At 39.8% G+C, this 72089-nt stretch overlaps 2 protein-coding genes across 2 annotated transcripts; one reads left to right on the top strand and one right to left on the bottom strand.

Moving 5' to 3' along the window:
• Positions 1 to 35699: 35699 nt before the first annotated feature.
• Positions 35700 to 62291, bottom strand: LOC149213770 (calcium-transporting ATPase, endoplasmic reticulum-type-like). The gene is made up of 4 exons (XM_089389143.1): positions 62265 to 62291; positions 36966 to 37107; positions 35899 to 36725; positions 35700 to 35762 (listed from the first exon to the last, which is right to left on the bottom strand). The coding sequence occupies exons 1-4, from the start codon at positions 62289 to 62291 to the stop codon at positions 35700 to 35702; spliced, it is 1059 nt and encodes a 352-aa protein (XP_089245269.1).
• A 416-nt stretch (positions 62292 to 62707) lies between these two features.
• LOC149213769 (uncharacterized) lies at positions 62708 to 64465 on the top strand. The gene has a single exon (XM_089389142.1). It carries the CDS (start codon positions 62708 to 62710, stop codon positions 64343 to 64345), a length of 1638 nt encoding a protein of 545 aa, XP_089245268.1. The 3' UTR covers positions 64346 to 64465.
• Positions 64466 to 72089: the final 7624 nt, after the last annotated feature.

Here is a 72089-nt window from a genome sequence, read left to right as displayed (position 1 = left end):
TCGCGTAAATGCCTTACTGTGGGAGCGACTGGAGGGTCCTAGTTGCATGCATGCCCATGTCAAGGGAGAAACTGAGGCTTTAAGGCATCAAAATGTCAGTTTCTCTTAGGGGCTGGTCACTTAGATGGGTTGGAGGGCTCCTGGGGGTTCTGTTGTAGGTGGAGAAGGTTAGGTTGTGTGTGTTCTATCGGTTTCACTTCCATAACCATTACATAGGGAGTTGAATAATATCATAGTAACTCTTCATCACATGTTTACCATGGTTTCCCATTTACTTGGGTAGATGTGGGAAGAGGGTGTTACAAAGTGGTATCGAAGCATGGTTTCGTTCTCCTTGGGTGATGTCTAGTTTCCATTCCACTTGGATGAATGTGTTATCATATGTACATGTTGGTTGTATATAGGTCCTTGTGCTTGTTGCATATGCATGTTGTTGGTCATGATTGCATTAATGTCAACATCTGAAAGTTGATGGTGTCGTTGTTGACCGTATTTGTTGTGAGTGTATGTCAGTCATGCATTGGTTATGTGTGTCAGTGTTCATATGTTGTTATGTTTTTCATGGCATACGGTTGGTATGGTCATGCATTGATGATTGGATAATGATTGAAACGATGAATAAATGTTGATATGATTGAGTTTATATATATATATATATATATATATATATATATATATATATATATATATATATATATATATATTTCACTAATATGGTTGGTGTTGGCTTAGGAGGGCCTGACCCAGGTTTAGAGGTGATTTAGCCAAACAAATCCCGGTACTACTGGCCCTTTCGGCAACATTCCACGGTGCGAGGATTAAGGTCTCACCCGAAGTAGTATGGGAGGATGCTAGAACCAGGTTTTTGCACCCTTGGGAGGTTTGATGGTTTAAAATGTTCCGTGGTTTGACCCTGCGTGCACGTTGCGCACCTATCAGTACTTCGCAACCCGCGATGCTACGTTCGTGTAGCCTTATTTGGGGCCCAATCAGTTTTATTACCCAATTCCTTACTGTTTACCCGATTTGGTCAATCACTTAGTTTATTCATATATGTCTAGTTATATTTAATAGTATTCAACATTCATCTAAGTGTGCGCGATAAAGAAAACAATATAATTAAACATGAAATAGCATAAGAACAGATACACAAGATTTGGAATCAAACTTCTTCTTTATTATTCTTCTTTTGGGTTACAGACTCAACTCCACCCTGTGCACTCAACTGCAGGGGTCCACGCACTCAGCTGTGGACTCTACTAGGCCTCTACACACTCAGCTGCGGAGCTTCCTCCTACTACTACGACCAAAACCACTTAGACTCTTTCCTTGCTATCTTCTAGACTTCATCCCTTAGCTACTTGTTTCTTCACTCCTTTACAATTTAGAGCCTCACTCTATTTATACACTCCCATGGTCCATGGACCATGGGTAGGCCGACACTACCTTACAAAAATTAGGGCGAACAACCCTATGACTCAACATACATTACGCACTCTGCGCCCACAATTCGCAGAGTCTTGTTAGAAAATTATATATTACGGAGCAATGGAACACATAAAATATTGCAGAAATATAAACACAGAAAACGCACGAAACAAGAGAGACACAGATATACGTGGTTCACCCAGTTTGGGCTACGTCCACCCCGAACAGCCAGTCTTTCCTTTCTATTATCCAGCAAAATGAAGAGATACAACCTACAGCAAATCCGCTGTAATATCCTCTGTTTTCTCTCACAGTCTCACCTCTCTATTTCTCACTCACAGAATACACATCTATCACACAGCCTCAAATACAATGCCCTCATACAAAGAGAGGGGTTGCCTTCTAGGGCAAAAAACCCTAAACTAAACATAAGTTCTATCGTCAAATCATCCGCCTAATGAATGGCCCAGATTGACTAGAAATTACTATACTTTTACAAGGAAATTTTACATTTATTTTTGGCTTCGGGGGCACTGCCCCCGAGCCCCCGCCAGGGGGGATGGGCCCCCGCGGACCCCCGCGGGGGGGACAAGTCCCCCCTGCACCCTCCCGCGTGGAGGGGTGTACAAAACTTCCTGGGGTATACATCCGGCTGAAACAAAGACCTCTGAACAATCATGCTCCACACACAACAAGTCTTACAACATTATTCTACCACAACTTGGATTTGAGCCCCAAAACATGCTGTGGGGGGATTCCATGCCCAACAGGCCCCCAACACAAACATCGTGACTCGCCCTCGAGTCACTCTGTTAGCGCAAAAATCTTGGTGCGGAGTCCTTCCATCTGGTCCCGTGCTGCTCGAAGGTCCACAACGCACTGCTTTGTGGTTTGTTGGACCTGCTTCATGTGCTCTTCTGAATCCTATTTGTCCGGAGAAAATCCCTGCCTTAGCATGTACATCCCTTGCATATGTGTGAGTTTACCTTCGATATCTATCATTATGGTGAAGGCCTCGTCAATGCATAGCTAGACGCGCGCTTTGATAACTGCCTCTTTCTATCACACCACAACCACCTGCTCCTTCAGTGCCTTAGCTTGCTGCATCTTCGCAAGCCGTTGAGTGAGGACTACTATCTGCATAGTTCCTTGGACACTATCATACTACTCCTGAAGTTCGCGTGCCTCTGTTTCCAGGCACTGTATGTTGGGGTCCTCTTGCAAAGATATGAGGACCAAAAATGCTTGTTCCAACATACCAGTACAGTCTTGTACTGTACGTCCAATTTCTTCCAACCCTATTTGGATAGCGCTAGCACGCTGTTCTCTGACTTCCAGGGGAGTGGAAGGCTGTGCCTTCAACCGTAGCTCGGTGATTTGAATATTCAGCTCCAGTTGAACCTTTGTCGTTTCTGTTCTGGCTTCACAGATGCTGGTCGCCAACCTATGGATCCGCTCTGCTGTTGGTAGATCTACTGGGATGGCTAGCTCTGGGACGCATTTGCAAGCATCATCTACCACCTATTCCAACCGTTGAGTCTATGATACCAGTTCATCATGCTACAGGCTGAGTTGTTCGATGTTTATCTTTTGCTCACTCAGAACCTGTATCACGTGGCCCTCCTTGGCATAAAGTTTTGTTGTTATTCCATCCTATAGTTGGTACAGTGTTTCTCATGGAAGGGCAACCAAATTGAGGCCAAGTCCTTTGATCTTGCCAACCGCAACTCTGTCAATCTCATTTGCTGCTGCTAGTACTCCTTCCGGTAACACTATGGTATTGGCCATCCTTGTACGTAGCATCTTTTCTACTGCTACTGTGCCCTTAGAGCCCCCAACACAGTCTGTTGTTCCGTCATAAATTCTTGGAGTGCTCCTTGGTGGCATCGCGAACCATCTCATCGATGTTGTAGAGGTCTCCTTCAGTTAATGTGATCAGGTCGATGGCCAACTTTGAGGCCTTGACCTTTTTTTGTTGACCCAATCTCTCTGTCACGCATGGCCATTTGAGTTGGGTCGAAGTGGTTCCTGGGTCTGTGCCCTCTTCTGCAAGTTCTGTGTCCCCTGCCTCCTATCCTACAGACACTTCCTGGCCCTCCTCTGCCTGCGCTGCTGCGGTCTCTGCTGTCTGCGTAGCTGTTGCTACTTCGGCAACCTTCTTTTTCTCCACAGTTGCCTGTGCCGCTTCATGGACTGCCATTACCTTGACTGCCTGTGCCGCTTCACGGACTACCCTTACCTCGGCTGTCGCTTTTTCGTTGCACTTTTTCTAGACTAGCTGTGTGATGCACAGCTTGGCCTCATCCTTCCTTTTCTATGCTACCGCCTTTTCCAACTCTGCTAAATCTGGGACACACCACTCGGGAGGCCATGTCTCTAACACTATAAAGATCGTGTCATTAGTGGCTATGAATGGAAGCTTTTTCCACTGCTGTGCCAGATCCTTTCATGCCCTGGTGTAAATATTGTGCATGCCCGGCTTGAAGTCTGCAAAACTCTACAGAATGTTGTGCATTGTGGGGGACAGGTGCGGCCTCCTATTAATCCACATCTGGATTCTCACCTCCATGAGCACCCAAAAAAGCTTTGTATTGCAAATTTGCTTCACGTCCTTGGTAGCCCAGAGCGAAGCATACTTCGTGGCCTCTGGTAAGTCACGCTCAATGCTCGGGAACTGATTGTCCTCCAGCAGTTTTGCCGCTACCAGCAAGATGGACAAGAGCAACCACGTGTAGTGGAAGGTCTTACCCTACTCCTGGGCCTCCTGATAGTTGAGCAAGAATTATTTGTAGAGGAACTCGGCCCAGTTGAACTGGAAACCCTCCGCGCATTGTTCAACCAATGCAATCACTAGCGCTAGTACTTCATCAATGCGGCATTTTCTCATTACCTTATCGACCAGGAGTTGGGTGGCTACGCGCACTCCCTTATCCTTGATATGTTGGCATTATGATGCATGTGTTGTACTTGATGGCAACCCACTCATAAAAGAACATCTCAATTATATATAATCAAATGAATCTACAAGAAGAGATATCAGATATGATAGAATACATGGCAACGCAAAGGAATCAAATGACAAGTCCTTAGTATGACAGGTTAGCTTTGCCATCAAGTCCAAAGGGGGAGATTGTTGGCATTATGGCTCAAGTGTTGTCCTTGATGGCAAATCACACAGAGGATAAATTATAGTGAAGCAAAGTTCACGCACTTCCATGAAGATAAAAGTTTCTTTCATGTAGAGAAAAGTTCACGCACTTTCATGAAGATAAAAGGTTCTTTCATATAAAGAAAAGTTCACGCACTTTCATGCAGAGAAAAGTTCCTTTCATGAAGAGAAAAGTTCACGCACTTTCATGGTTGGCTCATGGTATTAGTCTGACAGCTTTTGATCCCATGGTTTTGGTCTGTGGTATTGCATCCAAAAGTGTTGACCCCAAGTATTGGGTGCATGGTATTGTGTTATTATGGTTTTGGACCGTGGTATTGTGAAAGGCCTAAGGCTATAAAAGAGGAAGGAGATCATTTGGAAAGGTATCTTCTGATTAACTGAATATCTGATAAAGTGCTCGATCTGGAATACTGTGATTGGGTTATGGTGCAGATCTAGATCTGAATAAAGAAGGAACCTGAACTTTATAAGGCGGATCTACTGATGGGTCGAGATCTCCTTGGCGCATGATCAGATCTGTAGATCTGATAGTCTGGGGTATGCTTGAAGAGTGAAAAACTATCTATACCCGTAAGACCGCAGGTGCGACACGGTGCAAGTGCGGATACCCATAGAGTAGAAGAGTGCGCAGGTGCAGATGTAGTCGCAGGACCGCAGGTGCGACACGGTGCAGGTGTGGATACCCGCAGAGCAGAAGAGTGCGCAGTGCGGATACCCACAGATAAGAAGATTGTGCAGGTGCGGATACCCACATATCAGAAAGAAGCACATGCGCGAATGTTCGTAGATGTCTTTTGGTGAAGTTCTGGACCCTGCTTGAAATTTATTTTAACTGCCTTTGACTATTCTGCAGGGTTCTGGGTTCATGTCTGGTTAGTGGTATTGAGTATTGATGGTTGAATGGATCAAGTTCTTAATGACTTATCTTTATGTGATCTGATGGACTAGATATGGTTGCTAACTCACATATTATCCTTGCATATGTATTGATCTGGTGATTGGGTGATTCAGAATATTGATTGTTTATGTGCTTCAATGATATTAATGGGTCCAGTATGAAAATTGGATGAAACGTGGCCTTTCAGATTATGTGTTGTGCTTTAGGTGTATCCAGTATGAAAATTAATGAAACGTGGTACCTAGAGGAGAGAAGATTGTAGGCTGGTGCCTATGTACTAGTATCTTAGCTAGTACAAGAGCTAAGGGGGTGGTAGCTCCCTTCCAGTAGCAGTTGAAAACTTTGGAGCATTGTAGCAGGTAGCAGCCTGCGTACTAGTAAATGGATTGGCTAGTACAAGAACTATGGGGGTTGTATCTCCCTTCCAAGAGAGACTGGAGAACAAGGGAGGGTTGTAGCTCTCTGCAGGTAGAAGCCTACGTACTGGTATAAGACTGCACCAGTACAGAAATATTGTAAAAAGATTTTCTTATTAAGAATAAGATTGAAATGACTTGCAGCAGGTGGTTTTCTCCCACATTGGGTTTCCACCTTCTATCATGGTGTTCATGTGTGTGGCTTATGTGTGATGATCTGTTCTATTTTACTGCACCTGTTTACTGTTAATATGGTTGATAATTTTCTAATGCACTCATTAAGGATCAAATAACTGAATCATAAGAAGTTGTGGAAGTAGCATATATGAATCTGAATATGGAAATGAAAAAGTTTCATTGATGTGATAATGCTGATTCACCCCCCCTCTCAGTATTATTTCCAACAATTGGTATCAGAGCAAGTCCTTTGGTAGAAGCTTGATCGCTTGAAGGAGATCCATGGAACAATGGGAAAGAAGCTTAAGAGGAAAGCACCTAAGCAGAAGAAGACATCTTAGAAGAACTATGACAGTGGGAGAATCGATTAGGGATTATGTGGAAGAAGCACTTCAGATTCAGAATCATTTCATAATGAAGATGAACTATCAGGTATGAATTTGTTATCCTCTAATGTTCCAGCTATCTATCCATTTGGAAAAGATGAAAGTGATAGCGAAACAACTGAATTTGCTTTTATGGGTGAGCAAGAAAGATATCAAATAGAGGCAGAATTTAAAAGGCTTACAGACAAAATTAGAGATCAACAAGATCTATTGAACAAAAGGGAATGTGTCTTCAAAGAAGAAGCTGCAAAACTAAAAGCTCAACTAGAGGAAGGAAACAAGGTAAGGAAGTTATTCAAGGACAAATATCAAAAGTTGCAGGATGAAGTAACATCACTAAGAGATGAAGTCAATGAAAGAAGCACAACCATCAAGAAACTCAGAGACAGATCTAGTTATTATGAAAGTCTTGAAGCCACGATCCGCTCGCTAAAAGAAGATCTTGAAGAATCAAAGAAGCAGAATAAAGAACTACTCCAAGCTCATGAAAATGAAGTTCTTGAACTAAGACATCAGTTGGAAGAAGAAAGAAATGTTGAAGAAAACGTGAAGAAGCAGTAACTTGAAAAGGAAGAGCAACATCAAGTTGAGGTAAATATTCTAAAAGATAAATTAGAAGAAAAGGATAAACTGTTATGATTTCAAGATAGTACTAAAGTCTTGGATGATATTCTTAATAGTCAAAGGTCTCCTGCTATCAAAACTAGTCTTGGTTTTCATGAATCTATTGAAGGTGAATCTAGTTCACAAAGTAAGACAAGGGACTCGACTGCAAAATCTGAAATGCCCAATAAGGAGATGAAAGGTCAATCTCATCATCAACCAAGGAAGGAAATTCTTCAAAGAAAATCTTTTACTCCTCCTATGAATAATGTTGAATGTTATGTATGTCATAATCTTGGACATGTTGCAGCCAGATGTAGAAGAAGAAGGTTTCAAGACCATCATGCAGAAAGATCATCACATTCAAGGTACTTTAATGGATATTGCTTTGCTTGCAATATGTTTTGTCACAGAGTTGTTGATTGCTATAGAAGAAATATGAGACATGTAAGATGTTACACATGTAACAAGCTTGGACATATAGCTAAGGAATGCAGGAACAAAGTATGGGCACCATACAAAAAGGAGAAAACATCATCATCACACCTGAAGATGTGGAAGAAGAAAGAAGTACAGTCAGAAAGAGGCGGCACAGCACAACATGCAGACATAACAGAATCAGAGGGAGCTGGAAGTGTAAAACTTCAGTGTCCTAAATCTCATATGCAAGTTTCTTAAAGAGAAGTCACGTATATATGCGAGTTGGTTATGGCATAGTCGCGTATATGATTTTTTGAGGAAAGGCAGTAGGAACAGGTTCAGGAAAAGGATCAGTTATGATTCGGTTTATTATTTGCGCTGTTTGATAATGGTTACAATTTGCTGATGATGTGTGGAAATGACTTGATGATTAGAAGTTTTTTGTTTCTAACTTGATAATGATGATGACTTGATACTTCTTGCTGATATGCATGATCAGATCTGACAGTAAACAAGATGGCACAGGTTTAGGGGGAGCATATGCTTTTAATGCATTGTTGGCATTATGGTTAATAGTCCTTGGTGATGATGCTTATATGAATAAATGATTCATCCTGCTATGATATGGTTATGAGTTGTTCAGATGATTCATGGGGTTACATAGTTGATATTTAGATCAGATGTGATTGATTCTCTAATGGTGCTTACATGGTGATCTTCATAAGGATAAGGAGAAGTACATAGCTTGAATTCACATCTTCTTTACTTGATGATGAGTCACTCATATGCTGTTGTCGTCATATGCATAAAGATCATATATTACAATTATGATGCAGGATTCCTATTGTTCTTGGCACATATATGGATGAGGATTGTTGGCTGGATACATGGATGATTATTCAAAAGTTGCATTGTTGGAGACATGAAGATGATGAGTTCTTACCTATATGATGATAGGTTGTTTCGTACATATGTTGATTGATGCAGATATTCCAAATTGATGATACTTGGTTCATGTAGATCTGGATGGCTATGGTGTTTCTCACATATGATAGAATGTGAATGATTCTGTATATACAGAATTCTGTTCAAAAGAATGAGTTGATACGGACATACCTTGATGATTCATGCACTAATACAAGTTGCTGGTCTAGTTGTTGTTGACAGATTCTATGGAGCAGATCATACAGTGTTGTTGCTGATGTTTATCATGATCTTATTTAGGTGTTTGGTCTTTGTTATAAATGTCATGTATATCATTCAATGTAAAGGTCATATCAAGGCTCATGATGTAATAGTGTGTCTCTATCTATTGTAGTCATTTGATGAGATCTCTTCAGGTCATGTAACGACCTATGTTGGTTTCCCATTATGCCTGGGATGAATGATGTTATTCTCTTATGTTATCATATGTAAGCTTTTGGTATATCACCATTGTGATGGGAGATAGATGTATGTATGAGTATTTGGTGATAGGAAGGTCATTTATGATGTATAAAGTCATGGTCTTCTTGTAGAACATCTTTTTGCAGACCTTGCTTACAGTCAGGGGGAGCATGAACAGCATATTTCAGCAGAGCAGAGATCTCAGCATGTTCTGAGGAATAGCATGGACAGATTGGTGCACCATGGCATATACAAAGGGGGACCTCATTTAGAGATTTCAGCAGGTATTCAGGGGGAGTATGGACAACGGAATGTATATCAAGGAAAGATCATATCTTGGTCCGCCCTTTGCCCTTGATGTCAAAGGGGGAGAGCGATTTGGTGTTGTTGCCATCAAGTCCAAAGGGGGAGATTGTTGGCATTATGATGCATGTGTTGTACTTGATGGCAACCCACTCCTAAAAGAACAATTCAATTATATATAATCAGATGAATCTACAAGAAGAGATATCAGATGTGATAAAATACATGGCAGCGCAAAGGAATCAAATGACAAGTCCTTAGTATGACAGGTTAGCTTTGCCATCAAGTCCAAAGGGGGAGATTGTTGGCATTATGGCTCAAGTGTTGTCCTTGATGGAAAGTCACACAGATGATAAATTATATTGAAGCAAAGTTCACGCACTTCCATGAAGATACAAGTTTCTTTCATGTAGAGAAAAGTTCACGGACTTTCATGAAGATAAAAGGTTCTTTCATATAAAGAAAAGTTCACGCACTTTCATGTAGAGAAAAGTTCCTTTCATGAAGAGAAAAGTTCACGCACTTTCATGGTTGGCTCATGGTATTAGTCCGACAGCTTTTGATCCCATGGTTTTGGTCCGTGGTATTGCATCCAAAAGTGTTGACCCCAAGTATTGTGTGCATGGTATTGTGTTATTATGGTTTTGGACCGTGGTATTGTGAAAAGCCTAAGGCTATAAAAGAGGAAGGAGATCATTTAGCAAGTTATCTTCTGATTAATTGAATATCTGATAAAGTGCTAGATCTGGAATACTGCGATTGGGTTATGGTGCAGATCTAGATCTGAAGAAAGAAGGAACCTGAGCTTTATAAGGTGGATCTACTGATGGGTCGAGATCTCCTTGGCGCATGATCAGATATGTAGATCTAATAGTCTGGGGTATGCTTGAAGACTGAAAAACTATCTATACCCGCAGGACCGCAGGTGCGACGCGGTGCAGGTGTGGATACCCACAGAGCAGAAGAGTGCGCAGGTGCGGATGTAGCCGCAGGACCGCAGGTGCGGATACCCGTAGAGCAGAAGAGTGCGCAGTGCAGATACCCGCAGATAAGAAGGCTGTGCAGGTGCGAATACCCACATATCAGAAAGCAGCACAGGCGCGGATGTTCGCAGATATCTTTTGGTGAAGTTGCGGACCCTGCTTGAAATTTGTTTTAACTACCTTTGACTATTCTGCAGGGTTCTGGGTTCATGTATAGTTAGTGGTATTGAGTATTGATGGTTGAATGGATCAAGTTCTTAATGACTTATCTTTATGTGATTTGATGGACTAGATCTGGTTGCTAACTCACATATTATCCTTGCATATGTATTGATCTGGTGATTGGGTGATTCAGAAGATTGATTGTTTATGTGCTTCAATGATATTAATGGGTCCAGTATGAAAATTGGATGAAACGTGGCCTTTCAGATTATGTGTTGTGCTTCAGGTGTATCCAGTATGAAAATTAATGAAACTTGGTACCTGGAGGAGAGAAGATTGTAGGCTGGCGCCTACATACTAGTATCTTAGCTAGTACAAGAGCTAAGGGGGTGGTAGCTCCCTTCCAGTAGCAGTTGAAAACTTTGGAGCATTGTAGCAGGTAGTAGCCTACGTACTAGTAAATGGATCAACTAGTACAAGAACTATGGGGGTTGTATCTCCCTTCTAGGAGAGACTGGAGAAAAAGGGAGGTTTGTAGCTCTCTGCAGGTAGAAGCCTGCGTACTGGTATAAGGCTGCACTAGTACAGAAATATTGTAAAAAGATTTTCTTATTAAGAAGAAGATTGAAATGATTTGCAGCAGGTGGTTTTCTCCCACATTGGGTTTCCACCTTATATCATGGTGTTCATGTGTGATGATCTGTTCTATTTTACTGCACCTGTTTACTGTTAATATGGTTGATAATGTTCTAATGCACTCATTAAGGATCAACTAAGTGAATCATAAGAAGTTGTGGAAGTAGCATATATGAATCTGAATATGGAAATGAAAAAGTTTCATTGATGTGATAATACTGATTCACCCCCCCCCTTTCAGTATTATTTCCAACATGATATTGGTGATGGAATAACCTCTCTTTTTCTTTTTAAGCTTATATTTTGCCTTCATGGCTTTCGCGAGAGCCAAATTGCTGATTTTTCCTGCTATCGTCATGGGGTACTTTCCCTTACAGGGAAGCCGAGAAATTTTGTGGATGAGATCTATTGTGATGGGAATAGGCTCTTCCAGCCATAAGTACCAATCATGCACCAAGCAAAGCAGCTGCCTAATGATGAAAATGGTTATGGGCGCACAGTGAAATTTTGGTATCCACAGTAGATGAAGCAACCCAAACTTTTACACACCGCACAACCATTTTCGTGGCTCTAATGTTATTATTGGTCCCTCCATATTCTGTTTCATCAGGCTCACCATCTCTAAGTGTGGGAACTTATCATTGTCCGCGAGGTCCCTTTCTTCAAATTTTAGGGTAGGCACACATCCTAGGAGTGGACCCTCAAAGGTAATTCCATCGGGGAGGAGCGGGGTCTAGAGTGCACTCTTCGTTGCATCCAGATCCTTTGGTATCTTAGCTTTCCCTTTTTGTGGAGGGACATACTCAGGAAATTTTGCTGCAGAGCACATCAGTTGGATGTCCACCTCCACGTCTTCTTCTTCCTCTACCTCAGTAATCAGAGCCTGTAAGTCCTCCTCCTCTTCATCTATCTCAATGGTGACAGCCTTGCCCTTTTCCTCCATTGATAGCTTACCGAACCGCAGATTCCTCGGGGACATGCGGACTGGTCCCATTGCCTTCTTATCTTTTTTCAGTCTCAGCGTTCGAGGCGATTTTAGAATTTCTGGCACAACCTCAGTACCTTTAGGAACATCGTGTACCGTATGGGTTGGCATGGCCTCACCGACGATTCCTTCTTCAGAGCCCAAACCTATCCTGGTAGCAGCCATCTTGTTTGTACTGTATGCAGTCTTTCGCAAACTTAGGGGCTCCAATATCGCTCGGCACTCAACACTTTGTGCTCTATTCAACCGCTCAAGTCTCAAGTGGACAAGTTTTGTCTCGTGGCTAGCCCCTGGAGTTTTATAGCACCTTTTGAATTCAAATTTGACCGTTCCCCCAATTCCAAGCCATCAATGCTTTCTCGGCCGCAGATTTTCTGAAATATTGCCCATAACTGCTATCTTAAATGTCTGCCGCCCACTCCATTTTGCCTCAAATCGGACATCCCATCATGAAAAGTGACACCAATAGTCACTTCCCAACCTACCCACGTGGCCGCGCATCCCCCCCTTCACGGGTGCAAACCAAGGGACAGGTTGTTCCTACACGCACCTATCAGAGTGCACAGCTCCTCAGCAGAGTAATTTATAGTCCTATACTCCCTTTCAGCTGCCTGGAGTGCTAAGACTGTGGTTCCTACGACTAATCAGGTGGTCACACCACCTATGCGGGCCTCCATTTCACCCTCCGGTATAGTCCGCGAAAAATCTTCATTTGTCATTGTGGCGATTGGCATCATGTGCTATCCTATTTGTAATGTGCTTCCCTTGGCACTGCGCTTGGTGATATGTGGTCCTAGCCATGGTAGTAGATTAACTAATTCTCAGTGATAGTCATATAAATTATTCGAATGATTGTATGCACCTTGCCTTGATATCCTTGGTTTGTTGACAAGAAATTCCACTTTTATTTCGTTTTCCAGCCTCTTGACCCCTGCGTCCATTAAAATGCCTTTCTTCCTTAACTGTACTTGGTCCATTTCAAGCTCGCGAAGTCTAAAGTTTCCATGTCAAATTGGTTTCTGAATTCTTCTACGTTCTACTTCATGTAGTTGTGTGATTTCTTTGGCCCAGGCTTCGCGTACTGTCGGATCCATAGGTGTTGTTATGCGTGGACTCAGCTTCATTGGCTCCTCACAGATTACAGTCCCTGCTTCATACCACAGTTTTGGGATTGCTTTCACGGTCAGGGTTTTGCACATGGTCCTATAAGCCCATCGAACCGCTGGTACGTGCAGGTCCCAGTCAGTGCATTCCACATGGTGGACCCTGTTCAACACTTCGCACACCGTGTCAAAGGCTTCACCATGGATAATCTTTGGTGCGCTTCGTCTTTCCTGCTTCCGCTTGTTGTTCTATTTTTCAATCACAAGAGCGGTGCGCATTCGTGTGGGCTGCATACCATATGTTTGTATCCATATGGAAAGGTGGGCACGCAAGCTATTTCGCCCCTCAAACCCGGCTCTCATCGGTGGCTGCGGTTTTCCAAAACGTATAAGAATCATCCTTCTACATCCACGCCAATCTGCGCCAATCTTGTGGGCGTAGCGCGCAGTGCCCATCTCAGAGCATCGAACCACTGTTGTTTTGGTACATCGCTTTCAAAGTTGTTCAAGAATTCCTCCACTAATGTCAATCCATTATATATGGTCAGATCCCTCACTTTTGTTGCTATGCAGCATAATGATCTTATCATCATATTGCAATTTAGCGTGGTTACCTTGTGTAACCGGTTCTGCCATCATTCTACTTCCTCGCCCGAATCCAAAGCGCAGGAGTTGTTGCGCTCCCACGAAATCCTCCCACCAGCTGTCAGATTCACCCAATCCTGTTCTCATGTGGTTATCTTGTAGATACAATCGAGATCGTCATCACTATTGTCATTGTTAGTGTCAGTGTCTTCACACTGCCATCAATGATCGAAATATACTCTTTGCATTTCATACTAGGAGTCTCATTCTAATGAGGATGCGTTCCATTAGGTCATGGATCTACTGATGGTAGGGTTTACTTCATTTTTTCCCTCATGATATGTACTTTCCGATCTTATTTCATACCTTTTAGTCACGATTCATGCTCATTTTCAGTCCATTTCATCAATTACATAGGGTTTTTGTCGCATTAGGTCTTAGGGTTTTCCTCCATGGTCAAATTTCAATGATTATATGTTAATAAGAGACATAGGCACATGAGGAGGTCAATAATCATTGTTAAAATCATAATTTATCAGTTGATAAGCTGAATGTAGTTCTCACCTCAAAACTTGTTTTGAGGTGAAAATAGAGTATTATGTTTTTATTTTTCATCATGATGTAATTTTATTGTTTCTATATGTAATATTTGTTCCCAAGCTCCTCCTAAAGCTTGTGATGCTGCCAAGTACCTGCCACTGCAAAATCAAGTGATTCTGAGCATCAGTCCACTTGCCATGTAAAAAGAAACAAAATGAAAAACAGAGCATTGTAAAAGATAACTAGACATTATAAAAGTGGGTTTTCATAAACAAAAATAAGAAAGGTGAAGCTATATAAAGCCATCCTCTTTTATTTCATCCCATTGTTTTATTGTTGGAGATCAAAGTTCCATAAGGAGATCAAAGATCGAGTTGCAAGTGTCATTGAGCAAATTCAATGAAGTTGCTGCGTTTTTTCAAGATTTTGGTCGGCGCTGCGCTTCTGAGGAAGGCGTTGTGCTTTCAAGGTGGCGATGCGCTTTGCCTAGCAGAGCCTCAAATCACTCCAAATCACCAAATTCACCTCAAATCATCCAATTTTCCTCTCTTGCAAGTAAGTATATCACTCATCTCTTGTGGTTTAGGGTTTTACTTGTCAAGTTTTGGTGTTTTTCACTCCCAAATTCAAAACCCTAGTTTTCCTCACTCCACTAGTGTTTTCCTATCTTATCCATTTTCTATTGTTCCCTAAACCCCATTCCCACATATATTTTTCCCTAAATCCCATTCCCACATACAATTTCCTAAACCCTACTCACATCCCTAAACCCTACTCACATCCCTAAACCCTGTTCACACACACATTTTCACACTCCCTCCTCCATACACTCTACCCATTCCATTCCTCCACCCTATTTCCACACTATTATCCACAATTATCCATATACAACCACATTGTTCAAAACCAAAGGAAAACAATGGAAAGAGACAATGATTATGAGTATGAGGAAGAGACATTTAGTGACAGCTCCAGGGAGAGAAACATACAACAAAGGAAGCCTCATAAAGGAGGAAAAATCATCAGAGAGGAGCCCACTAGTTTGATAGAGTTACAGGCTTGTTCACTTGCAGTTTCTTGTTTTAGACACTTGGCATGTTTTGAATTTTGTGAATTGGTGGAAAGAGTACAGTTTCACCATGAGTTGGCCAGACTATTTGTGACTCATTTGCATAACAATGAGGTGACACTTGCCGGAGTAACCTTCACAATATCATCAGCTGTCATTTCAGAGGCCACTAGAATTCCTAATGTGGGTGAAAAATGGTACAAGGGTCATGATCTTGATGAGGATTACTATGAGCCTTATATCAAGGCTAAATACAGAAATCAAGTGAAGAAGTTATTCCCCTTTAAGTTTTTGGAAAATAGGTATGTGCCTTTGATGAGGATTATTATCAAGTACTTCACTTGTGAAGGTAGGTTCTCCCGGTTGTATGCCTATCATATTAGACTCCTCATGCATTTCACTAGAGTAAAGATGCTAAATCTCCCTTACTTCATGTTTAGAAACATTGAGAAAATGACACATATTATACAAAGGAAATCATACCCCCAGTGGTTGAACAACATATACCATTACTCTTTGATTAAAATCATTGTTCTACACCAGCTTAGCCTTCTTAACATTCCATGGGACAATATCATTGCTCATGAAATGTTCAAAGGTCCACAGATCCCTTCATCAGTGCATCAAGAATAAGGCGGGCCTTCTAGCCATAGAGAAGCAAGGGAAGAAGCTAAGGAAACCAAAAATGTTGAGGTGCTAGTGTATGTAACATATCAGAGAGGCACAAGGAGACTTATTGCAGCTGCTAGGCAAGTCCTTGCTCCACAAGCTGTGGAAGGGGCCTTGCCTTCATCATCAGTCCACAGGCAAATGTTTGCTCCACAAGGTGAGGAAGGGGCTTGCCTTTGTCATCAACAAAATAGGTGCAGGTTGAGAAGTTGAGCAAAGGAAAGGAAAAGGTGCAAGAGGAGGATATTGATGATGAGGAGGAAAGAGATTTTGATCTCATTGAGCATGAGGAGCCATAACAACACTTTACTCATCATGGAGTTGACATCATTGACCTGGAAGCTCAGGATGAAGAAATTGTCAAGGACATCATCATTCAAGAGAGAGAAGCTCAAATACAATCCTTGGCTAATAACTTAGAAAGAGCCAAGTTCATCATCAGATATTTAGAGCAGGAAAACAAATAATTGAGCGACAAGCAAGTCCTCATGGAGCTGCAAATGATCAAAGAAAATAGGAAAATTGCCAAAGAGGCTCATGTCAAGTTGACTACTATTGAGCAAGAAATTGAGAATGATAGGGAAACATGGCTTGAGAGGGTCAACATACATCTCAAAGGGCTGATTGAGAAGGCCAACAGGGATAAGAAGATGCTTCGCCACATGGCCTACCATTACATGACCCGCAACAAAATCTGTAACATGAGGATCAGGAAGCTTAAAGCTAGGTTGAGGAAGGATTTAAAGAGCAAAAAGGAGCAAGATAATTTGAAAATATTAGCTGAAGCCTCACTATCCCATCAAAGCAGCTAATGGTGGTGTCCCATGCCAAATCTGGGCAAGTTTTGAAGATTTTTTGTTTTTTTCAAATTTTGAAATTTTCAACACAGGAAACTGGCTTTTCCCTGGAGCATCAAATGAACAAAATACTTGCATATTTGGATTCAAGAGGATGAGAGCTTGAACCCTAGAAATTTTCAGAAGTTTTGAAGAAAATCTGGGTCACCAAAAGGTCTAAAAACCACTAAAAAATGACCTCTCTGCCTCATTTTGGACACACAGAAGAAGTCTTGGGAGATTCAAGTTTTGAGGGGGCAAATGACCTCCAAATTAAAAACTTCAAGTTGTTCCAAAAACTAGACTTGAATACCTTTCCCATGAGCTATCTTGGGCTCAATTTGGTTAAGGGAAAGGCCCAAAAAAGCAAGTGGAAAGCGGCATTGCGCTTTTGATCAATTTGCCCATAAATCCAAAATTTCGCCTGTTTTCACTATGGATTCACTTTCTCTCTCCTCATGGTTGTTTTTTTGATGTAATTTATGACATGGTATGTAATTATGATGGTAAAACAATGTTAGAGGGTAGATTCATTAGTTAGAGGTGGTTTTTAGGCTAATGAATCAGTTTCCATGCTTATAGAGGCAAGTAGTTTGACTGTCTATATTCCTGGTCCAGGTTTGGAAATGGTTATAACAGCCCCTCTTCTCATTGATTCGACCCTTGATGGTCAGAATGAGTGGTTTGGTTGTCTATATTATGTATTTTCTTCCTCATTTGCAAGGGTTGGATACACTTGGATGCTCTGAACAATATTGTACATCATTGTAAGCAGTTTGGCAAGGAAATTAATAGGAGTTGCAGCTATTTTTATGGGATACTTGTGGTATGGTGCTTTTGCATAGTTTCTTCTTCTGTTATTAGTTTTTCACATGTTTTATGTATGCCACAATCTAATTCATTGCTTCTAGCTGAATGATATCAAGATAGATAGGTAGAATTCATTGTTTACAGTGCTCTGCCTTGGGAAGCCATTCAGTATTCTATGTTTTCTACTATTTGAGAAGGATACATGATCTTTACATGCCCTCCTCAGCTCCTCACCAGTCTTAGACCTCTCACCTCACTCAATTTCAAGTGTAAAAGCCTATACCTACCTTGCCCCATAGAACACCCTGTACTCTGACCTAATTTCCCAAACCCAAATTGCCTAGCTCCATCTGATCCAGCACAAAAACCAACAAATTCAATCAAAATCCCCTGAGCTACTATACCTAGCCTAAAATCCCATCTAATCTAGTCATTTTGACTGAGATCCATAAAGGAGAGAGCCCTCTCCCGACCTGGTAGGGCTAGCTACCAGGTTAAGCTTGGTTTGTGGTTATCCTAGGATTGCCTTCCTTCAGCCTGAGGTCAATCTAGGCTCTAACTGTCATCACACACTACTTCTGTATATCGTGCTCCTTCAGCAGGATCTAGTGGTACTACTACGTGGAGTGACTTTTTCTCAAAAATAATTTTACGCTTCTTCAGGTTTATGATTCCATTCATATTAGTGGCCCTGTCTATGCTCAGTAGTATGGGATAGGGATTGCTATCGTCAACAATTTCTATCACTTTGAAATCCGCCAAAGTGCTTGCGCCTTCAATATCGACCGTTACTCCTTGCAGTCTCCCCATGGGTAAGATCTTTTGTTGGTTCACCGTTCGTAATTGAATAGGAGACCACTGCAACGCAGGCCAAACCATGCGCTCCCATGTTTGTTTTGGTAGTACATTCACGACCGATCCAGGATCCAGAATTACTTGATCCATTTCATATTCTCTGATTTGTGTAGTCAACCTCATTTCCCTCGGTGCGCAGTGCATGCTTTCCAAGTTTTCAGACCACGCGTGGTTCTCCTAACCCCACACACCTAGTGATAAGTTCCCGCAGTCCTTTCACAGCCCTGCTGTCATGCAACAACTTCATACATATCTCCTTCGCGCGTTCCAAATCGAATTCAGGTTCCTTTGTAGGAGCCTTGTGAACCCACGCACTTTCTTCAGGCTGCTTACCTTTGTCATCTCCTATTGTGATACCACTCCGAAGCACAATGTTCACATTCGGGTCCTCTTCGCATGGCTTAGACCTCATCATTTGTAGATTCTGAGTTGGGGGAGGCTGGAGTACCCCCTTTTTGCGTAGCCTCACTATCAATGTAGGGCATTCTTCTGCCTCATGATCAAACTGAGTACAGTACAAACATGATGTTCTTGTCGGATTCGTACAATCGCAGGCATAATGCCCTGGCCCTCCACAATTGTAACAAATTAGTTGTCTGCGACCCCTTCCTGGTCCCATTCCACCTCGACCCTATCTGCGCCCCTGAAATCCAACGCACGTCAGTCCTGTATTTTGATCGAGGGCTCGTGTTTCAGTCTACACCCTATAGGTAGGGGTTCGGTTCATCATTGGCTCATAGCTTCTGCATGTGCGCTCATCATGACCTACCGACCTATAGAAATTACAGAACAATTGTTGGGACATCTGTGTATACTTCTACAGTAGATGACAATATTTCGCAACCTGTTTTTCTCCTATCTGATAGATCGCGCACCATAATATAGGTGCCATGCTCAGCCCTGCTTGTGCCTCCGGCCTCAATGGAATTTTCCCTCCTTCCACCAAATAGTTTGTGAAGATGGGAAAATGATCCTTATCATGTCCCTGTCCCTTGCATTTGATGCACCATACTTCTTCGCGCACCTCTGGGCGAGTCGTCCTATCCTGTTTTAAGCTCTGCATTTCCAGGCATAAATTTTTCAGTTGTGTGTGGATTTGCTGAACTCCCAGACCAGGATCTTGTATAGGGGTCTCATGCAGTCTCATTGTAATCTCCAATGCTTCGGCCTGGGTGGATAACTTCTACTGCGAGAGCGCCGTCCTTAGGTGCGGCATTAGGGACACTACAAACCATGCGCGGTGCTGTGCATCTATCAAGGTCATGTTGGCTTCACAAATCATTCCCTTCAGCCTCTTATCCAGTTCCCGGGGAGTCTCGCCTAGAAGCATCGCGATCTCCTTAGACTCAATAATCGACTGCATCTCTGATCTTGGCTTGTTAAACTCCCTGTTTAGCACGACTTGGATTTCTGCGATCCCTGCATTTGGATTGTCATTAGAGTGTTTAATGTACCATGTTAGCACACGGTCCTACAACGTGCTCACCAGTCTCGCCTTCTTTATGTTGTCGTCCACGACTCCATGTGCTTCCCATACTGCCTTTACCACAAACCAAAATTGATCCGAGTCTTCATTCCCTACTCCTTTGAATACTAGTAATTTTATTGTGCTCACCATATTGAATGGGGTGGGTGGCGGAGGAGGTGTGGATGGAGATGGAGGCGATAATGGTGAAACCGGTGGTGGTGTAGGTAGGGGTGGAATGCATGGAATCCGCTGCCTTATCAGACTAATCATGCTTCTCGGCGAAACTTTCGCAAGCTCCTCCTCGCTCTTTCACGAGGGTGAAATCAAAGGAATGGTTTCTAATTCTTCACTACCTTCATTTCTGTAAATCTTCCCACTTCGCGTGGTCCCAAACATTAATTTATTCGCATAACTCGCTTTTCACACAATAGCATCTTAATCCAAGTGTTCAACGATTTAATATACTTACCTCGTGGTCCTTTGAGGAAGCGTCATTCCACCTCACTGTAGCTGACTGATGTGTCTACCGCGAACTCAGTGATGAACCCTCCTATAACCCGATCAAGCCAATGGTCCACAGCGCGCGTGATCTTATCCTCCAATGCCTCTAGCCTGTGTACTAATTCCGAATTCCACACGATTGGTCTGTCGAGCCTACACCTCCCTTGACTATCAGCTAGCTTCGCAACCCCCGCATATAACTCAGAGGGGAAGGATGCAAAGAAAATCTCATGGATTTCCGTAAATATGTAGCGTTCTAACCACTATTCCTTTGATACTCGCAGATTCCTATTTTCCTATGCCATGAATTCATGAATTTTTCTTTCTAACCACTTTTCAATTTCTTTCTTTGTGGGATTCTAGTGACATGACATCAGACATCCCTTATGCAGATCTCGGTCCCGACAACGAAACCATTTTTTGGCTTAGTGGGGCCTAACCCAGGTTCAAAGGTGATTTATACAAACAAATCCTGGTACTACTGGTCCTTTCGGCAATAGTCTGCGGAGCGCGGACTGAGGTCTCACCAAGTAGTATGGGAGGGTACTAGAACCAGGTTTCCACACCCTGGGGAGGTCTGATGGTTTAAAATGGTTCACAGTTTGACCCTGTGCACACATTGCGCACCTATTAGTACTTCGCAACTTGCGATGCTGCCTTTGCGTATCCTTATTCGGGGCCCAATCAGTGTTATTACCCAATTCCTTACTATTCACCCGATTTAGTCAATCACTTAGTTTATCTATATATGTCTAGTTATATTTAACAGTATTCAACATTCATCTAAGTGCGCGTGATAAAGAAAACAATATAATTAAATAGGAAATAGCATAAGAATAGATACACAAGATTTTGAATCAAACTTCTTCTTCATTATTCTTCTTTCGGGGTTACAGACTTGACTTCGCCCTGCGCACTTAGCTGCAGGGGTTCGCGCACTCAGCTGCAGACTCTAATAGGCCTCTACGCACTCAGCTGCAAAGCCTCCTCCTCCTACTACAACCCAAAGCACTTAGACTCTTTCCTTTCTATCTTCTAGACGTCATCCCTTAACTACTTGTTTTTTCGATCCTTTGCAATTTAGAGCCTCGCTCTATTTATACACTCCCATGGTCCGCGGACAATGGGTAGGCTGACACTACCTTACAAAACTTAGGGCAGACAACCCTATGACTCAACATACATTGCGCGCTCTGCGCCCGCAATTCGCAGATTCTTACAACATTATTCGAACAGAACTTGGGCTTTGAGCCCCAAAACATGTTGTGGGGCGATTCCATGCCCAAGAGTTGGTCTTGCAAACAAGATATCCTCCCTGAACTATACTAAGGTACATTGGTTTGTTTATGATTTGGTTTAGCTGACATAATATACCTTGCAGGAAGAAGAGATCAAAGATGACTAGAAAGATGGTAGATTACAAAGATTCTCCCTATGAATAAGATGAGTAGTGTGGTGTTGGGAACTCTTTTGACTTAGCAGACACATTGAGGAGTTTGAAGGAAGAAATAAGGAGTTGCAAAGCAGATAATGACATAGTCATGCAGGCACATGAGAAACAAGTAGAAGTCAATGTAACAATTCTTCAGAGTCTTTCAAAATTGCAGTGGCAGAGACTACTTCAGATTAGCTATGGATAGGAGGATAAGACTAATGGGGCATATGGTAAGAGATCTCATAGTGGGCACAAGTCATATAGAGATGACACAATTAGGGATGACAGGTTCTTGGATACACTAGACATGAGAGGTGATGGAAACATGTACTATTATAGTTCTAGTTCTGACAGGTATCATGGTCATCATCATTATCATCCTTATAGGAGGAGTGATAGGGGATATTTTTTGGATGAGTTCAAGAAAGCAAAGCCACCTACCTTTGATGGGGAAATGAAGAAATCACAGGATGCAAAAGCACGGTTTCTTGGAATGAATAAGTTCTTTAGGATACATGATTACTCAGAGAAAATGGAGGCCATAATAGCTAAATTCAGTCTTAAAGGTAAAGAAGATATTTGGTGGGAATATGTAAAGAACTTCGGAGATAATTATGGTGAGGAGTTGACTTGGAGTAAATTCAAGAGGCTATTTAGGAAGAAGTACCTATCAGAGAGGTACTATGATGATAGGAAAAAATGGTTGTATGAGCTAAAGATGGGATCAATGACTAATGAGGAGTACAGTAGTTGATTTCTGTAGTTATTGAGGTATGTGCCTTACCTCAAGGAGGAGAAGGCCAAGATTCAGAGATTCATCAGTGGGTTTTCGATAGCATTTAAGGATAGGAGTGAGTTTGATGAGCCTAGATAATTGGAGGAGGCCATACAGAAGCTAAATCATTATTATGAACAATCAAAGCGTAGATCTGAGACTAATCCAGAATGGAAGGGTAATAATAAGAATAAAGGGAAATGGGAAAATAAATGGGCAAGGACTTAGGAAACAAGTGACAAAGAGAATGCAATGCTACACAAGAAGTTCAATGCATCTGATAGAGGAGAAGAATTTTGGTTTGAGTAGAACAAGGGTGATGATAGGAAGCCCATATGATGTTGGACTTGTGGTAAAGATCATCATCAAAGAGATTGTCCAAAACATCATGGTGGTAGACCGCATATTTACAGTGCCCAGGAGGCACAAAAGATTGGGGATGTTGGATAGAGTGTTCCTCAGATCTATGCTGCGTTGGATAATAGTTAAGAAGATCACCAAGCATCTATCATCGAGATGCATGGTAAGATTTGTGATCAAGACGTTTCTATTTTGATTGACCCTGGATATAATTATAGTTATGTTAATCCTGACCTGGTGGATATGTGTGGTTTGAATAGAGAAGTAAATGAAAAGTCTTGGTTAGTGTAGTTAGCTATAGGTACAAAGAAGCGAGTTCATCATTGGGTAATAGCTTGTGCATTTGAGTTGAATGGTATGCCTACATCAACATATTTGAATGTATTACCATTGGGATCGTACAGTATGATTTTGGGTATGGACTGGTTGTATCTCCATAGGAACAAGGTGGATTGTTATGACAAAGACATTGAGTGTTTGGACGATAATGGAGAACAGACAGTCTTACAGGGTAAGAATAAATCAACATTAGTTAGGATGGTGACAACTATGCAAGAAAAGCACAGTCGCATAAAAGGGTATGTTTTATTTGCAGTACATATTTTTAGTGAAAAAGGTAAGGAAGTTGAGGATGTGGATGTTTTGAGAAAGTACTCTGTTTTACAACAATTTCAAGATGTATTTCCCGCAGATATTTCAGAGTTTCTGCCTCACAAAGAAGTAGAATTTTCTATTGAGTTGGTACTAGGGGTAGCACCAACATCAAAAGCACCATACATGATGAGCACTCTAGAGTTGGTAGAGCTGAAGTTGTAGTTGAAGGAAATTCTTGACAAGGGATACATTAGGCCAGGTGTATCACCATGGGGTGCACTAGTAATTTTTGTGAAGAAGAAGGATGATACTCTAAGGTTGTGCATTTATTACTAGAAGTTGAACAAAGTGACCATTAAGAACAAGTAGATGTTGTCGAGGATTGATGATTTGTTCAATCAGTTGAAGGGAGCAGTAGTGTTCTCGAAGATTGATCTGAGATCCGGTTATCATCAGGTACGCATAAAGGAAGATGACATTTACAAGACATCTTTCTGGACCAGGTATGGACATTATGAGTTTCTTGTAGTTCCATTTGGTTTGACTAATGCTCCAACTACTTCTATGTGCTTGATGAATAGTGTGTTGTGTCCTTATTTGGAAAAGTTTGTTATTATGTTCATTGATGACATCTTGATATATTCTAAGAGTGAAGAAGAGCATGTCGAACATTTAGCAGCAGTATTGAGATTGCTAAGAGAGCATTAGTTGTATGCTAAGTTTATAAAATTTAGTTTCTTTCAGACAAAGGTACATTACTTGGGACATGTGGTTTCCAAGGAAGGCATAGCAGTAGATCTAGAAAAGATAAGGTATATCATGGAGTGGGTCGCTCCTAGGAATGTGGATGAGGTAAGATCATTTATGGGGTTAACAGGTTATGACAGGAGGTTCATCAGGAACTTATCACAAATTTCATATCCCATCACAACATTACAAAGGAAAGGTGAGAAGTTTGAATGGACAGAGGAATGTGCAACAAGTTTTTAGCAGTTGAAACAATTGTTGACACATGCTCTAGTGCTAAGGATTATAGATCTAGACAGATAATTTGTGGTTTGCAAGGATGCTTGCAAAAGACGACTTGGTCCCAAGTTCTTATGCATGAGGGACATGTAATATGCTATGAGTCATGAAAGCTGAATGAGCATGAGTAGAATTATTCGACACATGATCTTGAGTTGGCAGTGATCATCCATGTATTGAATATGTGGAGGCACTATCTTCTTGGAAGGATATTTGTATTGATAGGCGATCACAGTGTATTGAGGCATCTATTTGACCAACAAAATTTCAATTCCAGGAAAGCTAGATCGTTGGACATGATCAACGAGTTTAAATTTAAGATCAAGTACATTAAAGGTAAAGAGAACAAGGTTGCAGATGCTCTTAGCAGGCGAATACAGGTGAACCACTTAACAACTTTGAGTTCTTATGAGATATATTTATAGGCTCAGGTCTTACAGGTAGGTCAGCAGGATAAAAAGTACATGGAGCTCAAGCACATGTTAAAGCAGATTACAGGTACAGGTGGGTGAAAACGTGAAGTTGGGTTACACTTTTGTGAGAAATTCCCTCGAAAAATTCACAATCTCAATATTTTGGCTGAACCAAAATTTTCTTCGGCCGAATTTTTATATTTATTCAGTCGAACTATTATACTAACATTCGGCCGAATAATTGGCCATTTAGATTAACATCGACCATCAAATAGATTTTTTGCTAGAGTTGAAAAATTGGGAAAAAAATTGTTCTACCAAATAAATAATTCGGTCATACTATATATTCGGTCGAACTAGTTTTTCATCCAAAACAACGTCTATATATATGAAGGACCTGACGTTGTTGTAGAACTTTCTGCATTGTTAGTGTGTTATTGTTATTGTCTTGAGCATTGTTATTTCGGCTGGCCCATCGGTTCGCTGGAGGAAATGATCACATATGTGCAGGAATTGTTCTTTTTTCCACAATTTGTTTTATTTTTTTTTGCAGTTTTTTTAATTTTTTGTTGGTTTGTTTGCAGGGTTGGCTGGCGCCAGAGGAATTTTTTCAAGATTTTTTCTTGAGGTTTGTTGCTTGGTGCCAGGGTTGGTTGCACCTTTTCTCCACTCAAGGAATTCTATCAGCTTCCTCAGCGTCTTCGTCCGGACTAGGTATGTTGATTTGTTAGATTTTAGGAGTAATTTTAGGATTACGCACCGTCAACCATTTACAAACATTGTCACCATATAATTATGGAATTTAAATTTTATGTTCATGATAATACATATAATAATCATATAGGAAAGAATTATTTTGATGTTTTGAATTCTGAATTTTGTAAGAATTTTCTAGTTTTAGCATCAAATTGATTAGATTGATTGAAAATTTGATTTTCCTCTTACATTGCACCTCAATTTTTTTCCTTTAAAATTAAATTGTAAAATTGCTTAAAAACCTATTAAAAATGCTTTATAGTAACCTTTATCTGCATTTTGGATTTTCATTAGAATACAATAATATTTATTTGGATTCTCAGTATCCACATATTGGAAAAAATTTATGCTACCTTTTGAAGAAATTTTCGGATATCTAGATCCGAGATTTTTTTTGAACGTCTTTCAACATATAGTAGATCAAGGATATTTGGATACTAAATTTCCATATCCTACCTTCAAAGAAATATGTATCCACCTAATATATAGATTTGGACAAATACGAAATGATATTTTTTGTTTAACTTTTCGGATTTGTAGATTTAGGATATCCATATCTAGCTTTTTCTCTAATTTATGATGTTTTTGAAGACCGGATCCAAATTTGATTTTATTATGACTTAATGATTTTTTTGGATTATGGGTTTTCCAATTTATCCCTCCAAATGGAAAAACTAGCATATACAATAAGGAGAGGAAATCATTTTTTAATACCTTTTTGCCATCCTAAAAGAAATTCAAACCGAAAAATATGCAATGAAGAGCTGGTAACTACCTTAAACAAATGGTGTGGCCTAACTGCCAGCTGTTGTTCTAACTCCTCTGTTGCTAAATATCTTTGCAATATAACTCACAAACAGTGAGCATTCCTCTTGTCTATTTTTATCCTTACAATAGCAACGACCTGTCTGCTAATCATTAGCCTTTTTATGCACTACTTTTAGCCTTTAAATTCACACCTTCCTTTATCTTAAATGCACACAAAGCAAACAATAGAACTCTCATACCTTTCTCCTTGGAACCCGTGTTGTTATGGGGTGAATGACACTACTTTTTTATGCCCAAAATAATTATGGGATAAGGGCCCTCATCTGTTGCTAGGAATATCTCTCCCCTTTTGGCTGCAACAATAGACATTCTTATCCACATTTCTCCCAAAAATCTGGAGGAAGTGAAAAGTTTAGCTTATGTTTTTAGCATTTAGCATCAATCCAAATAACAACTTACTTCACTGATATCATGGTCTGTGTTAAAAACTCCCCATGTTCAATAGTCAGGAGAAGAGCCAACACCCTTCTCACCTTTTCACAGAAGCACTTAATTCCAGGACAAGAAAGTGATAGTATTGATGAGCCTCAATATTGCAACAAGAATGTTGCAACTCCCAATGCTACCAACTTTAATTATCAACCCGGGGTTCATAAAAACTTAAAAAGTATCGAAATTATATGTGAAACATACAATGTGTCCTTCCTGCACTGTCATGAAGTAATGGAGTCAATGTAATCAAATCCTAAACTAATTGTAGAAATGGAAATACTCGAAACGGAAACCTTAACCTATTGCAAGAAATAAAATAAAAGGAAAGAAAAAATATTCTAATTGCATAAATAAAATACCATGAAATAAATATCAATCATTACATTTCAAAGAGTTTAGATCCATTGGTAGAGTTCATTGGATGTGGAAATCAAGAAAATCATTATTGTATTATCCAATTCATAAATATGTCCATTAACCCAAATTGTTGAAATGTTTTGTAGGGGTAAAAGGGCAAGTCCTAAGTGGTGTTTATTCCTCCTCAACCATTGATTTAGAGCCTAAGGGCTATGAGTCAACAATAAGGGACAAAAACCAAGATTTTTGAGCAAATTTGGGAAAGTATATACATGCTGGAAGAGTGCTACAAGAAGCTACTACAAGAAGTTAGAGGTTGTTACAAGATGTTATAATTCACCGAAATGACCAAGAAAATTAAGTCCAAATTGGATGGGAATTTTTTTTTATTGACTAGTATGTCTTAGGTTTCCATTCCAAGTGGAATCACTCAAAATTAGCTCTATTAACACATGCTAAAAATAGCAGAAAAATAGTAGTCTAAAATCTAGAAATTCGAGAACTAGTGAGCTAGTTAATCTATCAAATGCTTAACATAATCAAGTGAAAATGAAATGGGATAAAATTTTTCGTTACTAAATTTTTTTATGACATGATTCAAGTGGAATCAACTCAATTGAAGCTCATTATCATATTCTCAAAAAATAGCAGAAAATTACTACTATTTTCCACAAGGGACTTCCAAAAGTTTAAATTTGGAAGTAAGCAAACTAATCCAAGTAGCTCAATGATTACTATGACCTTCCAAAGCTATTCCAAGGAGGAAGTTATTCTTGTGATCCTGCAAAATAACTTACTTCAACCATTTAACCCAATCCTACAACAAGAAATCATTAATACTAAATGAAAAAATAGAAAAAGACAAGAATAAGAGATGCATGTGAATAAGAAGTGAAAGGAAGAAAAGTAAATGATACAAAAGGGCTCTAAGGCTCCTAGGATGGCCAAGACCAAGGAAGCTCAGAGTCCTATAAAGAAAACCAATATTTAGAAGATGAACATGGCACCAATCTTCATTATTTCCATCAATACAATTACATCCTTGAAAGAAATGAAAGTGGAGATGCAAAAATACGAGTTCTCCCAACAAGAAGACTAATAAAAATCAACCCCTAGAGGAAAATTCCACTTGGTAATTATAAAAAATGACTAAGAAGCATTCCCCATGAAAGGAGGAATATTTCCCCTCTAAAACCCCTCAAATAGTGGATCTGGTTCCCAACACTAGGAATCTGCATTAAATGATAGGGAAAACATTCCTAGATTTTCTCAGTCATTGGAGCTCTAGAATTTGTGCATGATTTCATGATATCATGTTGATTTATTATTAAATATTGATCATCATGTAGTAGGGGGCAAGTCCCTAAATTATCTCCTCCTCCAAATCTTCATAATCTGCCCAATATTCTACGCAAATAAATAATATTAAGTACAAATATGCAATTATCCATAAACCTTCCCAATGAACATATTAAAGTTAAAAATACATTATCTAATGAAAAAAGAGAGGTTTAATGTGTTGAAGGATGGTCAAATGGGCCTTAATTTATGTCTAATTTGGAGGGCCATCATACCCACTGGTGAAAGTGTTTCGCATCTTCTGAGCAATTTAGTGACCTCATTGTGCCTCATTCATGGCCCTGGTGGCCTCTGTGATTTGTTCTATAGCTATTCAATACTCTCATGTAGCAAATTTCTGCCTTCCTGTAGCAAATTTATTTTAGTTGCTCAGTCATGACTCCCCTGGTTCTTGGCTTCTTTTGAGAGGCTTGGAATTCCTTTATTTTGGATTGGAGGGAGTTTAGGGGCTCCTTTATTTTGGATTGGAGGGAGTTTATCTCTTCAATTTTCTTCTTATTCTCCTTTTATCCTTTGTTCTGATTTTTTTTAGGCACTTTATCTTATGTTTCATTTTTTTTTCTTTTCCACACTCTTCTTCTTTTGTACATCCATCCCTAACTGTCTCTTTAAGTCCATAAAATTTTCTTTATCCATGTCTTCTTAAGGTTTGTGCACAGGAACCCTGCTGGCAATTGTCAATTTCATAACACTCATCATTTCAGCTCATGGAAAGAGGAGGAGTGATTCGTGTTGATGAGTGACATGAAGAATAGTATTCCAATCTCAAAACAATTTTATTCTCCCATCATAATGCTCATCCTTTAAAGAAAACTCCACAATTCAATATTTTTTTTATTTTTTTTGATGGTTATGCTATAAGATGCTTAGAGGAGGCGTTTTGCAAAAATTCGGAGAATTTTGATTTGAAAGAGGTGATAGATCAAGTAATTAACCCTTATTTGAATACTCCTTCAAATTTAGAGGGTTTTGTGGTCAACAATCCTCAATATAGGGCCCATTTTTTTATTTTGGGACAATCTTGTAGCAAGCTAACTGTCTCCTGTAGTAGCCCTGTTTTTCATGTAGCAACCTTGTTTTTCGTGTAGTAGCTCCATTTTCTCCTATAGCAAAGCAGTTTGTGCATTGAGCTTCTTAGTTATGGTTTCTCTAGTGGTTGCTCTCTTCACAGTTATAAAAATTTGCTTCCCTTCCACTAAATCCTGCACCCATTTCTCCTTGTGCTCCTTCTCAGGATTTTCTGTTTTTCCTATTCCTTTGTATTTCTTCTCTTCCCTTCATGGTATTTGATTGTTGTTGTTTCTATGTGTGTAGACCCTTTTTTGCTGCCCAGGGTGCTACTGCTATTGATGGAGATTCATGCTTGGAGTGCTAGAGTGCCTCATGAGTTGCTATCACCCCCTCTACTTGATGGGAAAGGGAAAAAAATAGGATTATGGCTTGCTGTAATGGTTGCACAGGCTGCTATAGGAGGAGATTTTCTTCCCGTAGCAGTCCTTCCTTCTCTTTCGGGGTCTTCTAACCGTATGGGAGTGATGAGAAATTATGTACAGGATTTCGAGGATGATTCTAGGGCTCAGAGGGAGTAGTGTAGGTTTGTGAAAATGGAGATGATGTGCTTTGTGTGTTTTTTCAAGAAATTTACATGGTGAGCCAAAGTGTAGGGTTTGTTCTTGAAAAATATTATTTTTTTTCTTATGAAATGGGATGGATGGATGATGGATACATAGTGGATATGAATTGGATGGAGGGCTTGGAGTGCTTTGGTGACTTTTCCTTTGTTGTCCCCATTCCTCATAATCATCACTACATTGCATGAGTGAGGGAGTTAGCTACAATTAACTTGTTGAGGGTGGCTAAGACTGATGACCCATCCTTAGATTATAAAACCTCACCTCTCATGAATTGACAAAAAATTTCTAACTATAATATGATCAAGAGAATAGGTCAAGAATATTGCATATTTGTACCTACCTGATGGTTGTTGAAGAAGCATGCATGCTACTACTGAGTTGATGATCGATCCATGGTCCTCTGGAGGTGATAACTTCCTTTGTTTTTTTCTGCACATGTCTTCATAGCTTGATGATTATTTGAATAATAAGGTTGTGTGAAAGTTTCTTTCTAGTTCCGAATCTGCTCCTAGTGGATTTGATGGATGTCAACTCATATTCTAAACCTCTGTCTTTCAGTTACCATGAGCAAGCTATCTTAGTCAAATGCGACCCTCTTGGAGTGCTGGGATTGGCCATGGGTGATGTTCACCTTCCCCACAATTTTCACAACTGTCATGCACCCTTCCAAAACTTCATCTCACCATTATTTTCCTCCAAAACCCCTCATCTAGCATCCTGTAGGAGTTTAGGACATCCTATAGCAGTTTCCTACAACAAACTTGTTTGCCCATATCTCCCAAATGTTATACTGTGTTGACATGAAATTTTCTGAGCATGTTTCCATCATCCTTATGCACCTCCCCATAAAAAAATATTTGTCAATGGATGCACGAATCTCGAGAAACAATAAAAATGGTTGTAGGTGATGGAGGTCAATCTCTTGAAAAGTGTGCATTGGAATTTGTTCAAATTTTTGGAGCATGTTATCATCATCCATATGCATCTGCCCCTAAAACATCTCAGCAAATGGATGCATGGTTTTCAAGATATGAAAAAAATAATTTTTTTCTCAGTGTATTTTGGCTTCCTGTAGCGTTTTAGGAAAACAAGGAAAATGAATGGGAAAATCTTGGGAATGATGGGTGGATGGTTGAAATAGATGAGGGTGATGGATTGACATGGCCTTGGTCCTATTGTAGCATCTGAGCAAAGGAGGAGAAAGTTTGAATTTGACTTCTTTTGACTAGGCTTGTGATCAACTTTTCTATTGCTAGTTATCCTGTTTTTGTTGGTTGCAGATATTAGAGAGCACCTGCATTCATGAGAGAGAGATACATGGAGAAAATATATATTTTTTTTTCTTCTCGGCCTATTATCCGCTTCAATGAGATTTTCAACTAGTAGGTCTGCCTAGGCACCTCAAAGGAAGTTTTCACCTAGGATCTTTTTTTCTTTTCTTTTTGTTTTCCTTTTTTCCAACTCATTGACCATCTCAAGGAGGCTTTCAATGAATCAACCAATATCAAGTGCCTCAAAGGAGGTTTTCATTTTATGTTTTTCTCTTATTTTTCATTTTTTATTTCTTTTCCTATCCTACTATACTTGAAAAAAAAAAAATCATTTTCAAGTGTAGGAATACTTCCAATGGAGCCACTTGCATAACAGGATGACATATGAAATCATGTGTAGGCTCGAAATGTATGCTTTGACATGTACCTGAATGTGAGATACCAATTGCTTTGACTGAGTTGAGATAAAAAATTGTTGAAGAAGAGTGTGTTGCTGCAACTTAAAATTTTTCTGGAGCCATAATTCAATATAGTTGTGATGTCCCTAGTCCACTTGTTGATTTGGATAATCTTGGATGTCTTCTTCTTCCATGAAATTCAGTTCTTCTTATTTTTTCTAATTATTCTCTTGAACACATAGAGGATCTAATGGTGAACATCATGTAACTTTCTTAGTATCTGATTCTAGTGTTTTCTCTTCACCGAGTGCAACCTGTGATTCTTTGGTCTTCTCATTTGAATCTTATTTTTCCACATGTTGTCCTTCAATGATATTAATAGAATATCCTTTTCGCAATACCTTTTATGATGTAAGATGAATACCATTTAGATCAAGAGGATATGTTAGGAAGTGTTATACCTCAGCATTGTATATGTGCTGAGCTACTTCCTCGTGTGGGTTTGGAAATGGTGGTATAGGTAGTTGAGTGGGAGTGGACCTTTGAGATGGATAAGGTTCGGGTTGTGTTTGTGGTGGTGGATGGTAGGGATAACATGGAATTGGGTATGGATGATATTGAGGAAAATATAAAGGATATTTTGTATGGCTCCCATAATTTCCTTGCCATCCTTGTTGCCCATATTAGTTTTAGGGTTGATATGGCTAAGGTTGCCAAGGAAAAGGTGTGTTCCAATTACTTTGAGATGGATGTGCATAAGATTAAAATTGTTAATTAGGCTCTTGCATCATATCAGGTTGAATAGGTTGCCATGGTCCTCTTGGAGCTAAATAACATAGCTCCATTAGCAATTGAATTTCTCCATTGTCCTCTTGGTAAACTTCCTTCAACCTTGGTAAGGAGGGGAAATATTTAAGATCATGTGATTCTACATAGACAACACAAATATCAACATCTTTTTTCTCATTTTGTATTCTTAGAATTTCTACTTGTTCACCTAGATTGCTAAGAATTTCTGTTTTAAAGTCATCAAACAAATTTCCAAGTTTAGCTTGACTTACCAATCTTGATGTTGATTTACTTACCCTTGCCCTTCATCTTGATAAGTGCTTGCACATTTCACAAATTTCTTCAAATGATAATTGGTATGCCTCACCTCTACTCATGAAATCAAGGAGTTCAATCCACTCATCCCTAATTGTTCTAAGTAAGAGGGTTTTTAGTGTGTCAGATCCTAAATGATGTAATTATGCCCTCTGGTGGGCTCCAGTATTGTAGCAATAATGCTTTTCCTATCTCTAATTTTATCAACCCGGTAGTTCGTACAAACTTGGAAGCGACGGTGCTGTATGCACAAGTACTAGCTCTTGTCGCAGCTGTCACTTGGTCAGCTGGAACAAGTCCGCTAGGGCTCAAGCCAACTTCTATATGCTCTCAGAAGAAGCTTGCTAAATGATGGACGAAGGCTATCTTAAAGGAAATTAATCTATTTTGCAAAAATGAACTGAAAGCCAACCAAGACATGGAAACCCTAGTAAACCCTAATCTGACTAGCTTAACCTCTAGGATGCAATGGGTGGAGTGCAAGTGTCTGGAAATGATGCCATTACTTCTAATGATGTAAAATGCATGAACTTAAACTACTTTTATTGAAAAGAACATGTTTTTGTATTTTTGCTTAAATGGTTGGAGTGATGATGATTTTGTTTCTTATTAGGGTTTGGCTGTGCAGGGGTAGTTTGAAGGGACAGAAAGCTTGGGAAAGGTCAGGAGGGCTAGGAGAGGTTCCAGGGGATCCAAAACATCATTCCACAGAAGTCCACAACGTTCAGGTGCTCGGCAACCGAGGGTGCAGGCTTCTACAGGATGTCTGCAGGGGTTTCTACAGGATGTTCAGAGATTTCTACAGGATGTTCTGGAAAGAGGATTTTGGAGAATGGATGGAGGGAAAAAGGTGGAGGAACGAGTATGGAGGTGAAATAGGGGTCTGGAGTGGCCTAGGAACTGATGGATAGAGTTGATGAGAGGGTGTGGAGGTCTAGCTTGCATCAAAGAAGGTTTAGGCAATGGAAAAGCAAGAAGGTAGGGTTACGTGGAAAAAGAGCAGATGGGAGATGAGGAAACAAACTTGGTGATGGAGGAACTGATCTGGATGAGGCTCAGATGAACGAGGAGGTGATGAAGGTGCCCTGCATAGTTTTTCCAACTGAACCAACAAAGACATGCAAGAAAACAAAGATCTAGTTATGCTACCCTAATATGATCTAGCTAACAGTAGCACGAATGGACAACAGCTTTATTTGCAAGGAAACCATGTACAACACGTGAGAAAGAACAGTCCAAAAGATATGAATGCATGACTAAATCCTACCACTCTATTCCAACCATAAAAAGCTACTTTAACCATCAAAAGAAATCTAAATAACAAAGAAAGATCTAAATCTAGATAGCAGATTTTATTTCAAGAACACAACAAAACACATAAAGATAAACAAGGGAGGTACTGGGCACTTGATATGGGCCCAACCCCAAGAGCTACAGCCTCCCAAGAGAGATTTAGAGCTGGTGCAAATCTGGATTCATCTTTATTAAACAAGAATGAAGAGTTACATCAAAACTGTCCACAAGGAGAGCTTGAGAATGAGCTGACAGCAAAACTAATCTATTGCATAAAAATCGAACTACAAACTAGCTAACTAATGGCTAAACAAAATGACTAACTAGCTAACAAAAATGACTAACCACTAGCTCCCCAAAATGACTAACTGAAATGAGGTCTTAAGCCCTCTTATTTATACAATTTGAGGACCCAACAGTCCTCCTAAAATTTAGGGACTTGGCTGCCCAAGACTTGTAGTTAACAACAGTCCTACTTGACTTGCTTGGCTGCCCTTGTGCTCATTGATTTGGTGGCCTTTGAACTCCGAGCTGATGGTGGAGAATTTGAGGTAAGGGCCCATAAATGAAGGGGACACCTTCCTACAAATCCTCTAGCTTGTTCTCCCACGAATTTGGCTGCCAAGTGCTCATTAAGACCTTCAATTTTGTCTCCAAGTTGACCAAAAAGGCTACACAAAGCACCCATTAGACTTGTTGGCATAATGACTAACCAAATTCACTCTATTAACATAAATATAATAAAAAACATGCAATAAACCAATGAGAATGGTGGATTAAGTCAAATTAGGAGGTTGAATGAGCCCAAATAATTGTCCATTTTTGGGGCTCATCATCACCCCCTACTGAAAATGTTGCTCATCCTCTGAGCAACCAATCTCTCTCCTCATCTTTGATGGCCCTGGTGGATTCTTTGGCTAACATCTCAGCTGATTTCTCCTTTGGCTTCCCTCTTTTCAAACTTCTTGTAGAAACAGTTCTCTGTCTTCTTGTAGAAACAGTCTGCTAACTGTTCTCTGTCTTCCTGTAGAAACAGTCTTCACTGTTTTGGCCTGCTTGGCTGAGGGTGCCTTCTCCTTTCAGCTTTGCTGTGGCAGCCTTCATCTTCTCCCCCTTTCTACTCTTCCCACTGTCTGCTCCTTTTCCTAGAGAATTCTCAGCCTTGGTATGATTGTGTAAGTATATTTAATATGATGGTTGAAATGGTGGTGAAAGGAGATAAAACCCATGGAGAATGGAAGAGAAGAGTGGTTGCACGCCTCCTCAACAGACTTCAAGCTTCAAATCCCTCTCCATACTTGATTCTGGCCTTCCCAAAGGCTTCTACAGGATGTTTCTGGTAAAAATAGAGAACTTCCTGTAGAAAGTCCTGTAGCTTCCTGTAGAAGGTTGAACCATGACTAAATTGTGCCCGAACCCTAAAAAAAATGAGTGTTCATGGAGGGGATGGATGTGCTTAGGGTGGCCAACACAGGTGCTGCCTCCTTAGCTAAAATATCGACCAATTTCCCCTTCTGCTGCCCTTTCTCTGGACTTCCTGTAGAAATGCCCAAACAACACAAAGCCTTTGAACTCATGTGATGAAACTTGCTCAAGAGTAATTCCCTTGATGCATCATCTAATTCAACAACTGCTCCATCTGCAAGTTGTTGAAAAGCACTCCTTTCAAGCAAATTTTCTATGGCGCCTTTTACTAGCAGACGATTTTTTCCCATTGGTTCCATGACAATAACACCCATGGATTTTCGATCACAATCAAACTCCAATAAAGCCAACCTCTTTGATATTTGTATCCACCAATCATAATTGCCCAATTGCGCTGTGCCACTGTTGAGAATGGCACTTGTATCACCTGCCATTGGGTCTGGAACTCCCATTTTTTCAACCAATACCTTCAAGGCTGCCTCAGTGGGAATACCAGTAGCATGGAACTGGTGACCTTGACAAGATATCCGTGCATCATTGCAAACTGCAGCAACTCCTGCCAGAGTTTCTAAATCTTCCCCCATATTATGTGCAGGCCAATCTAATATTTTTCCATCCTCAGGATTATATGTTGTTCCTTCAATAGTAAACTCTCTAAGTGAACCAACACTGTGCCCTATGACTATAAACTCACTGACAGACATTTGATTGGTTGTAAGAGTACCTGTCTTATCAGAGCAAATCACTGTGGTGCAACCCAAAGTCTCCACGCTCGGTAACTTACGCACAATAGCATTCGTTTGTGCCATCTTACGAGTGCCAAGAGCCAAACATGTAGTAATCACAGCAGGCAATCCCTCTGGTATAGTAACAACTGCCAGAGCAACAACAATATTAAAGTAGTACGTACATTTCTCAAAGGAAAACATGATATTGTTTTAGCCACCCATCTATGACTTCCCATGAAAGAAAATATTTGTAGTTCATGATCCAGACAAGAATACAAATGGCACCAATCACTGTTGTCAGTCTTTCACCAAATTCATCTAACTTCCTTTCAAAGGGGGATCATGACATTCCATTGAAGCTTCCTGAATTTGTGCCTGAATTTTACCTATTTCTGTAAACATGCCAGTGCTCACAACAATGCATGTGCAGCAGCCATTGGTAACTGTAGTTCTTGCAAACACCATGCATGCTTTTGACTGCAACTCACAGTCACACAAGGTGGCTGGATATGTTCTTTTGATCAGATTCTGAATTCAAACAGATTGCTCCATCATTAACAGATCTATAATGCGTTTAAAAAAACTCTGAAATCAATACTTTCAAGAACCCTGGTAACCTTGGACACAAGCTTTAACTACTTTTCTCATTTCAAGCTTGAATTTTGACAAAAATCTCGGGTTTTCCTTCTGCAGAGCTGTTTTCTGCCTTTCCTGTAGACGACATCCTGTAGAAACGCCTGTAGAGTGCGACAGGCGGGAATCTTTGAAGGGACTGTAGAGATCTCGAGAAAAAAAGGCAGAAATCTGTAGAGCACCATTGTTTAACTGATCTGGAAATGGTGGACATGCGCTTCAGTTGACCGCAGTTGAACAAAGAGTGGTGAGAGTTTCAACCGAGCGTGATTTGTGGTGAGGTGGCAAAAAAAAACATGCACGCTGGCTTTTTCGAACTGAAGTGATGTTATGAATTGCATGTCTTCTATTTGTTAATCAACTAATGCCCTGTTCACTGAAGTTCAACAAAACTACCACTAACTGTGTTTTTCAAATTTTCCATGAATGACCATACACGTATGCTGTGTGATTTTTCCTTGAGCGCTAGAGAAGACAATCAGTTGAGCCTCGCTAATCCGTGGCTTAATTCCACCATTCCATCAATTCATGCAGTTTTCAAATTAAACTTATGCAATAGAAGAATGAGATCAGTCACATACCTCGAAGTTGAATGGCTGCCGTGAGCTGCTGTGGGCTGTCATTGCTGCATGCATTTGATTTTATGGTTGCATGATGGCTTGGTTGCTGATTCATGGCTGGTTTCCTTGTGCAGGTTTCCTCTAGCCAGATGCATGCAACAAGAGTTCATTTCCACGTTCAGATGTGCACCCTCAAATTGCTGCCATTGAATTTTCACAGGACCAGAACTTGTTTTCGCCATTTCTCCCAAACGGTGAAGCGGATTGATCTGAAACTCGGTGAGAATGTTCCTACCATCATTATGCATCTCCCATAGTAAAATCGTGATCAATGGATGCACGGATTTCGAGAAAAATGGAAAATGGCTGAAGATTTCAGAGTTCGATTTCTCAGAAACCGTGCATCGGAATCGGCTGAAACTGCTTGGGTAGGCTACTATCACCCATGTGCATCTCTCCATGAAACAGGTTTTAAAATGGATGCACGGATATGGAGAAAATGCAAAAATGGCTGATAGTGATGGAGGCTGATTTCTTGGAAACCATGCACCGGAATTGCATGAAACTGTTCAGGCATGTTGTCATCAACCTTGTACAATTCCCCATAAAACGGTTTGTCAAATGGATGCATGGTTTTCAAGTTATGGCATAAACAAATTCTGCTCTATGTGTTTTTGCTTCAAGGCACTTTGCATTTTGGTTGCATGGTATGACAAAATGAATTTTGGCTGTGATGCAGGTATGGAGATGATGGAGGAGGAGTTGGAAGATTTTATGAGGAATTCTGAACCCTTGAGGAAGCTACCATGTTCGCCAAACCACTTTTTGAAATGCATGCCTAGTTTCCCACAATTTCTACAGGAAGTTCCTGTAGAAGCACAATGAGAAGCACAAGGAGGTGGAGAAAATGATGGATGAAGGCAAGGGATGGACACACAAGTGCTTGTAGGCCTAATCAATAGATTCCCACCATTAGATTCACTTTTGAAATTGGATTTGGCTCGTCCAAAGGTTCTACAGGATGTTTCCTGTAGAAATACAGAGCTTCCTGTAGAAGGCAAGAAAATTCCTTTGACCTTGATTTGAGTGCTCCTCCTGTCATGAAACGTCCTTCTTGCAACTTGCAATGTCACTGCTGCAACATGAAATTATTCAATGGAGATTAGCTTATATTTTTCTTTTTCTTTTTCTCTTTTTTTTTGAAAAACAACTAGGGCGCCTCATGGAGGTTTTCACCCTAATTGCCTGCCTTGGGCGCCTCCAAGGGAGGTTTTCACCCAAAGATCTTATTCTCTTTTCTCTTTTTTTTTCAACCCATTGACCGCCTCATGGAGGTTTTCAATCAATGAGCCAATCTAAGGCGCCTCCGAGGAGGTTTTCACCTTAGATCTCTATTTTCCTCTTTTTTCATTTTTTTTCTTTTCATTTTTTTCTCTTTTTTTTCTTTTTCCTACCCTACCCTACTTGAAAAACAAAATCATTTTCAAGTATAAGAATACTTCCAATGGAGCCATGTGCACATCGAGATTAGAGACAAGATGATGTAAAGGCTTGGAATGCATGCTTGGACAAGTATCAAGATCTCAGAGACCAAATGATCTGGCTTTGAAGGGATCAAACGAAGTTGAGGAAGAAAGTACTGCTGCAACTTAGTGACCTTCTGAAACCATATCTCAATATAGCTTTGATATCCTTGGTTCTTTTGCTGATCTGGATCATTCTTCATGTCACCTTCTATCATGACCTTCTGATCTTCCTCTTTTTGTTGATCTTTCTCTTGAATACATGGAAGATTTGATGGTAACCATGAAGGAACTCTCTCGATCTTTGATTCTGATCTCTTCTCTTCATTAAGTGCAGCCCATGGTTCTTTGATCTCCTCTTTTAAATCTTCTTTTGCTGGATGCGGTCCTTCAATGTTGTCAATAGATTCTCTCTTTTGCAACACTCTTCCTGAGCTTTGGTGAACATCATTGAGCTCAAAAGGAGTCATTTGCACATGTTGTGCCTCAGCTTTGCAATTGGGTTGAGCTGCTCCATTGCATGGTTTTGGAAATGGAGGTACGGGTAGCTGAGTGGAGGTGTGAAATTGAGATGGAGATGGATGGCATTGTGGTTGGGTAGGCATTTGGGGTTTCCTTGGTGGAGGAGGCGATGGTTGTGGATGGGCAGGTGGTGGAGGAAAAGAAGTGGGATGAGAGTTGTACTGGGGCCTCCACTCCTGATAAGGTGCATTCCACTGAGGTTGTGGCTGAGCATAAGAGTGAAATGAATGAGCAGCTGGTTGGGCATAATATGGATCTGTGAAGGAACAAGGAGGAGGTGTGAACCAGGAAGGATGAGCAGGGGGACCCCAAGAAGGCATGAAAGTGGCTTGATAGGGGTCATAATAGGTCTCGCGTGTCCCTTGCAGTTCCTGCTGGTAAGATCTAGGTCCATGCGGCCAACTTTGGTTCATGTAATAGAGTGATTCAGTGGCTCCTTTGGCTCTCTGATATGCAGCTTTGAATCTGGGTAAGGAAGGGCACTGATCTGTAGGATGGTATTCTTCACAGACGAAACACACTTCTAGGGAGTGCAATGGACATTTTTTCCTAGGATGCTTTCTAGTGCACCTAGGACAAAAAATGACCAAAGCCCTCTTGGCTTCCTCTTGCTTCTTTTGGATCCGCAAGGTATCCAATTGCATGGCAAGAAAATGCCTCATATCACTCTTGAAATCTTTGATCTGATTTTCAAATTCATCTTTGGACAAGATGTTGCCCCCAACATCTCTGCTTGTAGCCATTTGCTCCAGAGGAATGTTTTCTTCTTCTTCTCCCCTAGAGGTTCTTCAAATATGTCTTGATGTCCACCCAGGGGTTCTTCAATCATAGCCATCGAAGAAGAGAGAAGGCTGTGTGAAGCAGTGGGGGTGTTTTGCAATCATTTTCTAACTCATCTCTACTCCTACAAGGCATGAAATGAAATCTTTTTGCTTGATTTTTGCTCTTTTCTACTTCTACTTGCAAAACTGAAATAAATTGAACTGCAACTAACTATCTCGCTAAAATGAACATGCGGAATTGAAATGAAAGCAGGAAAATACTAATCTATTTTGCTCAAATGAAATTGCAGGAATGAAATGCTAGGCTACACTTGCGGAATTGAAATGCTAGTCTACGCTTGCAGAATTGAAATTGCGGAATTGAAATGCTAATCTACGCTTGCGGAATTGAAATTGCAGAATTGAAATGCTAATCTATGAAAGCGAGAAATTCTAATCTATGAAAGCGGGAAATGCTAATCTACCTTTGCAGAAACGAAATTGCATAATGGAAATGAAATAAACTACTTAGAAGAAGATTGTAGTGGAAAATAGAAGAAAAGCGACAATCACCAATACTCTGACGCTTCCCCGGCAACGACGCCAAAAAGATGGTGGGCTCCAGTATTGTAGCAATAATGCTACAACTCCTGGAGCTTCCTATCTCTAATTTTATCAACCCGGTAGTTCGTACAAACTTGGAAGCGACGGTGCTGTATGCACAAGTACTAGCTCTTGTCGCAGCTGTCACTTGGTCAGCTGGCACAAGTCCGCTAGGGCTCAAGCCAACTTCTATATGCTCTCAAAAGAAGCTTGCTAAATGATGGACGAAGGTTATCTTAAAGGAAATTAATCTATTTTGCAAAAATGAACTGAAAGCCAACCAAGACATGGAAACCCTAGTAAACCCTAATCTGACTAGCTTAACCTCTAGGATGCAATGGGTGGAGTGCAAGTGTCTGGAAATGATGCCATTACTTCTAATGATGTAAAATGAATGAACTTAAACTACTTTTATTGAAAAGAACATGTTTTTGTATTTTTGCTTAAATGGTTGGAGTGATGATGATTTTGTTTCTTATTAGGGTTTGGATGTGCAGGGGTAGTTTGAAGGGACATAAAGCTTGGGAAAGGTCAGGAGGGCTAGGAGAGGTTCCAGGGGATCCAAAACATTATTCCACAGAAGTCCACAACGTTCAGGTGCTCGGCAACCGAGGGTGCAGGCTTCTACAGGATGTCTGCAGGGGTTTCTACAGGATGTTCAGAGATTTCTACAGGATGTTCTGGAAAGAGGATTTTGGAGAATGGATGGAGGGAAAAAGGTGGAGGAACGAGTATGGAGGTGAAATAGGGGTCTGAAGTGGCCTAGGAACTGATGGATAGAGTTGATGAGAGGGTGTGGAGGTCTAGCTTGCATCAAAGAAGGTTTAGGCAATGGAAAAGCAAGAAGGTAGGGTTACGTGGCAAAAGAGCAGATGGGAGATGAGGAAACAGACTTGGTGATGGAGGAGCTGATCTGGATGAGGCTCAGATGAACGAGGAGGTGATGAAGGTGCCCTGCATAGTGTTTCCAACTGAACCAACAAAGACATGCAAGAAAACAAAGATCTAGTTATGCTACCCTAATATGATCTAGCTAACAGTAGCAAGAATGGACAACAGCTTTATTTGCAAGGAAACCATGTACAACACGTGAGCAAGAACAGTCCAAAAGATCTGAATGCATGACTAAATCCTACCACTCTATTCCAACCATAAAAATCTACTTTAACCATCAAAAGAAATCTAAATAACAAAGAAAGATCTAAATCTAGATAGCAGATTTTATTTCAAGAACACAACAAAACACATAAAGATAAACAAGGGAGGTACTGGGCACTTGAGATGGGCCCAACCCCAAGAGCTACAGCCTCCCAAGAGAGATTTAGAGCTGGTGCAAAGCTGGATTCATCTTTATTAAACAAGAATGAAGAGTTACATCAAAACTATCCACAAGGAGAGCTTGAGAATGAGCTGACAGCAAAACTAATCTATTGCATAAAAATCAAACTACAAACTAGCTAACTAATGGCTAAACAAAATGACTAACTAGCTCCCCAAAATGACTAACCACTAGCTCCCCAAAATGACTAACTGAAATGAGGTCTTAAGCCCTCTTATTTATACAATTTGAGGACCCAACAGTCCTCCTAAAATTTAGGGACTTGGCTGCCCAAGACTTGTAGTTAACAACAGTCCTACTTGACTTGCTTGGCTGCCCTTGTGCTCATTGATTTGGTGGCCTTTGAACTCCGAGCTGATGGTGGAGAATTCGAGGTAAGGGCCCATAAATGAAGGGGACACCTTCCTACAAATCCTCTAGCTTGTTCTCCCACGAATTTGGTTGCCAAGTGCTCATTAAGACCTTCAATTTTGTCTCCAAGTTGACCAAAAATGCTACACAAAGCACCCATTAGACTTGTTGGCATAATGACTAACCAAATTCACTCTATTAACATAAATATAATAAAAAACATGCAATAAACTAATGAGAATGGTGGATTAAGTCAAATTAGGAGGTTGAATGAGCCCAAATAATTGTCCATTTTTGGGGCTCATCACCCTCTTAACATTATACATGAACCTATCTATTAGATCCTCAAGACCTCATCTTCTTTTTGATTCATTCTAAAGATTTATTCTTTAATATCATGATCTTTGTATTTTTCTAGAAATACATTTTTCATTTCATTCCATGATCTTATTGAATTAGTCCCTAAACTCATGAACCATTTAAGAGCTCTATCCTTTAATGTCACCAGAAACAATCTCAATTTTTGAGTGTTTAATAAGTAACCATAAGATCTACAAACAATTTCAAATTCAAATAGAATGGTTTTCAGATTCTCTGACCTCATACCATGGAAGTTGTGAAGGAAAGATGGAGGGATGTTCTTCATATGCACATTGACATCAATATCTTGAATGGGAAATTCAAGAGGATCTTCTTCATTGTCATGATCTCCATCCATTTCTCCTACCTTATCTGTCACCTCTACTTCTTCTACCTGCAAAAATGAATGGTGATGTGGCTCTTACTGCGCCACGTGATCAAATGGGGGGTTGGTGTTGCAGATTTTTTTTAATAAGAATGTTAATGCAATGCCATTTTCTGTTCTTGAAATGAAATATGTTGAATGCAATTTTTTGTTTTTTGTTTTTTGCAGAAAGTAAAAATAAATGAATCAAGTAGGGAAGAAAATAATGCATACTTTGACACCTCCCCAACAATGACGCCAAAAAGTAATGAGCCTCATTATTGCAATAAGAATGCTGCACTCCCAAGGCTTCCAACTTTAATTATCAACTCGGGGTTCGTACAAACTTAAGAGGTATCAACACTATGTGTGCAACATTCAATGTGTGCTTCCTACATTGTCATGATGTAATGGAGTGAATATAATCATATCCTAAGCTAATTGCAGAAATGGAAATGCTCAAAATGGAAACCTTAACCTATTGCAAGAAAGAAAATACAAGGAATACAAACCTTCTAATTGCATAAAGAAATGATCATGAACTAAATATCAATCATTACATTTCAAAGATTTTAGATCCATTGAAATAGTTCATTGAATGTGGCAATAAAGAAAATCATTATTGTATTATCCAATTCATAAATATGTCCATTAACCCAAATTGTTGAGATGTTTTGCAAGGGTAAAAGGGAAAGTACTAAGTGGTGTTTATAATTCCTCAAACATTGTTATGATTCAACCCTAAGGGACAAAAACCAAGCTATTTGAGCAAATCTGGGCAAGTATATACATGCTCGAAGAGTGCTACAGGAAGCTACTACAGGAAGTTACATGCTGCTATAGGAAGTTACATGCTGCTACAGGATGTTATAATTCACCGAAATGAGCAAGAAAATAAAATCCAAATTGGATGGGATTTTTTTTATTGACTAGGATTTCTTAGGTCTCCATTCCAAGTGGAATCACTAAAAAATACCTTTGTTAACACATGCTAAAAAATAACATAAAATTACTAGTCTAAAATCTAGAAATTCGAGAACTAGTGAGCTAGTAATCTATCAAATGCCTAACCTAATCAAGTGAAAATGAAATGGGATAATTTTTTCATTAAACTGAATGTTTTTATGATATAATGCAAGTGGAATCAACTGAATTGAATCTCATTACCATGTTCTAAAAAATAGTAGAAAAATTACTACTATTTGCCACAAGGGACTTCCAGAAATTATGACCTTCCAAATCTGTTCCAAGGATGAAATTATGCTTGTGGTCCTACAAAATAACTTACTTCAACCATTTAACCCAATCCTACAACAAGAAATCATTAATACTAAATGAAAAAATAGAAAAAGACAGGAACAAGAGATGCATGTGAATAAGAAGCAAAAGGAAGAAAAGCAAATGATACAAAAAGGCTCTGAGGCTCTTGGGATGGCCAAGCTCAAGGAAGCTCAGATTCCTATAAAGAAGACCAATATTTAGGAGATGAGCATGGAACCAATCTTCATTATTTCCATCAATACAATTACATCCCTGTAAGAAATGAAAGTGGAGCTGCAAAAATACGAGTTCACCCAACAAGAAGACTAATAAAAATCATCCCTTAGAGGAAAATTCCACTTGGTACTTATAAAAATTGATTAAGAAGAATTCCCCATCAAAGGAGGAAGCTTTCCCCTCCAAAACCCATCAAATAATGGATCTGGTTCCCAACACTAGGAATCTGGATTAAATGATAGGGAAGACACTCCTAGAATTTCTCAATCAATGGAGCTCCCAAATTTGTGCATGATTTCATGATATCATGTTGATTTATTATTAAATATTGATCATCCTGTAGTAGGGGGCAAGTCCCTAAATTATCTCCTCCTCCAAATCTTCATAATCTACCCAATATTCTCACAATATTCTATGAAAATAAATAATATTAGGCACAAATATGAAATTATTCATAAACATTCCTAATGAACATATTAAAGTTAAAAATACTTTATCTAATGCAACAAGAGAGGTTTAATTTGTTGAAGGATGGTCAGATGGGCCTTAATTTATGTCTAATTTAGAGGACCATCAACAATGATACCACAAATTGGTGCAATAGGCATGCTAAAAGGATATTTCAAACGCGAGTCCTATGAAGGAGACCAAGGTTTAGAATCTCAACATGGTACCAATATTTATTATTTCCATCAATACAATTACATCCCTGCAATAAATGAAAGCGGAGCTACAAAAATACGAGTTCTCTCCATAAGAAGACTAATAAAAATCAACCCCTAGAGGAAAATTCGACTTGGTACTTATAAAAAATGATTAGGGAGCATTCCCCATGAAAGGAGGAAGATTTCCCCTCTAAAATCTCTCAAATAGTGGATCTAGTTCCCAACACTAGGAATCTGCATTAAATGACAAGGAAGGCATTCCTAGATTTTTTCAATCATTAGAGCTCCAGAATTTGTGCATGATTTCATGATATCTTGTTGATTTATTATTCAATATTGATCCTCCTGTAGGAGGTGTTGGGAATAATACTAAGAAAGGGGGGTGTTATAGATATTTTTGGGCACTGCAACCCCAATCATAAATGTCCATAAACCAAGGGCTCTTAAGTCCCTAAAAGTGTTGTTCCGACCTCTAAAAGAACAGGGTCAACTGATTACATCTTCTCCCAGAAGTTCTCCATGAAAAACTACTCAGAACTGGTCAAAACTGGACCATCTCACCTGATCCATGGTCAAAATGTGCCGCATCCCACCTAAATACACACGGGAGGTGCGATCATCTTGAAAAGCCCTTCTATGGGGTGCGATGGGCAAGAATGGACAAATGGCAGGGTCAATCTGCAAGGTGGAGGATCATGGAATCTTCCAGAAACTTCTCCTGTGACACTTGCCTATCTGCATTCGCCTAGGGATGAGTAAGAGATCATCAATCTCCAAGTGGAATCAAGAACTATCAGAGAGAGGACACTAATCAAATCTCAAAAGCTGACTCACCCCCCTTGCAAACATCTATATATGGATCCCTCATCCCAGAGATCCAGAGGCTGGAATTTTGTATCTTGTAAGGAAGTGCTGCTGGTTTCTTGGTGCAACATCATAGTGTTGGGTGATCTAAGCTTTTCATGAGGTGAAGAAGGGCTTTCTTGCTGAGAGGATGATACTGGGTCAGAACAATTGGTTGTAATCCTCTTTGCTATTCTTGATTATTAATAAAGTTATTCAAGTTTTCCTCCACATTCTTGTATGATTGATGATATATGCATTTGTGTGGCTAATATATATCTGGTCCTATATTGTTTATGATAATAGATCTATGTTCTTGGATAGTGTTATTCTGCTTTGATTCTACAGGTGCTCCTTGAAGCTGGGTAGACGAGGAAGCGAGTGGCAAAGATCTATCAGAAGGGGGAGGAATCAAGCAAGGAACCAAGCGCAAGACAGAGGTTGGTTTCATTTATTCCCCTCTTATCTATTTCTCATAAAGGAAAACGAAAGTAGTTTTAGTTTGTTTGTTTCTAAGGTAGCTACCAGCCTTAGTGGGACTAGTAGCTCTGCATAGAGACTGGATTTCCCGATAACAAAATGGCGACTCCGCTGGGGAGCAAATAGATTGTTTGTTTGTCTACATTTGTTTTCTTTATAAACTTACAGACGGAGCCTGAAGTCAAGCCAGCTAGCCTTTGAACTGCATTTGCTATGCAAGTGCAAAGTAGATCAATGCTGCTTCAATCTATCTCCGAGTTTTGTTTATGAACTGAACAATCGATGTACAAGCTCTCTAATTGCCCTTGTGGTGGCTCTATTAACCTCTTTAGATCTACCCCTGTGATTGATTTACTGATTACCACTTGCTCGGCCTAAATCCCTGAACTGAGCTGCAAACTGTGACCCGGAACCCAGTTGAAGTCTCGTCCCTAGACCATCGCACTGTCTCTTCATTGGATTCTGGATGCATCGCACTTCCCGAGTGTAGTAGGTGCGCTGCATCTCTTTTTCCCTGTGTTACAGGTGCGCTGATTAGACAAGGCCTCTTCTGCTCTTAGATTTTCGTTTCTGTGTTCACTCTTTTCAGCTCTATTCAAGAGTTTTTCTGCCTGTAGTCAGTACACCACTGTTGAAATCCCCTTCCTTGCCATTATTCCGCCTCCATTGTGCAAAGAACTGTAAATGTTTTTTATGTATTTTGAGCCATTTTCAGTTCTCTTTTACAAAGAAGTAGCGTAATTGAACTGTCGTTTCTTGATTTGAAAGTGTCACAAGAGTCATTTTCAGTCATAGAAGAGAATCTAATTGTTCTTGATAGTCGATTACACTGTTACTCTTGTATTTGATTTGAATTAGTAGTTTTTCAAGTGTCGAAAGCAAGTTTTCAATTCCAAATCGCAAAGTGTCGTCATTGTCTTCATTTTGTCTTGAAAAGAAACTTGTTAGTAATGTCGCTTTGAAAAATAATTCAGATTTGCGCTTAGCTTTCTTTTTATCATTCACACATTAAGAAAGCTGAAAACAAATACATGCATGTGCATTTGCATTTAGACTGTTTGTTGGTTTGATTTAGGACAATGCATATAGTGTGTGCTCTCTGCTCTATGTTGAAAGAATATCATCTCTCTTTCCTTAGTAGCTAGGATTTTCATTGCAAAAGTAAGATTAAATGATTGTTTATCATCTTAGATTGCATTTTAGGAATTGTACATCTACATCACGCGGTGAACCTGAAAGGAAAATTTATTAAGCAATATCAACTGTGAAATAAATTTAATGAACCTACTTTGGAACCTAATGCACAACATTTAGAAGTCTAGGCTAGAGACGTATTCCAGCATCGTAAAGCCTGGTAACTGTTGTTTTCATTGTTGGTTGGGTGATTCCTCCAATTTGAGACGATAAGTGCCAGTACAGACTTGTGATCCCACGTACCGTCGAGTATATATTGGGAGACCACAATAGGCTTTATCCTTTATCCACAGGAAGCCGTGTCTGCTGCCCTATCGATCGCAATGCACTGAACACAACATTCGGGAAGATTGACTGTCGTACCATAAAAAGTATTTTGCAGTTTTGTGATTGGTTTGGTAATCCCTCTGTCTAGATTTCCAGAGCAGTCTCTTTCGTTCCTTTTCAGACTCCTTAAAGGAAAAGGTCCATCTGAGCACTTGTCACTTCAGGCTCATTAAAATTCGAAGGCGACTATAGTCATCTTTTGTTTTTTCTCAACTCTTAAAAATTGAAAAAGCAAGTTGTGTCAAAGCGTCTAAAATTTATTTTAATCGGAATAAATATCACCTTTCCTACATTGGTCTTAGGTTGAGAAAAATGGAGTCCACCAACCAAGGAGTTCCCCTTGGGGGAAATCCTAGTCCTTTCTCCTCTTGGGGAGATGTTGGTGTGCCCCATATGGCCACGTTGTTGCTTCCAGGATTGATAATCGGCTTGCCCGTATGGCTCTTCTCAACCTCTGTCATTCAGAACACCGTGATTCCTGAACAATCAAGTCAGCAACTAAACGATACCAGAGTTACCCCCCAACCTTCTACTTCATCCAATTCTTCCTCTCCTCCTTCCTCTTCGCTTGATGAAGCTAGTAAAGCCAAAAATCAAGTAACCGAGAAGAAGAAGGAGAAGAAGAAGAAAGAGCCAAAGGCGAAAAAGGGCAACCAAGCATCGTCTAGCGAAAATCCATACACTGCACCATCCAGGCCTAAATCGCCATGTGTCATTTACAAAGGAGACCACTATCATCGAGATTGTCCTTGCATCCCTTGGATCTTAAGGGACTGGTCTCCTCGTTTTCACAATCCGGTGTCATCAACCTCTGTTGATCATGTTGAAAGTACACCGTCAACTAGTGAAAGTGAAGCCCCTGGTCAAAAAGGAAGATGTAAATTTCCTTGTAAACTGTGTGAAGGTGATCACGCCATCCACCATTGTCCCTTCTTAGATGAGACTAAAAGAGTTCTGGACGACCGTCCGGTTTCACCGTTACGGCTTCCTCCTGGATATAAGAAGCTCTTACCAAGTCTATCACTAGTTGAAAATCCGGTTGACACGCCCTTGTGGTCGGCCGAAGCGTCTATCATCGAAGATAAACCATCTGAATCCACACCAGACGAAAGTCAAAAGGGCGAGGCAGCAGTTGACCCGGTCTTGCCTTCAGAGGATCCATCTTCAGATGATACAGTCACCAAAGAGAACAAGAACGACACTGTTCAAATTCTCTTCGTAAGCACAGACTCTGATGAACATGGGGGAAGTCTACCCATTCCTTTACCGCAGGAAGGAAGTTCGTCAGAGTCATATCCGGCCATCTATTCGGTCCCACCTCCAAGCAACCTGGTTGTTTCCTTCGATTGGAATCTACTAGGCAGACCCCGTTTACCAGCTAGTGTACCATTTCGAATCATTGCTCAAATATATAGAATGGTCATGGTCGGTACCATCATAGATGAAGGGACTTATGTGAGTATCCTTTCCTCAACTGCTTGGAAAGCGCTTGGTTCACCATCGCTTTTGCTTGAGATGAGAAATCTAACAGGCTTTGACAAAGGAACCAGTCGACCGTTAGGGATCCTTCCCAATGTGTCGATAACATTGAGAAGGAAAACCGTTCACATGAACATAATGGTAATCCAAGGACCCCTGGATTATAATCTACTCCTTGGACGAGCATATATTTATTGCATGGGAGCCATTGTCTCCTCACTCTTTAGAGTAATGTGTTTTCCGCATGAAGGAAGAGTGGTCACGCTCGTAGACCAGCTTTTATTCCCTGGTTCACACATAGCAAATAGTCATACACCAACCCTGAATGGTCTTTTCATGCAAGGAATGTCTCATCAATCCCCAGTCTGTCCTCCTGATGAGCGCGAGTGATTTGGAGGATATGACTGAAACCCAGGGGGCATGCACCCTGGCCTGTTTCAACAGGAAAACCTTGGGTATAGGGTAGGTTTCCGCAAAGGATATATGACTGGTTGACACACCTATCCATTTAGGAAAATGGGGTTAGACCAGAATAAGATACCTTTGTTAGAAGGTAGGCCTTTCCCGATAGAACAAATGTTTTGTCTGCAAATTGAGGGGTAACCTGGAAAAGGTAGGCCTTTCTCGATAAAACAAATGTTTTGTCTGCAAATTGAGGGGTAACCTGGAAACTCTACTTCACTATACCTGGGGGCATGCAAACCTTTTGGCATGCAAGCGAAGAGCGACCATTTATTTTTTTAAATTTGTAGGTCCTCTAACCCTTTAAACTCGTAGGATTGGTCGTTTCCTAACTTGCATAAAGAAAGGATGTGGGGCAAAGCTTTGAAAAGATGTCGTTTTTATATGAGATATCCTTATTATACGACTGGATCGAGCAGTTTTAACGCGGAATTCAAGCTCATTAAAAAATAAACATAAGCAATGAGCAAATGTTCCCCCAGAGTTCAAGCTCATTAAAAAATGAACCAATTTCTGGTAAATAACCATCGTGAATGCATTATCATCAGCCTTTGAAGCCTTGGTCATGTTCCCATCATCACCTCCACTCTGTATTGGCCGATCATTCACCCCCATTTGATTATTTACCCTTTTTGAGGAATAGCTACAAAGAGTGATCATGTTATCCATCCTTGTGACACTGCTGTGATTGGAAAATTCCAAACCTTACCTGGAATCAGCTGCTACCCGAATTTATCACTCGTTCCTCAAAAAACGAGTCTCCTTTAAGCTCTTTTCAACTGACTCATAAAATATGAAAAGATTGCCGAGCCATTGGCCTCTCCAGCTCATTAAAGGGGCCGGAAGTTCTATCCCTCCTTTAGATTTTAATCTTTTTGGACTTGAGGGATCATTACACAAAAAGATCGAGCGCTTGTTTTGTTCGGCTCATTAAAAGTACTGAAAATTCATCCCTTTTGTATTGTTTTATAATTTTTCGGACTCAAGGGATTATATGACGAAAAAGGATTATTGGAGTTTTCTTTACGTCCCTTTTTCAGACTCTCTAAAATTGAAAAGGACCGAGTTATCCTTGTCGTTAAACTCGTTAAAACCGAATAGCGACAAACTTGTCCATACAAATAAGAACGAGTTTCACTATCGCTAGGATCGTTAAAACATAGCGATGGGTTTGCCCGAAGGGAAAATTATAGAACAAGGATATGTTATCCTCCTCAAGCTTGACAGAAATAAAGAGGTACTGGTCAGCAATCACTAGGGAAAAATTGGGAAGAAAACTTGAAAAAACTTTATTGGTAGCAAGTCGCTCTTGAACATGACACTTTCACTCCGCATCCGAGTCGGGTTGGGTTGTTCCGTTCACTGGTCATATCACCATGGGTCCATCACACCATCCATATTTGGGGTTAATGCTACCAATCCATCATGTCAGTGTCGCCGATATGTTCAAGAGAAGTCGCTCAGAGAATTCACCTGTGTCTCACCCACTGCAATACATTTACGCTCCATTCGTTCATGACCGCCACCCTGAACCTTATATCACCAGATCGTTTTCACCTCCATTAAAATCATTTGCTCCGTTCTGTGTCATTGATGTGGGATTCACTAAGGCCCTCCTATGACAGATCGCTTCTTGTCGACATCAGCTCATTATCCAATAGGTCGATCTAGGAACAACCCTTTCAGTACTTTGAAGCTTGCATGCCTCAATGGCAAGTTTCTCACTTCCGGTGACAGGTTTACATCAATGGTCTTCGACCGAAATATTTTGCGTGGTGTTCAATGCCAAGTCCCTTATTCACACCACGTGAATTGTACTACAGTACCTTGAGGGTCATCATCATTATCGGCGATTCCTCTCGTGCCTGTTAACAGCTTACATCATTGGCTGGTAATCAGGCGATGTCTTTCCATGTTCGACTCCAGAACATCTCTCACATGGATCGACTTGTACTTTGAGTGAAGATCGAACGAGATTGAAGACTCCGGATCTAGTTTCATCCATCCGGGCTGCGATATATATTTAGGAAAATAAAGACATCAAATGTACATCATTACTGCACAGATAATCATCCAACCTAAGGGATGATGGCTCTACCAGAATCATCAGTCTACACTCAGACGATTGTCTGTCTTATGTACATGAAAATGAATTTATAAAGCTGAGCATGGGAATGCTTGCCTTAGCTAGATCATGAAAATATTATGAAGATAATGTATTGTATTGTATCTTATTACAGGTCGCCTTCCAGCTTGAAAAAACTTCAGATCCTCATGATAAAGCATTTCACCCGACATCAACATATTAACGACCTCATGCTTTAGGGGGCAACTGTTATAGACATTTTTGGGCACTGCAACCCCAATCATAAATGTCCATAAACCAAGGGCTCTTAAGTCCCTAAAAGTGTTGTTCCGACCTCTAAAAGAACAAGGTCAACTAATTACATCTTCTCCCAGAAGTTCTCCATGAAAAACTACTCAGAACTGGACCATCTCACCTACTCCATGGTCAAAGTGCGCTGCATCCCACCTAAATACACACGGGAGGTGCGATGCATCTTGAAAAGCCCTTCTATGGGGTGCTATGGGCAAGAATGGACAAATGGCAGGGTCAATCTGCAAGGTGGAGGATCATGGAATCTTCCAGAAACTTCTCCTATGACACTTGCCTCTCTGCATTCGCCCAAAGATAAGTGATCATCAATCTCCAAGTGGAATTAAGAACTATCAGAGAGAGGACACTAATAAAATCTCAAAAGCTGACTCAACCCCTTGCAAACATCTATATATGGATCCCTCATCCCAGAGATCCAGAGGCTGGAATTTTGTATCTTGTAAGGAAGTGCTACTAGTTTCTTGGTGCAACATCATAGTGTTGGGTGATCTAAGCTTTTCATGAGGTGAAGAAGGGCTTTCTTGCTGGGAGGATGATACTGGGTCAGAACAATTGGTTGTAATCCTCTTTTCTATTCTTGATTATTAATAAAGCTATTCAAGTTTTCCTCCACATTCTTGTATAATTGATGATATATGCATTTGTGTGGTCAATATATATCTGGTCCTATATTGTTTATGATAATAGATCTATGTTCTTGGATAGTGTTATGCTGCTTTGATTCTACAGGTGCTCTTTGAAGCTGGGTAGACGAGGAAGCGAGTGGCAAAGATCTATCAGAAGGGGGAGGAATCAAGCAAGGAACCAAGCGCAAGACAGAGGTTGGTTTCCTTTATTCCCCTCTTATCTATTTCTCATAAAGGAAAACGAAAGTAGTTTTAGTTTGTTTGTTTCTAAGGTAGCTACTAGCCTTAGTGGGACTAGTAGCTCTGCATAGACACTAGATTTCCCGATAACAGGGGGTGAATTAGTATTTATTAAATCAATAACTTTTTCATTTCATATTCTGATTTATATACATTACTTCAATGAAGGGAACTCGCGTGTACACGAAACTGTCTTTAAGGAAACCAACATATATCCAGTGAACTTGTGATTCAGTTAATTCATCATATGTTGATATTTAATCAGTGCATCAATACTTTATTAACCATTTAAAAAATAACCATGTGCAATAATAACAGAATAAACCATCACACATAACAAACACACATGAACACCAAGAATTAAGGTGGAAACCCAATGTGAGACAAAAAACACCTGTTGTTGTCTTCTTTTAATATAAGAAAAACATGTTTACAATCTTGTACTAGTGCAAACTCATATCATTACGCACGCATCCACCTGTAGAAGGCTACAACCTTCTCTCATTCTCTAGCTTCTACTGGAAGGGAGCTACAACCCCCTAGCTCTTGTACTAGCCAATCCGTTCAATAGTACGTAGGCGCCGACCTACAGAAGGGTTGAACCTTCACACGTTTTCCAGTTGCTAATGGAAGGGATCTCCAACCTCCTGGCTCTTGTACTAGCTGATCTATTTACTAGTACGTAGGTGCCAGCCTACAGAAGGCTCCAACCTTCACTCATTTTCTAGTTGCTACTGGAAGGGAGCTCCAATCCCCTGGCTCTTGTACTGGCCGATATGTTTACCAGTACATAGGTGCCAGCCTACAGAAGGCTACAAACTTCTCTCTTCCTCCAGGGACCACGTTTCATTAATTTTCAGAATCGATACTCCTAGAACACAACACCACAATCTGAAGGCCACGTTTCATTAAATTTTCATACTGGACCCTGTTAGGGTCCTATAGTGATAGGATTCATAATTTAGAATTGGCTAAGGTTAAGCCTTGTAATATTGTACATACCTTTGTTTTCTACAAATGTTTTTCATATTAAAAAATAAAAAATATAAAGAGGTTTTTTCCTAAAAGAAATATCAAAGGACAAAAAGAAAAAGAGAAGATAAAAAGAATGAAAAATATGAACCCCAAACAAAAAACATATCATGAAAATGTGCAAGTCCAAGTGCCACTAATTTTTACTTTACTATCTAAAATAATGGTTGTGTGTAGCTTGTCATATATGCCACAACCCATGATAGTCAAACTATTTAATCTTGATTACTTCATGCTTTGAATTTTATGTTTATAAATAGAGAATAAAGATCTAGCCAAACAGTTTAATCTTGGTAGATCAGTAGATAGGTAGAGAAATAAAAGGAGCTCATAAATTTAATCTAAGCCCTTGGAAGATATAAGGTTAGAAGTAGATAGATGTTTTATAAAAGAAAAAGGAAATAAAGGTTCTGCTAGCTTAAATGTACCCAACAAGTTAAAGAAAAAATGTTAGGATAAGTAATGGGTAAGTAGAAGAAAAGTTGCTGAAGTATAAAGTTGATTGGACAAAAGCACATTTATCATGCTTGACCATATGTTTCAGTGTGCATGACCAACTAAGAAAAGCAAAATGAGGTTTGCAAGATCAATTAATTAATTTCCCTTATTTCATTTCATCCCTATACTTACTAATTTCCCCATCCACAAATGTGCTCTAGTACTAGATCCTTCAAGTCATAAAGGCTCAAAGCATTTCTCTGACTTTTGGTGGGACCAGACCCTCAGCTTAATGACTTATGGACATCAAGCGTTAGAATTCCCTTCATTACCCTAATGAAACCCATTTTCCTAAGGTTAAACACCATTTGCCTATGAAAAGTAAAAATCCCATGTTAAGTCCCATTTTCACTCAAAAAACCCACAAAAAGATTTGATCCTAAGTATATGTGTAAATGAACAAATAACACATACACACTAAATCTTGCATTATACTTAGTATTATTCGACTCCGCTCATTTCATTTCATATTAACTTCTAACTTAATATAATAGCTCCCATTATACCTTTTTCCCCATATATAAATAAATCCCCGTATATAATATTCCAACCCTTAGTTTAACTATAAACTATATTTTTACCTCATCCCCCTGACAAAACCCTTTTAACTCACCAATTCTTGGCAAAGTTAAGAAAATCCCTCCATTAACCCCGTCCGATCATTTAATCCTGTGTTTAACCCGTAATTAATCACAAACCACCATTGATTAAAAGCCTCGAGCCCCCCAATACTTTTGCCCATTTCGTTCGTGCTAATCTATCACCCGAATGTCGTCTGATCGTCAATGCCGCAAGTCCAACGATTCACAGCCATATCAGGTTCACCCGATATCCGACCTTTACCCGCCCGATAAATTAGTATTGCTTGGACCCCCATCTGCTATGTGTCAAGTGCTAAGGTAGATCGGGTGACCTCACCAAAATACCGCCCCTCCACAAAAGTGGTGTGATGGCTTGGAAAACCACCTCCCCACCCAACCTGAAAAACCACCCACTATTCATTCATAATTCACCCGCCAAAAAATAACCGTTGTTCAATAAAAAGGTCGAGAAGCCCCATTTCACCCTTTCCTGCTCAATTTCTTTGTAAACCTCTACAAGCCATTGCGAAACCTACAAATGTTGAAATTTCCAATTGACCTCAATTTCACTCCTGAAGAAGTTGCGGACACCCCAATCAAGATTTCAGTCCATACCAGAGCCCATTCAACCTTCTGCAGTTGTCGTGCACACCTATTTGAAGCTAATTCACCAAAATTCCAGGTATTTGAAGAAAAACTTCTAGACACCCTTTCAATTTGAAAACGTTCAGTCTCTAAAGTGTTCAATTGGGTAAAATTAATTGAAATTACTTTAAAAATTGGAGAGGGTGCCTGACTTAAATACCCAAACCCTTATGAAAACTTCCCAATTACCTTCAAACCTATGGTATAAACCTGTAAAATTCAAATTCAAATCCACAAGAACTAAATTATGGCTGCCCCAACCTCATTGGATGTTAGACCTATGACAACTCTCCACTTGGACCTTGACCGTCTTCCCCTGACAGACAAGGAATTTCAAATCAAAGACACGGTTGCCTATACACTCCTGCTCAAAATTCATTGTTGGAGTAAGGACAGATATCTAAACCATACTAATGACATTGGCCTTTGGGAGTCCAATTTGCCCAAATACCAGTTTCCACAAGTACATGTTTTTCCTGAGATTGTGCATTTGTGCCATGCTTGTTACATTCCCAATGAGAGAGCTATAATGTCCCCAGACCAAAAGGTCTTGTTCACTATTACAGCTGAGTCAATCAATGAAATGTTGCAAGTCCAACCAGGTCCAAACCTGACCCCACTCTCCATTGGGGATTTGTTAGACCAGTATACAAAATTGAGCTTGTCTAGATTGGCCCAAATATTCCAAACTTTCATTGTTGAAGATAAGAACATTCCTATAGATGCTCCTCCATATGTTTCTGCCATTTTCTCTGAAAGGGACAAGAAAATTGTAAATATGATATCATGTATTTTGGGCTATACCACAGATGAATACATTGATGAGCTCATCATGGCTTTATTGTTCATTTTCACCCCAGGAAAGCCTCCTGCTACCTTGTACAATTATGCCTAGTTCATAGCTGAAAGGATGCATGAACAATTTACTAGAATGCACAATGAGAGAGTATTCAAGTACTCATATGTACTTTACCACATGTTTTTGTATTATCAATCAGACAAATTCCCCTTCACCCTCCAAAAGATGCATACTAAAGGACAACCCAGGTTTGTTATATTTTGGACACCACTATTCCATAGGTATTCATCACCATACACCTACATAGACTTCATTGACTCTTTTGTCCATCTAGTCATGACTATGCTGACAGGAAGCCCTCAACCTAGAATAAGCCAAGAAATCGAAAGATTGCTCCAATTGTCAAAAAACAATAAGGTGGGAGATTGGTACATTTACCAAAATCACACTGAAATAAGAATCTATGGTTGTGAGCTTTCCCCATACAAACTGCCCAAATACCTCCCCATGAGGTTCTCTTCTCTGGGATATTATAGGCAGATAATGAATTTTGAGGATATCAACTTTGTCTCAGCCAAGAAAAAGACTCAGTTCAAGATCAAAAACCAGTTAGGCTGTTTCATTTGCAATACTAAAGAGGCAGGAAAGGAAGCAAGTCAAATTCTGCAACAAATGAAGTTTAAGAATAGTTTCATGTGGAGGTATGACCCTCAAGGGTTTATAACCAAACTAAGACAAAGGGTCAAATTGGGACCGTACATTCATCACCCTATACCAGAAATAGAGATATATGCCAACCAATCTGAGTGGTTGGGAAACACTCTCATAGACAAGGATAGCACAGTGGTAGATGTAGAAAATACCATGTCTGACCTTGAAAAACAACTTGATGAGAGCTCATTCCTGCAGGTACTAGAGCAAGGAGGAACCATGAGTACCCCTCCTATTTTGTAGACTCCTCAAAATGAGGAAAAGAATCCCAAAAGGAACAGAGAGGAAGGCTCCAACTCAGGTATGGAGACCTCCAATGTATAGCATGAAGCTAGCCACAACAAAAGGCCTAAGCTCAATCTTTTTTCAAAACAAGAAGACATAGAAGGCTCAATAAAAATAACTGACACTGAGCTAGACAGGAGCAAAGGCATAACTCCATCAGGAGAAACACAGGAGCCATCTACATCGAAAACTCAAACCATAGAAAGGGAACTCAGTGTAGAAGTCTCCTCATTCAATAAGCCTGTTGATAGAGAAAGGGACATTAAGGATAGGTTCAAGGAGATTAAAATGAGAAATGAGAAACTGAAGGTGGAATCTTGTGCACAATATTTCAAGTTTACACTGCCTAATCAAAGTAGGTTGATGTCAGCTTTTGACATCAAAGAAGGAAATATGCAAATGTCCTTCATGAATCCAACTGTACAACAACCAATGACAATAGCATATTACAAGAAGATAGACTTTGAAGTATTGGCAAGGGATATTCATCCCACTGACCAAATTGAATTTCATAAGTAGGCTGGAGAAATGATTTACTCCACCCTTATAGGAAATGCCATGGTTGCACATCAATTGTAGACTTCACTGAATAACATTTCATCACAATATCAGTTGGAAAAGGCCTCCTCACAGGCCAAAGACACTAGAATCAAGTCTTTGGAAGACTTGATAATTGAATTGGGACATGATCCCAAAGACATCAGGGCTACTGAACAATTAATAAAAAATAAGAAGGATGACATTGCGGCCCTCAAGAAATAGTTGAAGATACCTCAACTATAGCACCCCTAGACACAAGTCTTGGAAAGACAAACAAAGCATGAAGAGTTGATGGACATAGTCCTTAAACTCAATGATCAGTTGAGGGAGACAAAAGGAATTGGACAACTTAATCCAATTAAAACAAACTGATCTTGGCACTACCTCGGTAAATGTCATCCCAATAGTTACCACAGTTGTTCCTTCCACATTGGTAGCCTCATTGGCTCCCACAGCTCCAATGGCCACAACACTACCAGTTTCTACAACATCTACATCAGCAACAGGTACATCAGGTGAAGAAGCAGCAAAATTGGTTAAAGCTATGGAAGAAATGTCCATACAAACCACAGAGATGAATAAGCTCAAAGAGAAAGTGACAAGCTTGGAAACTGATTACAAGCTTGCCAAAATCATGCACAAAGAAGAAGTGCAAAAGGATACCAGGATGAGTGAAAGATTGAAAGCCCTGGAAAAGGACTTAACACTGAAAGAACCCCTTAGGCAAGCTAAGGAACAACTATGGGCCAATATCGTTGACTCCGTCAATAATATTTGACCATCTATTCAGATGATTTTCGAGCAGATTGATTTGATAAAGGTGTCTACAAAAGCCATTCAGAGAGTAAAGATAGAATTGGGACAAATTCTAGAGGAAGTTGCCAGAATTATCCAATTCCTTAACACCAAGAATAAGTATGAGCTACAGGAATTGGAAATAGAGGACCTAACCGAGACAATTTTGGAGGTCAAAAAGGTCCTCTCCAAGAAGAACCTGATGCAAAACTTGGAGGATAAGTGTCAAAACATGCAACTGGTCATTGACAGATTTATGGCTAAGTTCCAGATTTTGAAAGAAAAGGGATTACCCAATCCCTTAGTGATAAATGATAAGTTGATGACATAGGAGGATTACAACAAGAAAATCAGAGAGGCAGCAAAAGATTAGGTAAATACATCATCGATGAAGGCATTGCCAACAAGAAAGTACTCTACCAAACATTTGAAAACTTGTTTTACCTCTAGCATGAGGTAAAACACTTTTTTATCAATAAGCATACCTTTTCCAAGTACACAGAGGCGGACAAGACATATAGGAAGATGATCAGTATCCAATTACCTAGTGTTGAAGCATGGGAGAAACACACTGATTTACAATAGAAATGTACAGTAAAAGAGTAAGTTATACAGTAAAAGTAAAACAACATAGTGAAAGGATATTGATAGGTCAGCACGGTCAAAGTGTAGCAGGGTCAAAGTGTATTAGATGAAAGACCAAGTAAATGGAACAACCAACGTGAAGGTCACAACAACCAAGCAGCATAAAGGGAAAAAGATCAAGGCCAGCAAAACCTAATAAGCAGGGACAACAAGCAGTAGTTCAATAGTTGTCTCTATCTTCTTACGTGAAGATATTTCTTTCTCCTAGATTAGTTCTCAATACAGTTTGAGATATTTTTGTAAATCCTTTTGTATAAATACTTCATAATTAGAAGTATTTGGTGTGGATTGTTTTACATTTATAAAGTCATTTTGATCTGAGACCTAAGGGTGATTGTACCAATTTTAGGTCAACATACTGGAGCAAGTAATAAAATCATTTTGCTACAAGATTCATGAGATGAGCTATTTAGAGTGAAGTATTTTCTTTGTTTTACATTGTTACTTCTTATGTGTTTCACAATGTTATATGTGTTCTAAACTTGAATGAATTAACTAGAAAGATCATTCAAAAAATTGTTTAAGTACACTCTGTTTTTGCATAGTTAGTCATTTATATGTTTTCCTCTGATACCTAGATTTGAGAACCCTTAATTGCTCTCCCATCCTAGTTGACTTCTTTCATTCTGTTATCACTGAAAATAGTGTTGCCAAAATTTTTCAGTTTAGCTTAAGGGCAAAGTGTTTCCGCAGCGCATAAATCCGTTAGCAGTTTCGCAGCGCCACCTGTTTTAGTGATTTCGTAGCGAAAACACTGACCTTGCACTGGCTGCGCTACGAAATTGGGAAATGACAGATATTTAAGGTGAATTGATGGAAACACTGCAGGAAACGAGGTTTGTCAAGCTGTTATATATGGGCCTGTACTCCATTGAAGGAAGAGGATTATATGGTTCGTTTGCAATATGCATATTCTCATGGTTGTCACTTCATTATTTCTGGCAAACGCTGGGGCTACAGCTTATGAGATTTCTGATTATATTGTTGGGATCGATACTGAGACCCTTGTCTTTGTAGCTCTTTATGACACATGGCAAGATTCTGAAGGAGGAGTATTCTTTACATTTACTATTTTGACTACACGTTCCTCTAAGGCCTTGGCGTGGCTTCATGATTGAATGCCTGTTATATTGGGGACGGAGGGCGCAATTGATGACTTGTGGAATGACCTTTATGGCTTTACATTTGCAATAGTTACTCAGCTATATGAAAGAATGGATTACAGGGTTTGTATCCAGTTTATGGGCCAACTGTGCGGCTTGCCAAAAGATGGATTTGTTCACATATGTTTTCTGGAATTTTGGCAGGTGAAGCGGTGGAGCTATTGGTTAAATATTTGTTTGTCAGGCCATTCCCATTCTCTCCTCCTTGTTCACGAGTGACAGGATTCTTAAGATTTTTGCGCCCTTTTCAAAGGATGCGGCCTAAAAGAGAAAACGAAAAGAACCTAATCCAACAATTTTTGATGTGAGAAATATGTTGGAGGAGGTTGCCAATGCGAGTACAGGTCCTGTTAAAACTGTTTATATTCTGAAATCCCCAAAGCTTGTTTTCATGAAAAAGTTTTTTTTAATCACCGCTATCATGACAAGAGGTGTCTGTATCTCATAGTGATTAAAAAGTTGCCTCTTCTGCGTATATTGCTCCGAATGGTCTTCCTGCTCTACAAGTATCTTTTTATGGAGGAAATAGTACATATGTACCAGAGACTGATGGATATCAGCATTCTGCATTTCTAAATGACATTGGATATCATCTACCAGTTTTTCAACATGAGGGTTCTCCTTTGTTTTTCCATCAATCGATGGCGGTTATCCTCCTCAGACCTTTTACAGCCCTGGAAGGACGTCGATTTCAACATTCAACACAGATAATATTTTTTATGGTCATCAATTTCAACATCCAGGCTCTATTTATCAACACGTACCTTATCCAGAGAGTCAATATTGGCCATTTCCTTCAGAGGTTCCTCCAACAGAGGCAATTATGCCAGTGTTAGAAGATTTGGGAATACATGGATCCTATGTCAATAGAATTCAGTTTGGAAACAACAATTTCTTTGGTAGCAGACCTGGTTTTAATTCTTATTTAATGCCTCTAAATGGTTCTTATGTCAGAGGCCTTATGCCTAATGCTTTAAACAATTCTGTTCTGGCGGATGCTGCCATTCATTTTGATAGTATGAGACCAGCTATTGCACAATGGATGGATTCAAGAAATATAGGGGACCCTCAGCATCTGAGCTTGTGTTCTGTTGTTAAGAACATTGGCTGGTCAACTTTTCAAGATGATGCCAGAAAATCATTTTGATTATACATACAGGTGAAATGTACATAATGCTACCGGGTTTCAAATCAATATGAGAATATGATGGATCTTAATGTTGAAATTCAAGGAGATGTGGCGTCTTTGGAGAACGCATGCCTACTGTTTGGTAAAATGTATAAACCAGATATGTTCTTATGGAATGTTAATGTCAAAAATCCAATTATATTTCCATGTGCATGGCTATATCGGCAAGGTGTTTTGACCCCTTGGAGCCGTAACAGGAGACCTGTATTACAAGGTGACAGTTGGTGGCGGGGTCATGCTGCGGCATATCTGAAATTTGTTAATCTACCTCCTGACACCCTGCGAAAAGGACGTGTCTATCAAGCGAAATGGGAAGCTGCATATTTTGCTGTGGTGTTGCACCATTTGCCGTGTGTGGTCATTTCTGTTAGAGGAACTGAAACTCCCGAAGATCTTTTGACAGATGTTCTCTGTAGGGAATGTGCGCTGTCAGAAACAGATTTGGATGGACTGCTTAATAGTGATATCCTAGATGATAATGTAAAGCAACGTGTTGCCACAACTTTCCCGCATTTTGGGCATTCAGGCATAGTTGAGGCAGCTAGGGAGCTCTGTATACAACTAGATGGAAATTTCGAAAATGCAGATCAGATAGCTTTAGATCAGACCTATGAGAGTAGAAATGGACCTGGAGGTGGTCAAGATGCATCATCTCATCGAAAGAAAGGATTCCTTTCTTCTATATTGGGGCCTGATGGAGAGTGTCATGGGTATGCTTTGCGATTTGTTGGACATTCTTTGGGTGGTGCAATTGGTGCGTTAGCAGGGATAATGTTACACAAACGGTACTCAAACTTGCATGTTTATGCATATGGTGTACTCCCCTGTGTTGATGCAGTTGTAGCTGATGCATGTTCGAGCTTTGTAACAAGTATCATTTACAATGATGAGTTCTCGTCACGGCTTTCAGCGACTTCAATCCTCCGTTTGCGAGCAGCAGCACTGGGAGCACTTGCAACAGATTCTTCTACAGATTCTGCTGTGATATCTAAACTTGCAAGGCGCCTACTGCATGCAAATAAATATCTTTGGGGTACAAACTGTAAAGAGGATTCTGTGCAGACATCCCAATCAGGCTCGATGGTCCCAAGGGATAAGAATCGGAGACACAAGCAGAGACGTTTTAAGTACAAGATAAAAGGTGCTGAATCAAGGGACAAACTTTCCTTTGATGAATGTACAGTGTTAATTGAGGATTCAGACACAGAGAATCATGGCAACAATCAGCAAGATGCTAGCTATAAAGATGAGGTTTATTCTAATGAATTGCATGCCCACTATACTGATATAGTGATAGAGAATGGCACTTCTGGAGATTCAATATCCCAACCTGTGAATACAGATTTGGGCCCTGATGTGTCAGAGGCAGAGCCAGTGGAGATGTTCGTTCCTGGCTTGGTTATTCATATCATCCCAGAAGCCAAGCAGACTACATGGCCTTCATGGAAAAATTTGAATTGGCTTCACCGTGCGGATGCATCTCACAGAGCTATTTTAAGACATAGAGAAAGCTTTAAGGACATTATTGTTTCACCCTCCATGTTTCTTGACCATGTGCCATGGAGGTGTAACTATGCAATGCAATGTGTTCTAGAAACATGGAAGTCAAAAGACCGTAACAGCAATGACAGGGTGGATGCCTCTCATTTAGTTTGATTCTACCCTCTATGGTTTTGTAGTATGCAGGCATTCCAGTTTTGTAACTGTATTTTAGAATTGCTGCTCCTCCAAAGCTTCAAGGTAATCCTCAAGTTGCTTGCATCAAGACATCAAGGATCAAGGATACAGAGAATGTGATTCTGAATCTCAGCATAGCAAAGGTGAAACTGAAGAATGGCAACAACAGCTATTCAATTTTGTGAGGAGTTTAGAGGAAGACTGTGTTTTTTAAATCACACAGCAGTTTCGTAGCGCGCTACGAAACTGCTGTAGGTGATGTTTTCAATGCAGAATAAACAGTTTGACCGGGAATGTTAGAAGAGAGACACCTGTACATCAATACAGCCTACAGCTCATCTGGAGACATGGTGTTTGGTAGCAGCGTTCCATACTTTGAGTTATTAAAGAGTTGGGAACATGCTGCTACATTTTCGGAGGATGGTAGGAGACAGAGACCGTAAAAACAGAGCACATCTTTTGGTCAATTAATGAGCCATCAGCGCTTTCAAGCATCCAAGGTTAGCTTGTTTATTGCATCTTTAGCTCAGCCATCTCAGCCTAACTGAAGGAGGACAGCTGTCAAGGATCCAAGAAGAATCATGTTACGAGGAGAATGGAATTAGTGTTTTAGTTTGATTAGGATTTTTTGTAATTACAGCTCAGCACTTTTGTAATTAATGAATTAGTTAAATAGCATATAGGAGTAGTTAATAGAGCCTTTGAGCTCGCTCTAGTGAGGGAATAGTGTGTTCCTATATATGGATCAGGGATGAATGTAAAAAGGGTTGGAGATTTATGAAAAAACAGAGTTTTTATATCAGCTTATGTAAAAGACTTTTGACAGTAATATAAAGATTACTTTTTCTTCCCAAGATTCATCATGTGTTCAAATGCTCAGAATATATGTGGCTTTGTCTTTATCCTTTATGTTTTACAGCTCACTAAATATGCAATCACTCTGAATTCACCTAGTGCTCAGACTTCCTGTGTATGTTTATGAGTTGAGGTTCTTTTTGAGAAATGTTCTGAGTGTTTAAACATTATATGCCTTGGCTTCCATGATTGAGTAGTTAATAGTTTACTGCAGAGGTGTTTGACTCCATGAGCCCAATGGAAGAAGTGTTATTTCGTTGTTCCAACCAGCTTATTTTCATGTACTGTTTGAAGAGTTAGCCATCTGTTTTTGTTATTAATTCCTATCAAAAATCTGTGAGAGAGCCCTCTCTGACTAAGGAGGCTAAGCCTTAGTCTAAGCTTGGTTTGAAATAGTTGCATGAGATCTTGCTAAGTAGCAGCCCTTAGTACACGATTTTGTGATAACACATTCCTTCCAGAGTCCAGCCTAGGGAACCCTTAATTGCTCCTTGGATCTAATTTGAAACCATTTCACCATTTAGCCTTTGAGATCTGCAGTAACTTATTTATCTTGCCTTGTAGACACTGTTTTTAGAACTAAATCTAGTCTTGTTTGTTTGACTTTTGAATCCATAGCCCAATGGTAGAAGCAAGCCTCTGTTCATCTAAGTAAAGTGATCCCACCACTCAAAACCAAACCAAAACCCAAGTGCAATTAATAACTAGCCTAAAATCATCTTAACTAAAACAAAGTTAAATTATAAAGAGAAAGCCCTCTCTGAGCATCAAGAAGGCTAGATCCTGATCTCCAAAAGTGGTTGGTGGTTACCTCTATCATTTCCTTCTTATTAAACTTTCAAAGGAGATTTTGGAATGATAAATAATTGGCGACCATACTGGGGAGCTTCGATCCTCAATCACATAAAGCTTTAGGGAAATCTTAAATTTCATCTTAAGCCCCTTAAGGTCATTCTCAGAAAGTTTATTCTAGAAATTTGCATAAAAACACTTTAAAATGTTAGAATTCTGGCTCCCAAGAGAACTCACTATACCAGGGCAAATCCTCATCCAAAACTTGCTACTATAGTTGATGACCCAGACAAGATTTTAAGAAAACCTAAAAATACAGAAAAGAAAGAAACTCAAGCAAGTGGTAGCAAGTTAGTTAAAGCAAATTCACTCCTAGAAGAAATATCAATAGTGGTGGAAGTTCCATTTGATTTGTCATTTGGACTCTTTGTTTAAAGCTAAATCAGAAAATGTAATTCATGAAACTGTGTTAGACCTTGATTTTACTCAATTCATTGAGTCTAAAAAGGTGCCTATACATCCAGATTTGGATAAACTTGTATTGGATAATTTCAACAAATTAGAAGCTTTGACAAATACATTGATAAGTCATATAGATGATGCTCACCTTCAACAGTCGGTTGAATTAGCTGCACTCACTGTTGTTGCCTCTCACATTGTTGCATAGTCTTCAAATACTACAAAAACCCCATCTTTTATTACTACCTCACCAATAATATACACAATAGGGAATTCCCCAAAACACGTTGTTCCTCAGTTTCCTTCTCAATCAAGCTCATTAACTTCATCTAGTTCATTTTTTGGCCCTCTTAATACATCTTTCTACCCCTTCAACCTCCTCTGTAATTACCACACACCCATCCATTTCAACTGCATCTCCAAGTACCACTGTATTACCCCCTAGTCAACCCCAAATCACAACTATGGCTGAAAAATATGCCCCTTTGGTTTTACCAGCACAACTCAATGCCATGCCCCAAGATTATCAAAGAAAAATATTTATGTTTGATGCTACTGGTCAGTATACTACCCAACAACATGTAAACAAAATGACTGTCTGTTAGGTCCCTATAATACTAGTGATTACCCCATTACTATTGTAGTTGTATCCCTTATTAATATTGTTGTGCCCCTATTGTCCCCATATTGTTATTACTGTGCCCCATAGAATCCCTCTATTGCTATTTTTGTGCCTTTATATTATTATTGTTAGGTCGGCTGGGTTATATTGTGACTCCTTAGACTCCTATATATAGAAAGGAGGTTTTTTCATTTGAATCATCCAAGAATTGTTCATTTATGTAATTTAAAGGAGGTTACCCCCTCGAAGAGGTTGAATTATAAAGCGTTGATCTATCTTTTCTATCTTTTTGTGAGCTGATTTCATAACATTTGGTAGTAGAGCTTTGGATTCTAGGGTTTTGCTGCTCCAAATAGGTCATCGTGGAATTTTTTCTATAACTTTTTTTCTGCGACTTTTCAGAAGTGAAAAAAAACCCATTTGAGAAAAATCGCACTGAACCGTGGATCCAAATTTCAGAGTTTTTTGTGCTATATTTGCGGAGATATGATCTGAAGAAGTTGGTATTTTTCCAGACTCCTGAATTACATTCCAAACAGGTGACCTGAGGAAAATCGTCGTAAATTTCTCTCTGAGCATTGGATTGAAATTTCGTAAGAAGGTACAGAAAGAGGATGGACTGTAGTTTCTTATATATATTTTCAAAGCCAAAGGTCAAAACAAGGACACGTGGCATGTTGTACAAGTTCTCTCTACTGAACTAGTCTATAATCAGGTCACTATGGGAGATTTGGCATAAATCTTCCTTGGAGAATCCAATTAGGATCATACTGGTGGCATTGGAAAGAGGACATAGAGGGCTACTGCAGGTTGCAAGTTTAGAACTAGATGATTTGAAATTACAGAGATACATCAGAGGCAACATCGAGCTCCTACAACGTGAAAAAAGGTTTGTATATTTTTAAAAAAAAATTCTTAAGCTTGGTTTGAAAAATTATTTTGAAGGAATTCAAAGGGCATAGTAGAGCATTATTATCGGTAACTGATTCCCCAAGGAAAGAAAATGCAAACACCTAGTAAGCAACCTGAAAGCTCTAGCATGACTCATGAAGAAGAGGAAGAAATGCTACATGATATATCAAAATTACAAGACCAAGTGCAACAAATTTCACTCTCACAAAAGCTAACAGAAGCTAAGATAAATGGTGTGGAATCTAAGATAAAGGGCATGGAAGCTAAGATTGACGATTTGAAGATAGATTTGAAGGTAAATTTGACAAATTTTCTACAAGAAATTCTTACTAATGGTGAAAGGGTAGTAAAGGAAACTCATGATGCGAACAAAAAAAATGTTAATCATGATTTCATAGACTCTAATATTGGATCAAAGACCCACCATATTCCAAAAATCGATATGAGGAAGTTTGATGGCAAGGATCCTGCAACATGGATATTACAGATGGAGCAATTTTTCGATCTCAATAATGTGAAAAACACACAAAAGGTACGTATTGCAACTTTATATTTGGAACCAAATCAATTTGTATGGTATCAATGGTTTTGCTCTCATAAACAAATTATCACTTGGGAAATTTTAACAGAAGAATTGATAGCACATTATGAGGATACAAAAAGCAACACTTTTTTTAGCCAATTGACAAGTCTCAAACAAAAGGGTTCAATAATGGAGCACATTGAGGAGTTCCAAAAATTGAACATAAGGGTAAAATATATTCTAAAGGAGCATAGGATTGATGTGTTAATAGGGACTTTAAAGGATAATATCCAACATGATGTTCGCCTTTGGGAACCTGATTCATTAGAAAAGGCATTCAGGTTAGCAAGAAAAATTGTTACACTAAAAAATGTCACCATGACTATTTACAGTTAGTATGGCTCTATCAACAGTCATGCTATCCTCTTAGGCAAGTCTTATGCCTCTGCTCTCCATGTCAAACTCCAAAAAAGAGAGAAAGTCTTTATAAATGTATTTATCTCTGGGTACGCAGGTTCTCTCAACCTTACCTGCGGGTACGCACCCAATGTTCACAAAAGCTGCATCTTTGGACGCTCTATATGTAAAGGGGCAGGTGTGTCCCCCTGTAAAGGTTAAAATGCGCAAGTTTCATCTTTAAAAATTTACTTGTGGTCATTTCTAGAGCATTCTAGAAGGTTGTTCGATGTGTATTGAGCGCCTCCAGATGGTTCATGCACTCCTACCAAAGAGGAACTTATCCCATCAATAAGGGAGCTATCCCATCCAAAGAGGGGATTATCCCATTGATGGTGGACCTGATTAACTTCCTCTTGAGCACTATAAATACAGGCATTGGGCCAGAAGGAGAAGAGGTTGGAAGCTATACATTTCTAAGGGTAGATGCTGCAGGAATTAGGACTCCCATTTAGAAGCTTGTGAGGAGAGATTGCCATCTTTGCTTGTTCTATTTGGAAGTGGGTGAGCTTTGTCAAAGTAAAGGAGAACTCTTGATGGACCCTGGGAGGGACTTGCACAACACCAAGGCTCAGGTTGTATTTGTTCCTTTTGTTACCTATTAATGCAAATGAGTCCATTCTTCTCAATAACTTGTTATTTATGAGTTGTTTCATGTACTCCTTGGTCTATGTGTTAAATATGTTTTATTCTATGAGATTATCAAGTGCTATTTAATCGTTTGATTGTTAGTGGATGCAGGTTTCAAAGTGAAGGAGGAGCTCATCCGGATCAGCGGAGCTGGACTGCTACAACAGCGTTGGATTACAGGTAGGATCTAAACACTTGATTTCCCATATAGTAAATGCATGTTTAGAAAAGGATTGCTCTCATTTGTCTTGTTTGTCACTAGAGAGTCTTAGGCTCCTAGGGAGGTTGGTTGTGTCCGCACAATCAACTCTTTCCGCCTGACAAATTGGCGACCATACTGGGGACTCCATTGATGTGAAAAGTCTTTTCCTTTGTATGAACTTTGCTCTGAGAAAATTGGTTTATTTTTCTAATTTTTGGCTTTGTGACTTTGTCTTTGGGTGGGTTAGCTTAGGGTTAGATTCATTTGAGTTTTTCTTGAATTTTCCAGTAGGACGCACCCTCTGAGTATTGCACAGTGCATCCCTAGACGCACTATCGCCGTGTGCACAGAGCGGGCCCGCACCTGTCTCAACAGGTTCCCTGCATCCCCTGCTAAAATTTGAGAAAATTCCATTTTTTGCATTTTTTCTCTTAGATTTTTCTTTTTCTTAGTTTTTACTGCCCGGATCCATTAGTCTCTTGTCAAAGATCTTCACCTGAACTTGTTTCGATAGCATTGAGTGTTTTAGTGGATTTCATAGAAGTTTAAGCCCTAGGGTTTGATTTTTGAGTAGGTCTTGTAGTGACTTTGGCGGTAGAAGTTGTCAAGCCTTAGATCTCTCTGGTTTTGTCAGCATTCTTAGAAGTCAGACCTGTCATAAAGTCTACCTGTGAGAGCAACTCACCATTGAGTTGTCTCTTTGGGCAAATTTCGAAGTGCTTGTTGATTAAGTCTTGAATTCCATTTTACAAAAAGAACAAAAATATTTGAGTTTTGTTTTGACTAGTCTTTTGATTCTGCATTAGTTGGTCCTTGATTTGATTTTGGTCAAGTAAAACAACCTAGAATCATCTTTGTAGGCTTTTGCCTCGTTAGGTTTGCTTAGAGTAATTTCCTTTTTGATTTTCTTGTGAGTCAAGTTTTCATAGATTTTATAGCTTTTGAGATTGATTTTTGTTAAAATAGGTTTATATGCTTTATTAAAAAGAGAAAATACAAAAACATCTTCTTTGAAAAGTTTTGTTTCAAGTAGCTTTGAAAAGTTTTGAAAGAAAAAGAGTTTTTCGTGCACGTAAAGAGTGGTCATGTTTGTATGCTTGAAAAGATAAAGAGAATTGTTTCTTTGATTGTCTTTACTAAGAAAGTTGTTTTCTATCAAATTTGCATCTCTCAACTCTCTTAGTTAAGAATTTCATTGAAAAAGGAAAGTAGCGTAAATCATCTTAGGTGCATCTTTGTAGTGGTTTGAGTCGAGTCTACACACCATTGGTTTCACTTCCACTACCTTTTGTCTTTAAGAAAAACCATAAAATTAACGCTTAAAGTAAAATCGACGTAGTAACTTTTATTTACTAGGGCTCTGAAACACCAATTTAGATCAGGCTAGTGTCTTGGAGTAGGTGAGTAATTAACTCTCCAAGACAACAAAACCAAACAAGTAGCTTATCTTGTGATAGAATAAATCCAATTGTCTCATTTGTACTCTGGGAAAGCTCCTCTTAAAGGAGAAGCACGAGCTCGTGTCCGAACCAGTGAGGGGATCAATCCCCCCTCGTTGGGAACGACGCCAGACACGCACGTATTACAAATGGTAAACCTCGGATTAACCATTGTCGAGGAGCCAGGGGTCACTTGTCGGTAAACCTTGGATTATTTTCAAGGAACCGGCAAGGGGATTGAGCTTGATACTTTGCCCTTGCGTGCTGTCGGAGTTTAGACTGTTCCCCCAGGTGCATTTGTTGCGGTTGGTAACCTTAGTGACCATTATCTTTAGGATTCTACCGAGGTGACGGTGGAGGGAAGATCCCACTGTACCTGGAGCAGACGTCGGCTAGACTCACTTGGATTTTCCGGGGGGTTCACTTCACTCGAGACGGTTAAAGTGGAGGAACTTGTGCCGGTCTATTCATTAAGCAGGTTGCCGGGGTAACTGTTCCACCCGCCACTTCTGTACTGAATCCGGCGAGGTTGGATTTCATCACCAACTAGCGCTTTCGGTCTGGAAGGCTACTGTTTGTGTTTGGTTTGACGCCCTAGATTCTTTAGGCGTGTGATTCAAATTTGTTTGGTTCTTTAGAGACTTTAGGTGGTTTGATTTGAGATTTTACTTTGTTTTCGTGTGTAGTAGTTAAAAGTTTTTAGCTGTGGCGGAATTACCGAGACAGTCCCGTAGACTTCGGGGCAAGTCACCTGAGATTGTTACTGGAACAGATTTGTTGAGGAAACTCCATAGATCGCGGGGTGGATCTCCTGAAGACGTTCCGGGTCAGTA

The sequence above is a fragment of the Pinus tabuliformis genome, chromosome 1_1, assembly GCF_031772625.1.
Source record: "Pinus tabuliformis cultivar Carrire ecotype Pingquan chromosome 1_1, CPIR1, whole genome shotgun sequence".
NCBI lineage: Eukaryota > Viridiplantae > Streptophyta > Pinopsida > Pinales > Pinaceae > Pinus > Pinus tabuliformis.
The sequence above is the reverse complement of the archived record's forward strand: the minus strand, read 5'-3'. Positions and strand labels throughout refer to the sequence as shown.

Bases quoted from the DNA above. Each gene is read 5' to 3' on its own strand.
- LOC149213770 (XM_089389143.1), bottom strand. From the start codon at position 62,291: ATGGCCAATATTGACTCTCTGGATAAG. The intron at 36,726-36,965 runs GTAAAATTCAGG...TTGCTCTGGCAG, and splicing joins TGGCATGTTTACAGAAATAG to TTGTTACTATACCAGAGGGA. The intron at 35,763-35,898 runs GTGTTGGCCACC...TATTTTTACCAG, and splicing joins TAGCTAAGGAGGCAGCACCT to AAACATCCTGTAGAAGCCTT.
- LOC149213769 (XM_089389142.1), top strand. From the start codon at position 62,708: ATGGATCTTAATGTTGAAATTCAAGGAGATGTGGCGTCTTTGGAGAAC.